Source organism: Pteropus medius, unplaced genomic scaffold (genome assembly GCF_902729225.1).
Source record: "Pteropus medius unplaced genomic scaffold, Ma_sr-lr_union100, whole genome shotgun sequence".
Taxonomy (NCBI): domain Eukaryota; kingdom Metazoa; phylum Chordata; class Mammalia; order Chiroptera; family Pteropodidae; genus Pteropus; species Pteropus medius.
This window is the reverse complement of record NW_024350921.1, coordinates 2,498,977-2,565,926: the sequence shown is the minus strand read 5'-3', so window position 1 is coordinate 2,565,926 and position 66,950 is coordinate 2,498,977. Positions and strand designations below refer to the sequence as shown.

General features: G+C 37.7%; 1 pseudogene; it reads right to left on the bottom strand.

Annotated features, from left to right (window-relative positions):
* Positions 1–30,538: 30,538 nt before the first annotated feature.
* Positions 30,539–32,255, bottom strand: LOC120584426 (tigger transposable element-derived protein 1-like; annotated as a pseudogene).
* Between the last annotated feature and the right edge of the window lie 34,695 nt (positions 32,256–66,950).

Sequence of the window (66,950 nt, the reverse complement as noted above, 5' to 3'; positions counted from 1 at the left end):
CAGGCCTCTATTGTCTGGGGGTTGTTACCTGGTTGACAGCGATGGGTCCAGCTGCCTGGTGTGAAAGGGAGCAGAGATGGGGAGGCAGTGATTGACAGAAGGGCCCTCCGGGTCAGCCCGGATGGCCCCATGTCTTTATAATCCCAGCTCCAAAGGGAAAGCCAGGGCCCTGCCTAAGGTTGGAGGTGAAAGGAAATGTTGGAGGGTAATGAAAAAAATCTTGTGGCCAAATTTGCGATCATGAACACTTCCCGGGGGGAATCTTAGGCTGTCCAAGTGGCCACGGAGTAGCCAGAAGTGGGCACCTGGAGCAGAGGGAGCCAGCCACTTCTGATAAGGCTCACAGTCCCCTGGAGGGGAGAGTGCGTAGGCACCACACGCATTCACTTTCTCCCTTTTTCTTTTCTTCTTTTTTCCATTTTGTTCTCTGGTTGGGGATAGTTAATCTCAAGCGAATACATCTGCGGCCACCTTTTTAATTCACCATTCTGATACTCTGATGAGGGTTTCAGAAACCTTCTTTTTTAGGACTTTCAATTGAAGACTGACAGAACACGAAACACTCCAACATTTGGGGAAAACAAGGAGCTTTGCAAGCTGACGTAAATGTCTAATTAGAATTTTCCACCACCACTTGCAACCTCTGAATCTTCCCTTCCCATTTGTTTCCAGCCACGCTCTCCATTTTAACACTTTTCAGGGTAGATTTGAATGTACCAAATCGCTCCCTTCATCCCCATGTCTCACAATGCATTTCGGTTGATTGGCATCAAACATTTGTGGCTTTAATTCTATTCCTTCTCTCACCCCTACTTTTAGTTTGGGATCCCTATGATAAAAAGAGTGCTGCTGAATATTGGTCGCAGAGAGGAACTCATTTGAAAATAATGATAATGATAATAATAATAATAACTCCCTCCATGATGCCCACTCCCTAGCTATTGCTACTCATATACTGTGTTCCTTCTCAGGAACTGTAGCATTATTATTTAGACACCATTGTTCTTATAGGGACAATTAAAAAGTATAGCTCCCAGGGGGCAGCAACTAATGCTTATACTTTCCCAGTTTTATTCTTATTTACTTCTTCCCAAGCATTAAAAAAATGATTTCTTTCAAATATTGGTCATGATCTCTGATGCAAGGAGTACAAATCTGATGATTCCGTAGCCTTAAAGATTTTTGCATTAAAAAAAAAAGAGAGAGAGACAAAGAGTAAGCTTTCCCCTATGCGAAAAAATAATATCCATTTAAAATCATGGTAATCCCCAGAAGCTGCCAGACTTGAATGAAATGCACCTGAGGAGTCAAAGCTTAATTTGTGTATACAGTTGGCTTTTTCCATAATATCTGATTCAGACTCTGTAACGAAAATGAAATCACGTTAAATTAACTGTAAAAAATAAGTTGATTTAATTAAGCACAGAAAGACTTAATAGATATAATAAAATGTTAAAAAGTCAAATGATGTGCAGTTACGTTTCAGTTAACACTGCTCAACAAATGTACTGAATTTATTCCTTTCAATAATGATGTGTTTTGAACATTTAATTAGATAAATAATGTCTAATCACTTCAGCAAATCTGAACTGGAAGGAACCTTGTCATTGAAGGTGACTCATGCTTGTTATACCTACCTTTTAAAGGAAGGTAAAGCAGGCAAACTTCAGCTCTTTTCAAGGAGATGAGAAGAAACTAAGGTAAAATCTGTCTTTTAAGCCTCATTAAAATTCAGGGTTTGCTAAACAAACTATTATTTATAGTAAGATGAGTGTTATTTGGAATAGACTTCTACTTGTTTGCCTTTTTTTTAAGCATCAGAAACTATAAGCAGTTGATAAGAAAAGGTATTCAGTGTTAGATGTCCTATAATTCATCATAATACTGTTTCCTTTAATAACTGCTTTGCTCAAGTGATTGGCATGATTACAAGAAAATTACTTCAAATTATTCATCTCTTATCTTTCCTCTAAGATGTCCTAAGTTGGATGATAGTTAGCATAATGGGGCTCTTATTAATTACTAATGTGGAAAGTCCTTCACAATTTGGATAGAGTTTGTAGCCCAAATAAAGAAAATAGTGCCAAATGCAAACTTACATCATCTGTTTCTTAAGATGGTGCCACCCACTGTCTATTAAATGGAATGTCAAGGACATTTATTTCTTCGTTTGAAATTTACTAAGATGAGTCCAGCCTGTATATGAAAAGTGGGCTCAGAATTAACATCTATATATGTATACATATGCACACACACACACACACACACACACATGAGAGTACATTTGAGCATTGCACAAAAGTATTGATGTACTCTGAAATGTAGAATATGATTAACATAAAATTACCATTTCAAGCTCATGGTGTTAATTCATCCATATCTTCCTGGGGAAAAAATTCTTGGTACAGAATCTTTCCATTTATGATATGATATAGCCTCAAATGATTTGTTTTGAGAAATCTACCTGTAAATCTATTTAGTTCATTCCAAGCCATATATCACATGGAGTTCTGTTAAATTCTATTTTGAGTTTATAGAGAGGTCATTGTTAAAAATATTTTTTCATTTCTTCTCTGACTTGAGGGAGAGCGGTTACATAAATAGAACCCAAACTAAACACAAAATCAGAATTTTCATCCATATTCATTCTAAATAGTCACCCTGTTTTAAATTGCATTTCTTTCTATACAATGCTTTGTGGAATATTTGTCTTTTAATGTTGCTTTTTTCCTATTTTTAAAAACCTTTTTTTTTTCTCTGATTATATGAGTTTTATAACCAACACTGAAAATTCAAGATCATGTAAGGTCAAGCCTGACAAGGTTAGCAAAAACCTGAAGGTTGTTTTGTATGTAAATCACAACACTGGCTCTTTGCGGGTAATTTTATCTGCTTGTTTTAAGTTTGCAATTTAAATAATTGAAACTTTTCACCTTTTTATGTGTACTTAAACATAGGTGCAAGTTGGTTTTCGAAGTTTTTCTTTGCCTTTGTAAGATTTACAGACACATACTCACATGCATGTAGAGTTTAACATAAAAACCAAGAAATCGTGATCGTTATCCATGGACTACTAGAAAGAAAAACTAATTATCACTGATTCTGTTTATCGGATGCAAGTGCTTTACTAAAATCTCCCTCCTTTGGGTTTGAGTTCACCTGCAGCTGTGTTAGAATATTTTCTATCTTCAAACTGTGTTCACACCTGCTAGGCCGGGACATTCTATCATAGTCACATGACCCTTTCCTACTAAGGAATAGAGAAAAAGATCACAGAGCAATAGCATTTGACCAAAGGTCAGACTTGGGTTTGCGCTGGAGGCCTTTATCTTTTATCTTGTATCTCCTTCACTCACCTTGACTGAGCCTGCAGTTATGGAGACCTTTGTTATTTCTGACCACAGACTTCTTCATTTTTGCCCACATTGGCCTTCTAGCAATCATTGGCATTTTAACTTCTTGGGATTTCATGCAGGTGTCATATCTTGCTGTAATGTTGCCCATATTTTGGTCTGGAAAGAAAAAAGTGTGGAATGTAAAACGTACTCTAGTGTATATACCATGATCAAATATACCACACAGTGAAATGTGTGGAGTACTGCACTATAAGATGTAAACAGAAGCTCCCATTATGATTGATGTGTTCAGACTGCCATCACTTAAGGAGCATTTTTCTAAGAGTCGTAGGTGAGCCCAGAGCATTTTAAAAAATGTAAATAATTGAACTCAAAACATATAAAAGGGGAATATTTACATTTAATTATATCTTGATTGTATATTGGTAATGTAGACCATAAAACCTATACACAAGTAAAGATATTTTGTCTGCCAACATGCACGACACATCCTACAATATAATTTTAATGTCGTAAAAAAAGATTTTTTTGTTCTCATTATATTCATTATTTTTCTGCTTATTTGTCCATCTGTGTGCCTATATTTTTGAATTTTGCACAGTAAAACTTGGAATTTTGTGTTTCCTTGCAAGCAATTTAAGACTTCTATTTAAAATTCAAGAAAGTAGTCTTGTTTGGGTTGCCTTTTCATGTGTAAGTTTCATAGTCTGGAACTTGGCCCTTCTTTGGAATAAATTAAGTTCCAAAGTCCAAATAAGCTTGTGCTTAGTCATAAATGGCCTTGAGCAAATCTCTTAGTCACTCTCTATCTCAGTTTCTTCATTTACAAATAATTGTGTCTGAACCATCTTTCTCAGCAAAATATTTTTAAAACCCACACTTGCAAAAAAGTAGCGTGCCTTAAAAAAAAAAAGACAGTATGTATTGGTAAAGGTTGCTAATTTAGAGCATAGTATCTGAAAAAAAATGTAGAAGGAAAGAAAGAACTGGATTTTATTTATTATTTGAATGAGCTGATATAATTTTTTATAGTGCCTATCTATGCTCTCCATGAATTAAGAAGGAAGAAAGAAAGAAAAAAGAAAGAAAGAAAGACGGAAGGAAGGAAGGAAGGAAGGAAGGAAGGAAGGAAGGAAGAAGGAAGGAAGGAAGGGAAGGAAGGAAGGAAGGAAGGAAGGAGGGAGGAGGGAGGAAGGAAGAAAGGAAGAAAGGAAGAAAAAGAGAGAGAAAGAAAAAGAAAAGAGTGAACTGGAATCGATTTCAGCCAAAAACTGGGCTTACAATCAGATGTGCAAAAATTCTGCTCTGATAACATACAGATGGTTCTGCCCTTGGGAAAGTCATTCCACTTCAGGGTACCCCATTCCTCTACCTATAAATTCTGCTCCAGGAAGGATTTAAATGATATCTGAGCTTGAATGAAAAGCAAACCCTAAGGTAACAAAGAGGCACAAACTATAGACTTTTTGTTTTTTTTAAAACGAATGCAATTCATTAAAACATTATTATTCTTATTTTACAAATGGGCAAACTTGAGCAAGGTCACATGAACAATCTTTGTGGTGCCCAAATCAAGACTATGGAAAGTAGAATAAACACAGAGTAATTATGACTCTTACAGAATCTACTAAGAGTACTTTGAAATATTCATTTCAAGTCCATGGCATGAAGGTCTTCAGAGGGCAATGCTAACTAAGAAAGGCAAAATTTTACATTAGACACTCTTTCAGCCACCTCATCTGGAAAACTTTGGACCATGGTTACAATCCACAGCTATGATTCCACTAGCATCATCTGTCTTTGGAAAGATGTATCCTTGAGCCCCTCCAACACAAAGAATCCCAAGCACTTTCCTTCTCTTAAAGGAGTTACAGCATTACCTTCATTTGCTAATGGCGCTACTGAAGGTGGATGAATGAGACACAGAAAGTTTTTCAGTTTTAAAATCCAAAAAGGGTAATGTAATTGGTGCAAAGTTTTACCTCAGTGTTCTTCAACTATGAAAACAGTTTTCCTCGAGTCCTTCCTAGAAAATTAATAACACCACCAAGCATTAAAAGGATTCGATTTGTTTAATTTCCAAAAGTAATAACAAAAAACTTATACTAATCAAATATTATAATGATTGCAAAAAATAAATCTGTACATTTTATTATCAAACTTATGTCTTCCATTAAGTTCTAAATTAACTCTTCTGGATAACCATCCTTTATGATGTAAAAAAATAATAGGATTTATACATATATTTATTCATTGGGATATAGCACAGTCATTCGACATACAACTATTAAGTTTAATTTTAAATAAGCATGATGACTGAGTCTATCTAACATCAACAGTATGCTGATATTATAGAATTGATATCTATAATATACTCATAGACCTGATTTAAACAATATTATCCAAAATTAGCTAAAATGACCTACCCAATTTAAACAAATTTTTTATCTGTATGTTTGACCAATTAACTATGGAAATATGAGTTTCAGAGGAGCTGCTTATATAAGGTCCATAAATCAAGCATGCCCATTTTCACTCATTCATTCAACAAACATATACAGAACATCTGCAATTAATAGCTTCCTGTATATTCCTGGGAGTAGAAGTGGCACTTCTGATTTTCCCTATTTTCATGTTACTTAAGGTTTGTGTGATAGACTGTAACTTCAACAAGTCTTTATAATATAATATAGTAAGAATAAAAATAGAAGTACATCTATGGTGCTATAAGGACAGAAAGGAAGGTTTTGAAGTCAGAAAACACAGTTTGCCAGTAGGCAAGGGGAGAAGGGCACGCCAGGCTAAAGACAAGTTCAGCAGGATTGGTCATCAAAGGGAGACATAGCCAGTTATCTTAGATCTAAGAAAGCCACCTCCAAAGTCCAGGACGTCTGTTTGCAAATCATGATCTTAGTTAAGAAACTGGCATCCAAAATTGTGGACCCAGCGAAAGGTCTGGGCATCAAAGATTGAGAAATTAACACAAGAGTGTCAAGGCAACAAGAAGCTAAGATCTGAGTAAGAAGACTAGATCATGGATGTGGAAGCACTAACAGGAAGAGTTCAATTGGAAAATGTACCAAAGAACCTCATGGCTTGTTATACATTCTCAGAACTTTTCCTCATGGAAGCCCTGTTTGGACATATTTGGTGAAGCTTGTCTACTTATGGCAACCCCCTTTTCTAGAATAGTGGATGGAACCTGGCCCAGAACTATGATGCTGGTTGAAGTGGGTCTTACTTTAACACAAATGTAATCCCAGGGGCTGGACATTTGCTTGTCTCTCCGCTGCCCCACTACAAGTAGTGTTATTGCCCAGAGACTCTGGGTTGTGCCATGTACACAGAGTGGGTTCTCTAATCTCCTGTCAGATCTAAGTTTTTTAAGCCTCTCTGATTAAATTTTAGATAGCCACCCACAGACACCTCTATAGGTGGATCTAAAAATTAATAAAGGAAAAGGAAAGAAGGAGTTCCTGAAGATCAAGAGATTCGGATACTGTGTAAGAATGTGGGGAGCCTTGTGGCGGAAGCTGTGGGCAGAGAGAGATAGCAGCCATCAATAGCTTCCATCCAGTGACAATTGTGAAAAAACTCTGGCCCCTAAGATGCTATTCTGTGTAAAAAATCTGAAAAACAGGTAACAGTCTGATAAGACCAAGTGGAGCACACTGCTCTGTGTGGATGTTGGTTAAGGTTCTTTATGACCCAAGATTAAGCAAGCACTGCTGGCAGGTTTTGTCTGCATGAGGGAGATGCCTGCTTTCTTTCTATACCACCTGCTGCCTTGAGAGTGTCAAGACAGGGGAACAGGACAGAAAAAGCATTTTCGAGGGCATAATGATTTTAAAGTAACAAAATAGCACAAAAGAGAAGGGGTAAAGCAGATAATAAGATGGGATTCCTCCAAGGACCTATGCCTTTATCTGCTTTAGATAATTCAGTGTTGCTGAGGTATTGTTTTTCCCATACAACTCAGGAGGGAGGGCACTATCCCCAGGTCCACGTGTATCAAATGCAGAGAAATTTCTGTGCTATTGCTAATTATCCTTAGCTGTTAATGTAACCAAGTCACATCATGAGAAAGGCAGAATTCTTTTGAAGGATATAAAAAATGAGTTTAGTTATTTTGCTAATTCCTTGAAATTATAAGGCATTTCAAAATGTTCATTATTTTTTAAGAACAGAACTTGCTGTGAGTTTTTAAAATAGCCATTAAAAGGTACAAACTTCCAGTTATAAGATAAGTAAGTTCTGAGATGCAATGTACAACATGATGACTATAGCTAACAATAATTTTTTGTATATTCGAAAGCTGTTAAGAGAGGGCTTCCAGTTAAGATGGAAGGAGATAAACACTGTGCTTGCCTCTTCTCTCGAGGAGACAAAATTACAAATCAAAATTATAACTAAACTACAGAGCAACCATCATTGAGAATCACCTGAAGTCTAGCTAAACAGGGGTCCTATAACTAAGGACATACAGAAGAAGCCACATGGAGACTGGTAGGAGGGGCAGAGATGTAGAATGGGTTCATGCCACACCTGTGTGTGATGGTTAAAAATTAGGAGAGATATCTTGGCTGCAGAAGACCCCCTTAGAAGCGAGGGGTCCCAGCCACACACCAAGCTCCCCAGCCCAGCGTTCCAGTGATGGGAAGAGAAGTCCCTACAACTTTGCCTGTGAAAACCAGTGCTGTTGTGGCTGAGTGAAACAGACAGAAGCTAGAGTTCCAGGAATCCTCTATAAGGGCCTGCATATTAACTTACTCACTGACACACTCACTCACTCTTAGCTCCAGTGCTGGGGAAGCACTTCAAAAAGTGCCAGGGACATATGAAGAGGAACTGAGTTGTCTGGCTTCAGGGCGAGGGCTGGAGGGGCAGCTTTCTCACAAACAGAAGTGCCAGCAGAGGCCACTGTTCTTTCTTAAGGGTACAGGCAGGTGCCAAATCTCAGTCTCCATGAACCTGGCTAACACAAGTCATGATTCTCTGAGGCCCATCCCCCACTAAATGCTGGCTCACCCAAGCTGCTTCCAGTGGCTTTTCCGTACAAATGGACTGTCTTGGCTCATACAATGGACTTTCCTAAAATCTCTCAAAGGTTCACAAACCCTAAACAAGCAGCCCCTGGCTTCAATGTGCCTTATACCTCTTGCTAAGCAGCCCCAACCCTGGCACCAGTGGCAGCCAGCCTCAGTTTGCAGCCTAGCCTCCCTTTGGCATGTCCAAGACTAGCACATGGCAATCATCTGCAGATCACTTTGTTGCTCATATCAAGTGGCCCAGGCAGGGCATAGGCAGCAGCTGACCATGGCTTGCATCAGAGCCCCTCTCAAGAGGCCCCAGAACCAACACACCCAGTGGCTGGCTTTAGACCACACTAGAACACCACCCAATCACCTCCACAAAAAACTCACTCAAAAGGCAGACTCAGCAGGCAACAGAGCCCTACTAAAGTGAATCATGTTTCATATACAAATCTCTATTATAGTTATGGCCGGTCCTCACAACCAATCAGCCAGAGAGTCAGTCACTCCCATCGATGTGCCAATAGCAATCAAGACTCAACAAAAACAAAAAGGCACACAAAACCCACACAAGGGACACACCTGGAGCACCTAGCTCAGGTAACCAAGAACATTGTGCCACTGGGCCCCACAGGACACCTACTATATAATTCCACTCTACCAAGACCAGGAGACATAGCAGTTCTGCTTAATACATAGAAACAAACAAACAAACAAAAAACCACACACAAACACACACACACACACACACACAGAAAGGCAGCCAAAATGAAGAGACAAAGAAACATGTCCAAAATGAAAGAACAGAGCAAAGCTCTAAAAAAATAACTAAACAAAATGGAGGCAAGCAATCTACCAGATGCAGAGTTCAAAACACTGATTATAAGAATGCTCAGTGATCTCAGTGAAAACTTTGACAAAAATATAGGAAACATAAAAATGGAGATAGAAATTATAGAAAAGAAATGGTCAGGAATGGAGAATACAGTAACTGAAGTGAAGAATACATTAGAGGGAATCAACAGTAGATTAGATAAAATGGAAGATCAAATCAGAGATTTGAAAGATAAGGTCACAGAAACCCAATAAGACAGCAAAAAGAAAATAAAATACAAAAACATGAGAATCGTTTAAGGGGGCCTCTGGGAATACATCAAGTATACCAACAATTGTATCAGAGAACAAAAAATTGAAAACCTATTTGAAGAAATAGTGATAGAAAACTTTCCTAACCTGACAAAGGAAATAGACATAAGCCCAGGAAGTGCAGAGAGTCCTAAACAAAATAAACTCAAAGAGGCCCACACCAAGACACATCATAATTAAAATGCCAAAGGTTAAAGACAAAGAGAGAATCTTGAAAGCAGCAAGAGAAATACAGTTAGTTATCTTCAAGGGAGCTCCCAAAAGACTATCAGCTGATATCTCAACAGAGACTTTGTAGGTCAGAAGGAATTGGCACATAAATATTCAAAGCAAAAAAAGCAAGTAATTACAATTAAGATTACTCTACCCAGAAAATTTATTGTTTAAATTTAAAGGGTAGATAAAGAGCTTCCCAAACAAGAAAAAGCTAAAGGAGTTTATCACCAAATCAGTATTTAAGAAATGTTAAAAGGGCTTCTTTAAGAAGAAGAAAAATAAAAGATTAAAAATATGAATAATAAAATGGTAATAACTCCTTATCTATCAACATTTACTTTAAATGTAAATGGAATAAATGCTTCAATCAACAGACATAGGATGCCTGAATGGATAAGAAAACAAAACCCTCACTTATGCTGCCTACAAGAGACTCACTTCAGATTGAAAAACTCATGCAGACTGAAAGTAAATGTATGGAGAAATTAGAAGAAAGATATTTCATGAAAATGGAAAATGAAAAACTGGGGTAGCAATACTTACACCAGACAAAATATACTTTAAAACAAAGGCTATAACAAGAGACAAAGAAGAATCCAGCAATTCCGCTCCTGGATACTTACCCAAAGAAACATAAAACACTAAATTGAAAACACATATACATTCATATGTTCATTGAAGCATCATGTACAGTAGCCAAGATACGGAAGCAACCTAAGTGCCCATCAACAGTTGAATGGATAAAGAAGTAGTGGTACATACATACAATGGAAATTTACTCTGCCGTGAAAAAGAATGAACTCTTGCTATTTGCAACAATGTGGATGAATTAGAGGGTATTATGTTCAGTGAAATAAGTCAGACAGAGAAAGACGAATACCATATAATTTCACTAATATATGGGACATAAAAATGGAAAGGGATTAAGAGATACAAATTGGTAATTACAAAATACTCATAGGGATATAAAGTATAGTGTAGGGAATATAGCAATAATATTGTAATATGTATATAAAGCGTCAGATGGGTGCTAGATTTATCGGGGTGATCACTTCATAAGTTATAAAAATATGTAATCACATGTGTTGTATATCTAAAACTAATATAATATTGTATGCCAATTGTAATTGAAAAAATAAAAAATAATTTAAAAAGAGAAATTTGCTAAAATAGTAAATCTTAAAAGTTCTCATTACAAGGAAAAAAAATTATAACTAACTATATGAGGTGATGGATGTTAATTAAATTTTTGTGGTAATCATTTCACAAAATATACATATATGAAATCATTATGTTGTGTATTTTAAACTTATGCAATGTTATATGTCAATTATATCACAATAAAACCAGAAAAGAAAAATAGCTATTAAAACTAAACAAATGGAGAAAAAGAGACTAATGGATTATGGTAGTATAGTATGTACTTAAAAAATGTTTTGGAATAAAATATTTTTCTTTCTGTTCAATTCTTTACTCTAAAAATACCCATCATTGGTGTGTGTGTGTGTGTGTGTGTGTGTGTGTGTGGTGGGGAGTTGGGGAGGAAGAGATATTGGAAAAAACTGGAAAAATATTTGCTTCTTTGTTATTTTGCTCTATTAGTTTATGTTATGAAAATAATTCTATACAGTACGCTAAATAGCATAAGTCAAGGTCATAGTGAATACTGCATTAAAAGCAAAGGTGTACGAATAAAGTAATGACAGTTAAATTCCAAAAGTTGAAAGAGGACAGAAGCTGCTCGTTTTTAAGTTATCTTTCTTTGTTTTTATTTCTTAGCAGTTCCACTAGGTTAACTTTGATATGAACTTGAAGAAAAAGAATAAACTTAATTTTAATTTTGTTAGTCTAGTAGAGTATGGTGTCCTTAATAGGCCCATAATAAGATAGATGGCCCAATGAATTGCACAGTAAGAAAGATCTTCTGGAGAGCTCTGAAATGCTTTCATGTCACCTTTTGCTGATCATACAAGAATGATGGCGATGGAAGAAGGATGCCTCTAGGAAGACTTCCCGAAGATTTCCCAACTTACATTCCTGCTTATTCAATCCTGCAATTTGTGATGAAGGTGGGTGCTTAGGGATGGACCAAGATGGTTTTCAGAATTTGCAGCAGAGTCAGAAATAAATTCCTTAAAAAAAAATGCTAATTTGTATTAAGGACATGAGGGCAAGTTTTTGATAAATCTTATTCCTTTGCTCTCTTCCTTGTTTCCCATTTAGTTTCTTGTAATGTTTTAGAATTAGCAAAAAACACATTAGTCTTTGCTTCCTTTCCTTTTCAGACCATCCTTCCATTGTGGGCTGCATCTGACCAGTGCATGGGCCGATTTAGAAATACCCTCCACCAGTCACGTTACACTGGACACTTTGGCCATTTCGCTCTTCCCAACCACCAGCACAACCAGGTGTCAGTGCGGGGCTGTGTGTGCAGAGCACTCAACAAAGGCCAGCTGAGGGACCAAGTAGGAGTTGAAATCCAGCCCCCACTCCACTCTCCAAGCTGAAGGCTCGGGCCCTAGAGGGAGGGCAGCCGCTTCCTAATTCAAACAGAGACTCAATATAGGTCCATGGTGGCTTCCACCTGGACTACCAGGGTCCTCTACACTCATGCTTTTCAAACTGCAGTCTAGAACCATGTAGAGGTAGGAAAATTTTCTGTGTATAGAATAGAAAATATCAGAATGCTTCACAAATAGTAAAGCTCTATTATTTTGCAAAACATTTATATCAGCTATAACTATATAGGTGTGTCGTGGCTTACTATATAAAATGTGTTTTTCTTTAGGTTGTGGTCAAAAATATTTGAAAATCATCTTGTCTATCATCACAATAGATTAATGATAATAAATTATGGTAATAATGTATCAACATGGTACATTCCAGAATATTTAAAAGTGTGCATACATTATTGTCCTTGATCTTCAGAATCTTGAGAAGATGATTAGGATTATTACCCTTATTTGATAGACAAGGAAACAGAGTCTGAGATGGGTACAGAGTCTGAGATGGTCTGATGACATATTATTTTATCAGATCTAGGACCCAGATAGATAAGAAAGACAAATGGAATTGTACGTAGTAAAATTCAATGTTTTATTTGTGAGTAGTTGTAGATTGTTTTAAAAGTTTAACTGGATGTAAACTTAATTTTTCTTGGGTAAGACGTAGGTGAGATGGTTTTTTAAAAGGAGGTGAGGCTACAGGGCAGTAAAATGCTGTAGGGCACAAAATTCAGAGGCGTATCCAGAGCCAGTAATGATGGTCACATCCACCTGCTCATACCCTGAATAAGGGCCTGGAGGTACCCAGGAGCCATGGGATAGGAGGGGGCCAGGAGTAATTTAGAAGAGGAAATTTCTCCCTAAAGGAAAAGAAATCGAGCTAGAGGGGAATTTTAAAAATTGAAATATTAAAATAAAATAAAATAAAATAAAATAAAAATAAGGTAAAATACAACAGAACCTCTTTCATTATGTTGCTTATCCTAGTTCCAGGAATATTGTCTCAGAAAGTATAGCAACTGCTACTACATGTGGTACTTTCCCAGTTTTCTGTGGTCTACGGAGTAACTCTAGAGCTTCAGGATGTCCTACGTCAACCATACATGGTATTCTGTTTTGAGGCAATGTCCTAAATGATTCCTTAGTGACCCGAAGAGTTAAGGCAGGACGCCACATGCAGGAACCCCAAAGCATTCCTAGGCCACACTCTGGGGAGACTGAATTCTGAAACCAAGCCTTAACATGGAAGAGGAGAAATTTTAGATTAAACTAGTTCCTGCCAGTATTTAATTCAATCACAACTAAATCTTGTAAGACTAGAAAAGTTCCCTAGAGATAATATAGCATGCAGGGCTTCTTTTCAGAGGAAGAAACTGAGGCTGGGGCCTGTGGCAAGTTTTCTATGAGCAAGAGCAACGAGTTTGACCCTTAGAAAGAAGCCTCCCTAGTTCTCATTATTATCATTATGACACACACGCACGCACACGCACAGACACGTAGGAGTCATGGACCCTTCTTGGGCTCAGCTTTCTCTCCTAACACGTTCCTGTATTTCTTGAAGAAAGATAAAAATCTGTAGCCTCTCTCAAAGCTCAACACCGTTTGAAAGGGACCTGTGGCACACTCATCGATACCTGAGTTGAAATTGTACTGTGGCCTCTAGATTAGCCCCTCTGCAGGCCTAGCAGGAGGGACCCAGCTTCTTTCCCCAGCAGTCAAATCCTTGGGCTGCCCAGGCCCCTGCCCATCCTCCGGGGCCCTCACAGCCCACGGTGGCATCAGATACTGCTGGCCTTTGGGTAGGAAGAAACACCTAGAAGGGGCGCCTGCCTCCAAGGACACGCACACCACAACTCAAACTGAAGGATCAAAAAAAACTTGGGAGGCCATGTTTTATATTTTTGAAATTAGAAAATGAAAAAAAAAATCCCACAATTCTGAGATGAAATTGCATTTCGATCCAAGTAAAAATAATCTTGTTAACTTTTAAAAATGGGTTTCGGATTATCACTTGCCAATGTCACAATTATTATTTCCCAGCAAAATGTTAAAAGTTTTTTTTTTCCTTAAAAAAATGATTTGAACATAGTTCTTTGCCGTGTTATCACAAGATTAATGTTCTCAGATTGGGAGAAATTTTCTTTGACTGCATTAAAATATTAATATTAATTTTTACTGTGTTTTCCCTCTTTTCCATATTCTTTAAGAATAACGAATTTAATAATCATTAAGAGAAGGAGAAATATTTAAGGGACTTAAACAGCACAAAGTAAACACTGGCCATCAAATGCACATTTTATAAAGCATTGAGATTCCCTCTTATAGGATCTTTGATGTGGAGTGAGAAGGAAGTTTGTGTCCCTGTTCCGTTAGCTCTTAAACACAGATAAGTGGACTTCAAATATTATTATACTCAAACTAAGGTCACTTTTTATTCAACATTTCAGCAGCAAATGAACACTGGTCTCAAGAGATCCAAAGTAATTTTTAAAAATTAATACATGATTCGTGAACCCGATACTGCTTTTATTTTTTAAAATGTAAGTTTTCCATTATGTTTCATACAATGACACCTCGCTCCCCCGGCCCCCCTCCTCCAAGTTAGAAATAAAAGCCCGGGGCCCACCCGTCATGGCAGTGAGCAGGCAGGGGCATGCGGAATGCACGCCTGGAGCCTTCACCAAGGATGATAAGCCTGCATGAATTTTACGAGTCTCAGTATCAAGGTTGCCCTCGCCCAAGGGATTTAAGAATGGGGGGAGGGGGGAGGAAGAGAAGGCAGATGTATGAATAACTGGCATTGTAAATCTTCACCGTGGCAACCTACAGCTAGAAAAAGTCTGTGATGGGTTCATGACTTGAGAAGAAAGCAACACAGCAGAATGTGAATGGATTTTCTTCAGCTACTTAATACACTGCTTAGAGCAGCTTAAGGGGGTGCAATGGAGTGGGGGTATGCGTGTGTGTGTGTGTGTGTGTGTGTGTGTGAGAGAGAGAGAGAGAAGAGAGAGAGAGGGAAAGTGGGGTAAGTGTGTGTGTAAGAGGAGCTTTGAAATTCAATAGAAGGAATTATCATTGAAGGTTACAGCCTGGCCAGCCTTGGGGTCAAAAGAATACTGTTTAGCCTGGGAATATAAATGACTGGATTTTGCTTGGGGGAGGGGGAAAAAAGGCTTATGGGGGAGGGGCATAGGATTATGAAGCCAGTAACAATGAGCAAATTGGACCCTCTGCAACACAGCACAAGGTCATGGCGAAAGTCACAATGTTGGTTGGTGGAGGTGGTTGATAGGAGAAAATGGCTCATGATAAATCGCTTCCCATTTTGCAAAATCTGGCAGTTAATGAAAATAAGATGCATTTGAGTAGTCTGTACGAACACCTGATTTTTTCCTTCTCTCTCTCTCTCCCTACCCCGCCCCCCCCACACACGCTTGCGCGTGCACACACACACGGGGCCTGCTGGTGTATCAAAGCAAGCCCTGGCTCTAATTGTGCAATTATAAAACGGAAATGATGCAGGTTTGGCAACACAGGGAAAGAAGGCAGCTCAATAACATTGTTTAATAACAAGCAAATAAAGCTCAGAGGGGAAAGAGGTGACTATTTCTGCTTTAGACTCATTAAGGAGCCTGAAACATATTGTAAAAGAGTGATATTTAATTATGGGCTGGACTGATAACAGAGAGCAGGGCCTCACTGGGAGAAAGGGACCCTGTGCTCCTAGGAGCTCACAGCTCCAAACATCAATTACCATGATTATCTACCCGGTGCTTACAAAATGCACCGTCTCCATGTTCCATCAGCGACCCGTAAACAGGCATCGCATAGGCAAATTTATGGGCACAGGCAGCCAGGGCCAGGTGGGAAAGCAAGGCTCCCATTGGTGGCTTCTCAGCAAAGGAAGAAAGAAGCAAAGGAAAGAAAAATCTGTCTTCTGCACTGCTGAAAGAACAATTTATTACAGAGCATTTGCCGAAGACAGCATTTGTTGCCCTGCTGCTTGCTTTTTTTTTTTTTTTATTCCTCTGTTGCCTGTCTGAATGAGAAATGGGAGTATATGAACCAAGCCCTGGTTACAGGGGACCATGTGGCATGTTCCCGTCAAACTTTTTGGTGCTATCCAGGCCATGGGTCCAAACCAGGGGAATTAGGTGTGAAATGCTTGTCTCTCTCCCTTTAGCCTTAGCTTCAGGGAGTGGTGAAGACAACTTGTTTGTATGCTTGCTTGCTTAAAATTGGAATTTGGTAGAATGACAAGTGCACAAAGAATACCATGTTTATATACATTAGGAAGTGTCTTTTTGTTGTTCTGAGCTTTTTTGTTCGGTAGTTTTGTTTTCAGAGTGGATTGTGTAGTTCCAGTGTTAAAGAATGCTTGGAAGCTATCGCACTATCAAATCAATCTTAAAAAAAAAATAGTGAAATACTAAGATTACATCTTGTCTACCATTATCAATTCAACTAAAAATTCATTCTCTGCTGTACAAACTATTCTGACAGCTGGCGGAAGTATTGAAAAATTGCTCAGATATTTTTCCTGCTCTGTGTTTGTGTCTTTCAAAAACAGGAAGTGTCTTCCTACTTCGACCTTAACCGCAAACTTTTTTGAGGCAATTGTTACCTCTGTAGACTGGTACTTGGGTGTGTGCAGTTTGAACTTAGTCGAGGTCCTTCGTGACCGCTTGCTTGAACGAGATTGTCCATAAACAATTGACGCTGATCAGTGGACACCAGACAATAGGGCAGAGCAAAAGTGCATGATTCTAGGTGGTCAACCAGCCACAATTACTGCTCAGTCTCGGCTCTACTCCCACCATCTGGCTCTGGAGCTAGAATTTTTTGTGCCTCACAAATTGATAAGGACTAAGGAATACACTGGCTGTAAATGTTCTTGTCAGCCCCATCCAGGAGAACAAAGAAAATTTGGGCTACTTTTTAATTCTACCCTCTCAGCTCATCAACACTTGGTTTGCATTAAAATGTAAGAACATTACACTCCACACTCTGCTAATAATCAGAAAGTACTGCTTTGAAGTTTCCCTATTTCTCAGCTACTACCCATGACAGATGTTTGCCAGAGAAAAACTCAGGGGGCATTTTCTTGCAAGCATTTTGGCTGAGAACGGTAACCATCATGCCACTTAATATTCCAGCAATCTCTAGAGTAATCAGGAAATAGCAGTGACTTATTTATCTCACGTCTCACTTCTTGCTAGGTCCTCACCACCACCAGCACGACCTCTGAAGACACGCATTAATTTCACCTCAGTATTTCTGTAGCGTCAATTAATAAAAAGTGACTATGTTTTCAACAAATGCACATGTCCTGATAAATGAGGGTCCTGACTTAATTGCTCTGTAAATTAAGAGCTCAGGGTAGTGACAATAGAGAAGAGTTTTAATATTTAAAAACTCATTAGATTTGTGTACTTTTTGAATAATTAAAGTCACAGGACCACTTTAAGGCGGTAATTTAAGTTTCATTCTTAAATGTTTATTACAGATTAAGACAATTCATGTGCCAAAAAAAAGAAAGTTGGGCAATTATTACTAAATTGGGTCACTTTTTGTCCCGACTTGTAATAGGCTCTGGTTTCTTCCTGACTTTTTTTTTTTTTTCAGTGACGATGACTGAATTAAAACTCTGTAGATTGAGGGTTTTAAGGTCAGTTATCTGTTTACCAAAAAAAAGATTCAAAGTCAAAGGCACATACATGGTTGGTTTTACCTTTTAAAAAAAATTTGAACTGAACTTTATCATTTGCATTTGATTACTTTCATTTGAAGTATGTTCTAATTTGGGGAGTCTAAATATTTTTTTTCTTTCAGGAAAAAAGTTCTGTTGTTTTTGTTTATGACTTACAGCTGTGTAAAGATCTAAACTCTTAAATATGTGTTGAGATGACAAGGCATGAAAGGGTCTGTACAAACCACAAATCCTGATGATTACAAAAGGGAGGCTTCTTTTGAAGAGTTCACATCTAAACCCCCGAATAACCACTAAAACATAGAGTGGAGATTTTTTTCCTTTAAATCATAAGTTTTACTTTAAAAGTGATGATTTGCTCTAAGAATGATATATGATTTACCCAGCTTAGTGTTAACAGTTGGGAAGAATCTAATGCTGAGTCCACGAGGATTCCATGTCATCTTTGCACCTTTCACATTTTTTACTCCTTATGTCCACGTGTCAATGTTAGTATTGTCATCGATATTTAGTCAATGATTAAACTGACACCCATGGTCTGCTCGGTTTTTAAAGATCACTGGACATTTTGAAGTACGAACTCTGTGTAGAAGGTGAACATAAGGAAGTCTGTCTGGAATTTGTTTTGGGAAATTTACAAGCCATTTTTGAAAGAATTATTTTCATGTGAATTTGATAGTTCCGAAAATACAAATGCAAAATCTGGGGTCAGGAGATTTGATGACAAAAGAACATTAATCAGTCTTCAAATAACATTTTCCCATGGAAATGTACAAGAGGTATGTAGAGAAAAGGAGACAATAATCATAAAGCATTGTTTTCTTACTGGTCGGAGGATATGAAGCAGGCTTTCTAGGATATGAGGTGGGAAAAAGGGCATGCATATTTTCTTTAAACTAGTACTACTTCAGTTATTGTCTCCAAAAAAGAAATAGATGCATGTGGGAACAATCCAAAATCTGTGTCCCTGTACCCTTCTAATAGAAGAAATTGTAAAAACAGAGTGAATAGTAGGTAAGAAATGCACATGCAGGACAAAAAAAATGTAAAAGATAAACTATTTTTTATGCCGCCATTTATTATCTCAATCCTGCTTAATGTCCTTCTGTCTTAGACTAGGGGCTGTCATTCTAGAGTTCTCAACTATAAGAAGACTATTATATTAAAATGCTCTCACAATGAATCCCATGGGACTGGGGAAAGCGATGTTGCAAATGGGATTTTGCACCGTGTGAATTGCCAATCCCAAAAGATTGTGAAATCCTGTGGTTAAGCATAGATTCTACGACATGTGTGTTTGTGGAAAGGGAATGTCATCATTACATATAATTTTTACCTTTGTCAAGAATTTTATAAAATTTCAGAGCATATAACACTCAAAAATACTTCTGAGGGTGACACAATTGAAATGAAATCTCTCTGGGTGCCATACCATCATGCATGTATTAATTTGTTCTAATATTGTTTTTGTTTTATTTGACCTGAAAAATACATGAAAACTTTAAGTTGCTAGTCCTTTAAAGTCATCTATCTGTTGGAGATAGCGGTGTAGCAAATATTACCAAGGGCATAAGGGAGAAAAAGATAAGAAAAAGGAGTAACATTTTAAAGAATGGATGCCAGAAAAAAATGCAGGAAAGAAAATAATGGGAGATCAAGGTATCCTTTTTCTTTTTTGCTTCTGTTTTGGATATGAACAGATGAGAAGGGAACATAAATCGATAGAGAGAGAATAACACATGGAGGAGAATAACCGAAGACCACAATACACAGAGCCACTTGTCCTGATAGAAACGACACTTCACATAGTAAAAGACAAAAGAAGCACAGAATTGCACATATTAAATGGTTACTTTGTTACAAAGCATTCACTGTAAAGAAAATTAGTTAAATCTGACTACATCACAGTTTGCCTTTTTCAGAAACCTACTTTCAGAAACGCGTTGAGTCTCATTTTACAATTAACATAATGGGCATGTGGAAATGCATCTCCATCCACCAGGGGGCAGAAAGGATCCCTTTGATTGGCCAGAGATCTTCGGACCTCAACGGATGATTCTGAACAGTTGTAATTTGCATAGCTTTTTCACTGTCAGATATCACTCGCAGGGGTCGTATCAGTACAGACTTCTCTAAGAAACAATTTTGTGTTAAGCTCTGAACTTCACTTTACCTATAAATTGTCTCACTTTACACTAAAGAGATGTGATGAGGGTGCTGGATCTTAACGTTTGGTGATCTTCATATTTCTGTGGATTTGTCTTTTGAAGCAAAGGATGCCTTTTCTTTCCAGTTCTATAAGACTCATTGGCATATTGACTCTGCCACGCTTTTACGAGAACACAGAAACAAGACCATTCATAATTTTAATGACTTTCATTTCATATAGCATTTTTCACTGAAACTGTTCTCTAAAAAAGTCAAATTTTTTGTCCCTCTGTACTCCTCAGAGAATTTTGTGGCTATATTTGTTGGCAACAGTGTCTTTCTTGTGTTTTTGGTTGGGATGTGAAAAGCTTCTTGTCAAAAAAGGGACATGCCCATGTACCAGTGAAGTACAAGGTCATCTTGTGCTCATTTCACTCTGTTCAGTATGAGGTACTCAGTGGTGAGGGCCTTCCTCAATGACAGAATCAAAGAGAGAGTAGCCATTCAAGAGAAAAACTAAACGTTGAAAATAATTAAAATGACTGCAACTGATATACACTCAGGGGAGCCATACAAACTAGTTTCTCTGCTGGTGCCAAATGTCTAGCCAAACTGAAACATAATCCTTCGGCATCTGAACAAGTGGAAAAATATCTGACACAGGGATGGTCACTGGAGTTTGTTGTTCTCCACATTTCTGAGGAGTTTACATCTGTTGACCATCCCTAAGCCCTACTTAACTTATAAAGTCTAATGAGGGATCATAGTCTGAATTAATAGATGTGAAATGGATTGAGTTTAATTAGCACATCTTTACAATACCATGTTGAGGATTTGGCATTTAAAGAAAACAGGAGCAATATTCAGTAGCAAAAACACTATAGTACATAGAAATTTAAAAATAAACCGTAATAAGAAACATAAAGCCCATGAACCACTAAAAAGCCAAATCACGTGGAGATAGCCAGTGCATCCCCTGGAATTTTCATCTAAAATTCTGCAAGTGCAGCCATGTCTCTAGTGCTGAATCACATATAACATCACTGTGATCTCTTCAGAAGAAATAAAATAAAACAAATGCAAGTGCTTCAGAACCTTTCTTATTTCCTTCAAAAACAAGATATAAAACTTGCTCTTTAGAATGTTGCTGATATTTCCTGGCAGGGATGGGCTCCTCTTGTCCCAAGTGCTAACCCTCTGGGAATGGACCCCGTGTCATGAATTCACATTCCCTTTGTGGTCCATTATCTGTCCTTTAGAGGCTCTAGTGACAGAGCTGTTCTTTAATGACTTTTTGGGATTTATAGGACATTGATTAGAGACACACTTCACATACTTAAACACCATGGTGTTAAAGTGGTAAAATCCATTGGTAAACACCATGGTAAAATCCATAATAAATAAATCCTCCACTAACATATACATAATAATATGTCCAATCAAGCAATCTTTCCTAAAATTATATACTCATATTTATTTACTCAATAAAAAATTTACTTCATTCAGAGTTTTTCTACCTATCATCATTCATCTCACTTCTCTGTCTTCTGTATTCTAACTTCATGCATATATTTCTTTTTCCTTACACTTAAAGCTACCTAGCTTTAGGATTTCGATTATTAATAATTTGGGTTTTCTTTTACGGATAACAAAGAGGATGTTCCAAGAGCCCTTGCTTTGTATGTGAAAATGATGCTACTGATTAGTAGTTGCCTATTTGCTTTAATTTTTTTTTTTCCAGATGGATTTTTACTGATTGTTTTGTTTTTCTCTTACCTGGTCCTCCTATCCTCAACTATTTTTTCCACCAATAATATGTATCTTGATGTTATTAGACTTTGTAACAGACTGGAGCTAACAGGGCTAGTTTGATGAGAGTATTCATGAGCTGGGCCCCAAGAGCCCAGTTCTCTATTTAAGGATCAAGTCAACCACGGGTGCCATATACATCTGAAACTCTCCGAAACTATTATAATTTCATCTGAATTTCTATTAGATACTGTAGAATTATAAAACATCATATTTTTAAGGGTTATCTATGTTGTCAAAAATTCATCCATGGGATTTTTAAAGGTAGTTTTTCTGTCTAGGAGAAAAAACAGGCATGTCAAACTGATCGTATGTACAAATCCTCAACATGGTATTGTAAAGATGTGCTAATTAAACTCAATCCATTTCACAGCTATCTAATTGTTTGCACATTTGAGGCCACTAGGAACTGTCACTGAAAGAACCGGAAGTAAATCCGGCCTTTGAGATCCTGCGATGAACTCACAGCTCTGTTGGGGACAGGCCTCAAGTTTTACAGTTCCAAAGCCATTTGTATCTATTTTAGGAGTGCTGCTGGATTCTTGGTGTTGAAATTTTAAGTAGCTTAATATTATTGGAATGAGACAAAATTTTAAAACCTCGGAAAAGGAAATGTTGCTTTGATCTAAAACACAAATCCAGCTTAAACTCCAGTAATGTTGTTCAACCATGTAATAATAGTACCAAAAGTGATATTCTGATGAAAGACAGAAATTTACAAATCATATTCAGATATGGATTTTTATGTTGTATCTTGGATTCCTTGACATGAAGGAAAGTCTATGAACCATTTTGGGCTCTGTATAAGCCAGGGATAAATAGCTCCAAATTCTATTTTAAGGAGAAAACCTGATGATCAAAAGCTCTGGCTATATGAACAACTTAACTATAACGCAGAGAATAATAACAATACTGCTAAAGAAGCCGCTAGCTGTTGTTATGATAAGTTATTTGCAAACGCTCAGCGGGCTAGGGTTTTTTCCTAAATCTAGAAGTCAGATTCCAGTGAAATCTTGGATCTTCTTTCAGAATATCACATGTGACTACATTTTGCTTTTTCTGAAATTACCACGTGCCCAGCAGCTTGCCTTGCTCCGTTGTCCCCTCTCTCCTGATTACATGCCCTTGACCAAAGGACTATTTTCAAAATAATGGCTCTTGGAGAGGCTCAGAAGCAAAAATTCCTCAAATATTCATGATTTATCTCATCTCTGCTTCTCTGCTGTTCATCTTTCTGGTCTACTGTATCTTCCTTCCACATAAAATGTCTGAAGGAAACAGTTTGCAAGATTATCATCTGTAATTAACTTAAATTCAGTGATTCAGTATTCCTTTTAATTTCTTTCGGTGGTATGATCAGTGAATTCATTAGTAATCAATATATTTAATAAGTGTGTGTGCATATTTGCTATCACACACAGCATTCAAAACAACATATCATGTAACTCGTGTGGAGTTTCCAAATCTTGATTATTTAAACAAAAGCAGATTTTACCTCTGCGAATCTTTACAGAGATTTCCAACAGCCAAAAGAAAAAAAAAAAAATGAGACAAATAGTTATTTGGTTTCAATCTAACATGTGCATCTTTTTGGCCTTAATAATTTCCCTCTGTTTATTTTCCATTAAAAAAAGAAGGTGGTTATGCAACCCAAAGTGCATATTTATAAAAATTCAGAACTTAGTTTGCTAGAGTGCTCATTAGTTCATACCGTTTTTAATCCATGCAGATTCTAGTATTATTTATGATACACATTGCTATGTAACTTCATTGAATTCTGAAGCTGGGGATGTGAACACTGCATTGGTTTCTCGGGGTTTCCTTCCTGTCAGGAAATTTTTCTTAAGATTCACTGATAAAATGTTGATTGCTTAGAAAACAAAGTTGCAATATTCATCACTTTGTGAGCACCATGACAAATTACAGAGCATTGTTGTTTAAATTAAACGTTAAAGTAGGTTAGGCCAGACATTTATAACGGTGCTTGTAATTAGCCCAAATGCAGATGAAATATCAACAAATTAACTGTTTTTGAAGAAAAAAAAAGTAATATTCGAAATACTCCAGTATGAGCACTGGGGCCTTTAAACAAATGATGTCACACAGTCTGGGAGGCTTTGTCATGTTCAGTAAATTAGCATGGCCTAACCACAGCAGAAAATTTCCTTGAGCTGCAATAAAGACTAAATGCTTTCAGACTCCCATGATCCTTTGTAGTCATCATTTTAAAGCACTGCCTTAGTGAGCTAAACCTGTAAAGTTTTCTTTTGAGCGGCTGTGAGTTGATTAGATCTATTTCAGCCTAGTCGTGGTAATAGGCTCCTCTCTGCGAAACTGCTTACCCTCTGCTCCCCTGGCAGCTGGAGAGACTGGAATTAATCAGGTCTGCTGGGGACTTCCTCAGCGTCTCCGCAGGCCAGCGATATGGAATCATTTACCACAGAATCTGACTGTCAACTCTTTGTCATTTAGGCTTTTGATTATGCTTTCTTTCTTTCTCTCGTTTTCTTTTTTTTTCTATAGAAAAAAATGGAAATGGATGACAGATTATCTTAATGCGGAATTTTACTGGTGACTTATACAGGTATCTGTTATCTTTGATCCGTCCTTTAAAAAATGTAGGTGTGTGCTAAAATAGTGAGGACCTGCTATTAAAATTAACTATTTTTTTCCTTATTAAGATATATATCCAGCCAAAAGAAAGGCAGACACTCGTAAGTACGTTGTCTTTTGATAGAAGAAAGATGTATTCGGAGATCTCATTTTTGAAAGACTTTTATGATTTCCTTTAGCAGCATTCCACAAAATGTTTCTCCTATATCTCCAGCTCAACTCTGTCTGTGTTTCAACACGTGTATTAGCATTCACGGCCAAACACTTCCAAGTACCCATTGAAATTACAAAGAAACAGATTCAAGTCCATATAAAAACCTATGAGTCTAATTTCAATATTTGATTTTCTTGGATGCAAATATCTTGATAATTGAGTTGCCTTAGTCCATTTGGGCTGCTATAACAGAATGGTATAGACAGAAATTATAAACATGTTTAAAATTAAAAAAAAAAAAAAATCTCATAATGTCACAACAAAAATAAACCACCCAAATCAAAGTACGATTTTACATTAAGAATTTTTATCTTGGGGCAACTTTTTCTTCAATTTAGCAACCAAGAATATTTTCTCTTATTTCAGCATTCTAATTGTTTGACAGGGTACTCCTTCTGAGGAAAACGTATACCCAACAGATAGGGTAAAAACATTTAAATATCTTCTCTAGGGTATAACCATAATAATTATATGTAAATGCTGGGACTTAATGTTTCTAAAATTGTGATACATAATATTCTGGAATAAATGTAATCCCCCTAGAAGTATTTTTGCAAACAATATTTTCTTTCACCTAATTGGTATGAAGGCTGTAATGAGTCAAACAGAGAAATACTGTATATTGTAAATGCCAAGATGTAATGAATACATTGGTATCACATAGCCCATACCAGCAAAAGTGTTACTGAAACAGACAACAGACGAAATGTGTTTACCTTATGATGTGAATGTCCTGCTTCCTGTATGAATTTTCAGAGCACTGCAACAAGTTTGAGCAAAGGAATTGTGAGTTATGTTGGGCTCGTGGACTCCATATAGAACGGAGCTTTCTCATTTGTTCTTCTGACACTGTTTATGTCTGGTTGAGCCACAAATAGATATAAATAGAGTGTAGATTTGAGGGCTCCCTTTATGTGTATGTTTGGTGGTGGCGAGTGTGTACCTAAACCTTCTCTCAAGAGGAGAGAAAATGAGAACTCAGTGGCAGAGCACTGGGATAAACTATGTTAATGGCACTCGGCTAATTCGCATTGAGCTGACACTCTTGGCTTATGTATTTTTGATAATTGTATTTTTATTTTTAAAGAGATTCAGGCCTTACTTGAGACCATTTAGACCTAAAAGGATTGGCAGGGCCTTTGCTTTTTGGCTTGTACACTTTTCCCCTGGTCTCCTTGTCTCCATCTCTCTCTGGTGATGGGCTCCTGCTCTGGCTGCCATCTCTTTGCTTTCTTCTGTTTGGGTGGGCAGAATGCCCAGGTGCCTCCCAAGGGTCTTCACCTACATTGCTCATTAGCCACCCTTCGGAAGGAAAAGCCATCTTGCCACAATGCTCTCTGTTGCCTTGTGGTCCCTACAGGGCCTGGAGACAGTGATTTCTCTGCTCTCTCAGGTGTCCCAGACAGTAAGGGCTATAAAGGGACATTGCTAGGCTAATTTGGCATTGCCCCTTCCAACAATGCAGCATGCACTTGACAAAATTCAATAAGAGGGAGAGAAACGGAGAGGAAGAGGGAGAGAGGGAGAGAGAGGGAGAGGAGGAGAGAGGGAGAGGGAGAGGAAGAGGGAGAGGGAGAGGGAGAGGGAGGGAGAGGAGAGGGAGGGTGGGTTGGAGAAAGCACTGCTCACTAATTGAGCTATTTAACAGACTGCAGAGGCACCTGGAAAGCAGCCAATCATTACTCAGTGTCTTAATAGTATAGAGACTCTCGAATCATTCCAAGTAAGAAGTTTCACATATTTGTTTGTTTGTTTTATTTTCGTTTGTCTTTTGGGGTGGTGTGGGAAGAAGAAAGGGTGGGAATAAGAGCATAGAAAGAGGAGGAGGGTACAAAAGGTGGACAACTGTGGAGCATACGTAAATCCAGATATTGAAGTATTGAAGTATGAGAAGCCAGTGTGTGTTCTCAGACTGGCAAGAAAATAATTTACAATGGCAAAAAAGAAAAAAAGAAAGAAAAAAAGGTTGGGAAATTTATAAGACTCTAATTGTCTTTATAAAATTTCTCTTTTTCTTCCCTTTAATAGGTGACCTTGTACCCTACTGGGGTACATTTTTGACCACTTGTCAATGGCTGTTCTCTGAGTCGGCCACTGAGCTGTCATGTCCAGACAGCTCCAGACTGCAGCCGCGGACACAGGCCCGTGGTTTGCTTCGGAAACCGCTCTTGGATAGACAGGATTTGTTGATTGGCAAGACGACTGGAGGGGGAATACTCTGCCAACTCATACCCTTCTTTTTTCTCTAAACTTGGCTCTAAAGCTCCCTTTTCCTGGAAGCTTCTGGGACTGCTCCCTCTCCATGTTCTCCTTTCAATCCTTTGTATGCACATTTCCCGTCGGTGTGTTCACATGGCGTAGAGTTCTATTCATCGAGTCTTTTTTGAATTATCGATGTCTGCTTCGTCTTCTTGATCAGAACGTGAGCCCACTCAATGTGCAGGCCATGTCTTCCAATTCTTTTATTTATTCTTTCCTACAATACTTTCTCAACTACTTTGTGTGCTGGAAGCCTTTATTAAGGCTTATTTACTAAACTATCATGGAGAATGGTAGCTGTGAGATGAAGCTTCCATTTCGTTAAAACCTTGGCCAAGCCTGAAATTCTCTGCGCCTCATGTTATCAATATTAAGAATAACCACAGTGATGCATTTTCAAATGTTCTATGAAAATTAATGGATAATTAATGGCGACGGTGCAAGATAGTGATTAAGAGGGCTGGCTCTGCAGTCAGGCTGCCTGGTTTGAATCCTGGATCTGTGCTAACTGCTCAATAATTACCATGCTCTAAATCTACCATTCAGTTCGAGGCTTAACAGTTATCGACTGTTTGCTCTGTGCCAGCCTCCATGAGGAGCACCTCGTAAGTGTTCTCTCTCTACGTCACCATGGCATCCCTATGAAATGGATACAGTCATTACTCCCAATTTGCACATGAGAAAGGTCAAGTGCTTCACATAGTGCTTGATACATAGTAGGTACTCAGTAACGGTAAAATTAAAGCTGTTTGATGAATTCAAAGTTTGCTGAAAGCTGAAATTAAAAGACAGCACTGACTTGATGTCGCGTTTCTCCAAGCTTCCTCTGCTTGCGCCTGGTCTGTGCTCTGTGAAGTAGAGCGAGCCCGGGACAGTGTATACGCAGCCATGAGCACAGTTTACAGTGATGGCAGAAATAAACAGAGTGAAGCCTGCCTCCTGTTCTCGCCAGCCCTGCTTTCCCTGCACCCTGCATTCCTGTTTGAATGTCCCAGCCAAGGGCCCATAAAAGGGTTTTACCACTGAGACTGGCTTCCCCTCAAACTGTCAGAACCACTGCCAAGTGTTGCTGTCAAATAGTGGCACATCTTTTCCCTTTCAGAATTCTGAGATTTTTCTATGGCTTAAAAAAAAAAAAAAGTACATTCGTATGTGTATGTGTTATTTGTGTTACTCTGTATGTGTGTTCTCAGATACTAGGGGTGACTTGTGTTTTGGTCTAATTTATAAATGATTATATCAGTAAGTGAACTTGTTGGAATACAGATCACAAACTATAGATGTGACTAGAATTTAGTGAGCAGTTGGTGTACTTTATAAATGCTAAAAAAAGTATTTTCCATAGTTTAGTATTTTCATTGCATGAGCCTCTTGTAAATATTACAGTGTTTTTCTTGTTTTAAATTTTAGCATTATATTTTATTATTAAAACTAGAGGTAATGCTATCTCTATTCCTAGATCAGTTAATTCAGTTCTAAAAATTTTAAGGTATCCAATATAAGACCTTTTAATATCTAAAGTCACTTAAACTATTCCCATTTTTATTAATTAAAAAAAATATCAACATTCAAAGGCAGTTAGGATGGTCCCACAACAGTTAAATCAGGCACTGCTTTTTTTCACATATATATATATTTTTAACAAGAATCCTTTCTGGAATAATTATATCTTCCACTTACTGAACACCTGTAACTTCATTAGATTCTAATTTAAAGCCATAGGAAGAGCTACGATCCCCATTTTATAGAAGAGGACAGTGAGGCTGAGAGAAAAATTTATATTAGCCCAGGGCCACATATTGGTAAATGTCACAGCTTATTTCATACATAGTCTCCCTGACTCCAGTCTGAGCCCTTTAACTGTCATGCTATCTTGCATCCAAGTTTCACGATGAAAGCATTAGAAATGCATATTTTGCATACAGACTAGCATAGAGGTTGGATTACAGTTTCCAGATAAAATGCAGGACATTGGTTAAATTTGAATTTCAAATAAACAAGTAACTTTTTAGTAGTATGTTCAGAAGTATGCTGCATGGGACATACGTATACTAAAAAAAATATTCATTGCTTATCTAAAATTCGAATTTAACTGGGTGTCCTGTATTTTTATTTGCTAAATCTGGCAACCTCGGTTTGAATTTACGCAGAAAGCGAGTGGCAAAGCAGATTATCTGTCTCTGCCTCTCTGAATTTCCATCTTGTCATTAAGGGGTCTGAGAGATTGTTGCTTTCTTTCCTTTTTACTCTTTGGAACCTGACTCTTTCTTCTTTTCCTGCTCTTGTTTGCTGCTTCTGGAAGCTCTAGATGTCAAATGCAACACGTCCGCACCCAGGACCCATCGAGGGCCTGGATACTGATGCCCGTGCTCCCTGGGACGCCCACTTTGGTGGGTGCTATGCCTGTGCTGGTCTTGCAAATGGTTCTTCTGCCACCGCTGCTGAGCTGTCAGTGTCCCTAGAGGTTTAGTGAAGCTGCTCTGTTATGCTCATACTCTGCAACCCTGTACTCTGTAGCCTTGACTAGCAAGCACATGCTCTGTTCGGGTGACCTGTCCTTCCTACCACATCCCAGAGGACACCTTCCTTCTAGCCTTCTCTAACCCTTATGAGAAATCCTTGGGTACCAGCAGCACAAAGCTGAGCGTAGGCTCACTTGAAACCTCACAGTATCCTTAAGTTTCTGGCTGCCAAGCCTGTCCACCTCCTAGTCACACCTAGGACCACATCCCAGGATGAAGACCAGTGTTAGAAAAAATACCACCATGGGGTTGGGCCTGAGTCTGATCCAAATCAGAGAGGTTTTTCCAGCCCAATGCCACCAGGAAAGTTCAGTTTCCTCATCAGTAAACTTTAGGTAATGGTTACCTTATAAATGCTTTTGTGACAACCTGGAGCTTCAACCATAGCAGAGATTGGTAAGAGGTGATCTAATACTATCATTAGTATCGTCATTATTATTAGTTTTACACCAACATAGGTAGACAGGCTACTTTTGTGCACATTAGCAGACCTTTTATATAGTTTCTTATATTCTTTAAAGCTTAGGCAGTAGATCATGTGACTATTGAGCATTTTAAATGTTGTACGCTGTATATGTAAAACACACACTAGATTTTGAAAGTGTAGTATGAAAATGAGAATGCAAAGTATCTTATTAATACTTTTATATTGTTACATGTCAAATTGATGATAACTTAAAAATATTGGCTTGAATAAATTAATTTCACCTGTGCCTTTTTACTTATTTTGAATGTGGCTTTTAGAGAACTGAAGATTATACATGTGGTTCTCACCTATGCTTGTACAGACTTTCCAAAGAGGAATTACGGGTTCGGATCCAGACCACCACAATGAAGTGAATAGCTCAGTAAAGAGAGTCATATGGATTTTTGGTTTCCTAGTGCACATGAAGTTACGTTTATATTACATCATAGTCTATTAGGTGTGCAATAACATTATGTCCAAAAATGTACATATCTTAAAAATACTTTATTGCTAAAAAAATCCAAAAAACAAAAAACAAAAAACTAACCATCATCTGAGGCTTCAACGAATTTTAATCTTTTTGCTGGTGGAGGGTCTTGCCCCAATGTAGATGGCTGCTGACTGATCTGGGTGGTTGTAGCTGAAGGCTGGGTGGCTGTGGCAATTTCTTAAAATAAGACAACGATGAAGTTTGCTGCAGCAATTGGCTCTTCCTTTCATGTATGATTTCTCTGTCATATGAGATGTTGTTTGACAACATTTTACACAAAGTAGAACTTTGTTCAAAATTGGAGTCAATCCTTTCAAAACCTGTTGCTGTTTTATCAACTAAGTTTATGTACTATTCTAAATCCTTTGTTGTTGCTTGAGCAATCTTCACAGCATCTTCGCCAGGAGTAGATTCCATCTTGAGAAAACACTTTCTTTGCTCGTCCATAAGAAGCAACCCCTCATCTGTTAGAATTTCATCATGAGATTGCAGAAACCCAGTTACTTCTTCAGGCTCCACTTCTAATTCTAGTTCCCTTGCTGTTCCATCACTTCTGCACTGAAGTCTTGACCCCTCAAAGTCATCCATGAGGGATGGAATCCACTTCTCCCAAACTCCTGTTAATGTTGACATTTTGACTTCTTCCCATGACTCAGAGATGCTCCTAATGGTATCTGGAATGATGAACCCTTTTCAGGAGTTTCAATTTACTTTTCTCAGAACCATCAGAATCGCTATCTGTGTCAGCTATAGGCTTATGAGATGTATTTCTTAAATAATAAGACTTGAAAAATAAAATTACTCCTTGATCCACGGATGTTAAGTTAGCAGGCATGATCACATACGTGTCCATCAGAACTCTTGGGTGACCAGGTGCGTTGTCAGTGAACCGTGATATATTAAAAGAAATTTTTCCGAGCAGTTGACCTCAAAAGTGAGCTTAAAATATTCAGCAAACTGTGTTGTAAATTGATGTGCTCTCATCCAAGCTTTGTTGTCCCATTTACAGAGTACAAACAGGGTAGCCGTAGCATCATTGTCAAGGTTTCTAGGATTTTCTGAGTAGTAAATGAGCACTGGTTTGAACTTAGAGTCACAAGTTGCATTCGCCCCTGACAGGAGAGTTGGTCTGTCCTTTGAAGCTTTGAGGCCAGGTACTAACTTCTCTCTAGGGATAAGGGTCCTAGATGGCTTCTTCTAATATAAAGCTGTTTCATCTCCATTGGAAATCTGTTGATAGTGTAGCCACCTTCATTAATTTTCTTAGCTAGTTCTTCTGGATAACTTGCTGCAGCTTCTACATCAGCACCAGCTGCTTCACCTTGCACTTTTAGGCTATGGAGACGGCTAATTTCCCTAAACCTCATGATCCAACCTCTGCTAGCCTCAAACTTTTCTTCTGCAACTCCCTCACCTCTCAGCTTTATAGGGCTGAAGAGAGTTAAGGCCGTGCTCTGGATGAGGTTTTGGATTCAGGGACTGTTGTGGCTGGTTTGATCTGTCCAGACCACTACACCTTTCTGCATGTCACCGATAAAGCTGTTTCACTTTCATATCATCTGTGTGTTCTCTGAAGTAGCACTTTTAAGTTCTTTCAAGAACTTTTCCTTTGCATCCACAACTTGGCTAACTGTTTGGGGCAAGAAGCAGAGCTTTCGGCCTATCTCAGCTTTCGATGTGCCTTCCTCACTGAGCTTAATCATTTCTAGTTTTTGATTTAGAGTGAGAAAAGTGTGACTTTTCTTTTCATTTAAACAGTTTGAGGCCATTGTAGGGTTGTTAATTGGCCTGATTTCAATACCATTGTGTCTCAGGGACTAGGGAGGCCTGAGGAAATGGGGAGAAATGGGGGACCAGCCAGTCAGTGGAACAGTCAGAACACACATTTATTAAGTTTGCCACCTTACATGGGTCCCATTTGTGGTGCCCCAAAACAATTATAATAGTAACATCCAGGATCACTGATTATTGGTGACCATCACAATTTAATAATAATGGAAAAGTTTGAAATATTGTGAGAATTACCAAAATATGACACAGAGACAGAAAGTGAGCAAATGCTTTTAGAAAAATGCTGCCTGTAGACTTGCTCAATGCAAGGTCGTCACAAACATTCAATTTGTAAAAAAATACAACATCCAAAAAGCACAATAAAGTGACACACACTACAGTGAGGTATGCCTGTATTATAGTTCTACTGGAGAGTGCTGCTCTAGGGAATTCTGGTGATGGGTCTAAACTGGAACGCCATTCAGTTTTCAGAAAAAGAGCTCTTTTCTTTTTATTTCATTTTCCCCTTTGGTGTCTTTTAAGGAGACTTTATTCTGCACAATGTATTTTTTTTAATGGTTTTTTGTTTGTTTGTTTGTTTGTTTTTTCCCCTTAGTAAATGGAAGAAGGCCGGGCTAGCCTGAGTGAAAATGTAGAAGGAACTGAAACAAATGAGGACAACTGAATTTGATACATCAAGAGATGTTCAGTGTTACTTTGAACCATTTTAAAGCTCTTAACCAGGCCAAAAATTTAAATCTGGACTTATTTTAGATTCTAACAAAGCAAGAAAACTCCATTGTAAAACACAAGTTGCAAAGTGTACCAAATGGGATGATAGCACCTGGACATTTGCTGAAATGTTTAAAGAGTCTTATTATTGGCTCAGCTATTGCATTTACATAGGAAAATAATCTAATATAGCATATGCATGATTGTGTGATTCCCAATTAAAATATTTAAGATCTGCATTTGTGAGCCAATATCTAATAATTTTTCCAAGATTTATAGAAAAGTAGAAAAAAACTGAAAATACTTGATACATATTATACAGTATAAATAAGTGCTAAAATTTCCTTTTTTAACTAAGAATGTGAAATTCTGGGCTTTTTTTTTTTTTTTTGATAAACAGGAATACTACCATTATTTTTCTGCTTCATCTCTTCACTCTATGCCGTGTTGTTGAACTTGCCCTTTTAAAGATTAATCAAAGTCTGCATTTATAGTCAGTTTAAGAATGTCACTGTCACTTTGAACTCATGTAATGTGGTAAGAATTAATTTGATTAAACCAAAATTAAAACACATACAGTTCACAATAGCATTTGCAAGCTATTTAGCGCCTCGGCTGGTGTTGAAGACTGGAAAGGGGACTACTTTAGAATTAGAGAGAAGATCTTGCCTGTAGTAGACATTAGTGCTAAGTGGCTGTGACTGGCTATTTTACTACTCGATTTAATACTCTCGTAATGATCATATTTTATTAAGAATCATGGAAAAAAGGAAAGAGATAAACCAGTTTAGAGAAACCTTGCTTTTTCCCTCCCCAGCAATCCAGCTCCATGGGTTAAGTCCAGTTCTGCCACACCTCTCTTTTCGCACTTTTTTCTGGATAGGCTTAGCCCCTCTGAGTTTGAGACAGAATGCGGAGTAAGTGTCAGATATTTTTACACACATGGTTGTCTGCTGCTATGGAGGAGGAAGCCTCAGTCTCACTCTCACTTGGTCTTATTTCATTTGATGTTGGTGATTTCTTCTGATATGCTGGCCTCTGCATAGAAGGTATGGGGGATTTCTTGGGGTGCTGCTCAGAGAGAGGCAATCCCTTGAATCCCTCCACTGGTCCATGCCCCCAACTCCTTCTCTAGAAAGGTGTCCCCTCCATTTTTTTTTCTCCTTTCATGGAGACATGCCCACTGCTAAATTCACTTATTCTTCCTCTAGAGGTCCAGGGAACTAAGAAATGATATGCCTTATACCTGCTTCCAAAGGCCATCCCTTCTCAGAAGTCGCCAGGCCAGATGTAGGCACCAGTTCTGATATTCTCTATGCGGGTCAATCACAACCAGAATTTACATGTCGAATCTCCTTGAGGACACCTTCCTTTGCTCCTCTTTAGTGGTGGCTCCAAAATGAGTTTACCTCTTCAATGATCAGCAAGTTTTCAGTTAGGAAGTATAGTGTTGGTATCTTTTTCTTGTAGACATGCCTAACGCGACCACTGATTCTCTTATAGACTCACTAATCTGACTTTGGAGAGGGGAAGGAGAACCCTCTTCAGCCCTAACACTTTGTACCCCTAAGGTCATCCACCCCACTGTCCTGCCTATCCTTCTGTACTCTGCAGTCTTCTCATACAGATTGGAAAGCAGGGTGTGCACAGGGGTGCTAGCAGGACCAGTTCTGCCACCTCTTAATAAATAGAGAATGGTGTTCAGCCATATCAGTTGTATTACTTTCATTTGTTGTCTGTTTAGGATCTTAGAATACATTCCAGCTCAGAATGAAAAGTCCATTTATCATCCTGTTGTATTTTTGAAAATCATCATTACCACTCAGCAGATGGTGGTTCTAGTTCTACTTTTGGACACATGGTAGGATTACTTTTTCCTACCTCCTTCAGTTAGGTATACACAGAGTATCCAGAGAAGCAGAACCAAAAGAATGTGTGTGTGTGTGTGTGTGTGTGTGTGTGTGTAGACATGCACATACAAACATATATACACACACGAGAGATTTTTTTTTTAATTTTTATATTTTAAGAGATTTATTATAGGGAATTTGCTCCCACAGTTATGGAGGATGACAGGTACAGAGATCTGCATGGTGAGTCAGTATGTTCTTGACCCAGAAGAGCTGACAGTGTAGTTCGAAGCCTGAAACCAGCAGCCTTGAGACCCAGAAAGAACTGATAGTTCAGTTTGAGTCTGAAGACAAGGAAAATTGACATTCTAGTTAAAAGGCCACTAGATAGAAGAAATTCTCTTACTTGGGATGAGGTCAGCCTTTTGTTCTAGTCAGACCCTCATCTGATTGGATGAGGCCCACCCACACTGGGAAAGGAAATTTGCTTTACTCAGTTTACTAATTTAAATATTAATCTCAAAAACACCCTCACAGAGACACCCACAATAATGTTTGACCAAAAATCTTGGTACCCCATGGCCCAGACATGAAAAATTAATCATCAGAGGTATGGCCATGCTTTAGCCAACAATGATCTGATTTTGTGAGGAAAGTTTTAAGAGCTGCTATACAATTTACTACATTCACATTTTCATGTCTAGTTGATTGTGGAGAAATACATCTTCATGGAGCTTCCATTAGACTGGGCTCTCAAGTGTATATAATAAGTGAAGCTTCCCTGCTATCTTTGGGCTAGATATGTAGAGTGTGTAAGATCTAATTTTTTTTTTGTATTAAGTCACAAAGATATATATATATATTGTCACTGAAAAAAATATAGCCATCCTGACTAATATAATTTTGTATTAAACAGGAGAAGCCATGTCAGAAGTTAAATTATACATAGAGGATTCAGATCTTCTCTATATGAGATGCTAAAAGGTCCCCAGACTGTACCTGACATTGTTTCTAGAATATCCAGACCACGTGCTAAGAAAGGCCAGCTCTAGGGTCAAAATCATACACTAGGTAAGTTACAGTCTTTACAAGACACCTGAGTTGACTCTATACGTCCTGGCTCACAGTTTCTGCCTTTGTCACGTTTTCATTCCAAGTTATTTCTACAGTAAATACAAACTTAAATAACCTAATTATTAGCTACTAACTATTGGTAATTTTTGTTTTTCAATTGATCTCTATTCTCGTTAAATAAAGAGCTATATTTACAATTACAGTTTCTCTACTGAGCTCTGGTAGAAAGTAAGGAACATGTCCAGGTACCTAAACAGAGTATGTTGGATTCTCATAGGATGAAAGTGCTGTGAACTAATGACCTAGAATGACATCAGAGATACACCTTGGCAAGCAAGCATGTGGAAGTAATGGCTTCTGCTATGAAATCAGAGCATGTATTCTTCTGCGTAAGCACCAAACTGGATGCATCTGTATTAAGTAGACATCTGCTTGATTATATACAGAAATGACCTAAATCATAATTTCCTCCCTTTAAAAAGTTATGAAAATAATTACATAGATATATATTTTTAAAGAATACCTGAGAGCAGGAAGTTGGAAGCTATCTACCTCTGTTCTATCTACCTCGGGTTGGGCACAAGGGATCTTCTGGCCCATGTTTAGATCCTTGCATACTTAAGGCCTGAGATTATTGTTTAATTTACCTGCTAGTTGAGTCAAATGTGTGATAAGAATCATTCGACCCTTCATTTTGCCAGGTTCCTAAGGTGAAATGTGCAGTAAAACATTCAAGAATTTTTTACCCAGTTCTTACTCTCTAAATATAAAATCATGGATCCCCTTATTAATTATCCTGAATATTTGGCCCTTGAAATGGAAGCTTGTTTTGAGCAAAAAATGCTTACTACAAAATAAAGAGTGGTCCAACCAGCACTGGCCACGTAGAGCTAAATCTGAGCGAGTCTCAGGTCTCCAACTGCTACTTAAGTGCCTACCAGATAAAAGTTGTGAAATTGAATGAGCAAGTAAGTATGGTCATTAAAATGTAAGTAGATGAAAATTAGATAATTGCATGCTGCTTTTTACTCTGACACACATTGTATTAAAAGTTACTATGTAGAACCATCTTCTTGGGAAATAAATAGACAAGATGATTAAACAAGTGACTATCTCTAAATCCTGTCAGCGAGAAGAGAGTAATTGAGTCACATTCTTTCACTGCTCATGTGATGCCTAACTCAGCGTCTGGTGCGTTACAGGCACTCAATAAATATTTGTTGAGTCTATTAGTGTATGAATGTAAACAAAAATCTTATCTTTCCATTAAAGTTGGAGTACAATAGATGAAATTATTTTAAAATGTGGCCCAGAATCAAACACCAATCATCTCCATTTGGCTTTTAATTAGCACGAAGAGTACGTTGTTGTTATTAGTTTTCAAAATTTGTTTAATGATCATGAAATAGTTGAGAGTATCTGTGGTATGTTCTCCAGGTTGAATTAATGAAAAATAAATATTTTTTTTGTACTGCGTGAATATATTTGGCATCCTTTCTCTGAAGTGTTTGAGATATCGCTTTTGGGGTGCATTTTAGAGATGCCGAGGAAACTGTCTGGATTATAAAACCCAAATCAGGATTTCCTTTTCAGCTTTAAACTAATGACACTGGGTATCTTTACCTCCCAAGTCTTATGGGGCCTGAGAGCATTGGGGATTGTTTATATAGTATGTATCATTTTATGCTTACTAAATGCTTCCTGACTGACAGGTGACAAGTGAAATCATTCCAGGTAGTGTATACACTGTAATTGTCTATATAATGTGCAGAAAGTAAAAGAAACCATAAACCTCCCATTGCTGATGGAGTGAAGGCGAGGTGATAATAGCTTTTAAAATCTTGAATATCCAAATTTAAAGAAATCCCTTGGAGAGGGAGGAAGAATTGTCCAGAGATTTTTTTCCAGAAAACCTCTAGTGTGACCAAGGAGTTCAGCCTAGAAGTTGAAGAAGAGCTAGCGGTCTTTGGCCATGGTTCTGGCCACCTCCTAAAGAATCTTCTTTTTTTTTTTTTCATGCCTTACAGCAGTCAAAGTTACAGTGAACTTCAGCCAGGCTTTAGTTTTGCTTTCCTGATGAGTACCTACCAGTACTACTTTCCCCTAAACTAATCCTATTTCCCCTCCAGGATCCATGCATTTGAGGGCAATCTGACATTGTTTTCACAGAGTAAAGTTGATTCCCAGGGGAATCTCACTTTCGACTCCTCTCCTCTTCGTGTCCCTTCAAGAAGCTTGTCTTTCTATCATCCTAATGACAGAGAAGAGAAGCTAAAAGAAAAGTCTGCTATGTTCGAAGTCACAGACACCCTAATGGTTTTGAGATTAGAAGTTTGTTCTCAGGCTTCTGAATTTTCTGTTCAGCATCTTGCCCACAGCTTCTATGCCAGGTGGGGGCTGCATACTTCCTCTGCTGGCAGTGTGGCTTCCATCACATGGCTTCAATTGATGAATCAAGGCCCCAAGTACACAGAACAGTGCCTGGCACAATGGAAGCCCTGACAAATGCTGGCCTTCCTTCTTATGGATGGCATCATGCACCAGGCAGTGCTTTTCTTACTCTCTCCATAAATAATAGAACTATTCTACGTGATGGGCCATTCGCTTTCAGTTTAGGAAAAAGCACATTTAATACATATTGAAGTATTTACTTAGTCATATCTTTGTTACTGATACCACTTTACAAAGGCAAACTTCCTCCAGCTAAGTTCAACTTCAAATCTCAGTTATCATCTAAAGTCATTGTTAGGCATAGACAATGACCTTGGAATTTTAGAAATATTAGGATCATCAGGGAAGGCATTAATCCAATTCATGATTTCATACCTAGCTACTATTTATATACCATTAACTGTATGTGAGGCCCCAAAGCTAATTGGTATAATTTTTTAGATGACATGGGACCCCATTTCTGGTAGGTAGGATAGCCGGGGCTGAGTCCCTGCTGACAGGTAACTTCAGCACACTACACTCTCTCTCCCATAGTTAAACTTATATGTGATCTCTCCACTTCATCCTTATTTCCCAGAACTTTGATTTTAAATTTAAAGTAAATCACCTTTCCTTTTGTCTTCCTTGGCAAAACTACATAAACAACTTTGAGTGCCATTCTTAGATTGGGTAATTATTCCATTGTGCTCATCCACTGAACAATGTTCTCAAACATTCTCGATCATTCAATTGCTCCTCTGGGGCAGAGCTTCCTGCTGCCAACTCTGAAGCTCCGGTACCAGCCCAGCACATCTCTCCTGGAACAGCTCTGTCCTACCCATGGGTCTCAGTTTAGCCTCCCCACCTTAAGGAGACCATCCCTAAACACTCAGAGAAAGGGCCCTCTATCGGACATGCTCAAAGCACTCATCACTTTCCCTTTAAAGTGTTGATTAGAGCTTGAGACTATGTGTTGGTGCTGTGCCTTCAGGAGCGAAGTCCCCAGTCTGTGGGAAGTGCAAGAAGTAGGGGTTAAAATTGCTTCCTCCCTGCTGAATTGCCAGTACCTGGCACAGTGCTGGTGTGGAATATACTAAGTGCAGGGAGGGTCAAGTAGGGTAGGCAGAGGAAGTTGAGGAGAGGCAGGCAGAGACCTGAAGGATCAGTCACAGACAGCTGTGTGAAGTCTGCCGGACTGAGGAGCAGGACCACTATTGGTGCAGAAATGACAAAAAGATCAGGGCAAATGAAGGGCAGAAAAGGAAGGAGGAGGAAGCAGGGTGGGATGGGAAGGCCAACTGATGTGGAGACCATCAGGCTTTAGCCTTAAAATGCAGGAAGCCTGGCAGGGTCATGAGCAGGTGAGTAACCTGACCTGTGCTTTTTTGGTTAATATAACCTGTTCACTTTGTGGAGAGTGCTTCTTGGTGAGAAGAGAAAAAAGGGGGTGGGGATCAGTTAGGGATTATGGCCACAGACCAGTGGGAGAAGATGGTGGCTGTGATGGAGATAGGTCGTGGCACTCAGGGACACGCACGGAGGCTTGGTGACGCTAGTGGCCGCATTTCATTGCGCTTTTACTTTGTGCCAGTTACTGCTACTTCTGGATTAATTCCCACACATTCCTGTGTTATTATTTATCATCTCTATTTTACAGATGCGAACACTGAGGCAAACTGACAGAACCAGGATTGAAAACCAGGCTGTGTACTTGAGAGCCTGGACCCTTAATCTTGTCCTAACTGCCTCTTCAACTGGGCACAAAGATATGAGATCTCCCAGGGAGGATGTTGATGGAGATCAAGCCTGACTTTTTAGGAATTTAGCCTTTAGAGATGGGGTGAGGGAAAAGGGGCCAGAAAATGAAGCCTAAAAGGACCAAAGAACAACAGGAAAACCAAGGGAGACTGAGAGGGTAAAACAAGAGAACAGATCCTTCTGACGATGGACTAGTCCCACACGTATCTCTACAGATGAGTGAGATGAGGTAGGTGTCTGTCAGCTTCGGGGACATAAAAGTCACTGGTAACTTCGTGCATCTAATATTTTTCAAAATTTGTCATACCGAGATAGTTGCAAACTTTTACCTAAGACTTTCGTATTCTAGATTTGGATTTTAGATCATATAAAATTCTAAAATGCTAATTAACGTACACTGGTATTCTCTGTTTTCATTTCATCGTGCATTGCACTTATAAGCTGAAATATACTTATGCACTTAAATAAGATTTCCCTCTAACTAAATTGCCAATCTCCTGAGAAAAATATGATAAACTAAATTTTAATTAATCTCCGTTATACCCTTCTCATCTTTCCTCAAACGAATTAAATTTTTCCCATAGCAACTTAATACCTAGTTCACTTAAACACTAAGTTTTACTTCAGGGACCTCACTTGTTTCTTAAATTTTCTCTTCATTGATTTTTTTTCCCCAATGTTCATATTGTTAAACATAGATGCTTCTTTCCTAAAATGCAGGTGATGTTCTCTTTTGTTCTCTCTTTTTTACATTTAATTAATTCATTCAAAAAATATATTTATCGATCACCTTCTGTGTGCTGGGTCCTGCAGTGCAAAGATCAACAAGACACAATTCTTGCCATTAAAACTAATAACCAAGTAAAGGAGACAGATACCTAAGTGATAATACAATGCCTAAGACAGGGGCACTGGATCTTAGGGAAATTGCTAATTCCACTGGAGAGCCTGATGCTGGGTGTACTATGTTTTTTGTTTTTTTTTTTCATGCTGTCTTGATCCAGTTTTGAGGTTCCATCTAGAGGTCAGTCAGTTCACTTTTTTGACAAGCCTGTACCCCACCCACTTCCTTTCTTGGGGATCCTCCACGGCCACTAGGCACTCACCCTAATCTCCTTGGGGCCAGGTACTAGACAGGTAGGGACAGTCCCATTGCCTGGGAGCCCTAAAAAATATTCAAGTTAGCCAATGTACATACAGGGAGCCTGGAAGCTTAGTAACTCCACCATGCTTACCATTCATAGTCACCCCCTGCAGCTCCAGCTTGCTGTTACCCAACCCCTGGGTGACAACTCCTATATGGCTCTGCCTGGTACCCTTCTCTGGTTTGGAGTTTAAGTAAGAAAGAGTTCTGCCTTTCATCCATCTGAGTATTACAGCATTGAGTGTGTTCCACCATCAAAAGAACGTTTAAATTGTAAAGTCTTATAAGAAACCAGGCCGAATCTTTAATGTTTTGAGTTATTGGCAGGTGAGGAGTCATGGGCCAGTGGAGAAAATAGTCCAGGCAAAGAAGAGAGTATGAACAACAGTGAAAGGAGAAATCGGGTGGGGCTAGACTGGGGATGAGTGTATGAGTATCATCAGGGCATCAGAGGTCATGCAAGAGGAGAGAAGGCTGAGGTAAGAGGCCTAGGAGCCATGACATTTGAAAAGCAGGAAGAAAAGCAGAATTCAGGGAGGCGACAGCAAAAAGACTCAGAGATGTGAGATGATTGTAAGAGGTATTTATTAAAATGTTGAATATTTGCTAACCCTACCTGCCTCGAAAAGCATTGCTGTAAGTCTTTGGCCATCTTTCTATAAGGTTACAACTGCTATCTTGAGTTCACAATCAACAGTAATTGTATTTACTAAGCACTTCTGAAAAAAAATCAATATGATAATAGAAAATTGTGAAAATTATAGAAATTTAATATGATACAAACTTATTAATTGCAGTAAGTTCAAGAACAAAGGAAATATTATTAAAGTATATGGCATACAATATTATATGAGTTTCAGGTGTACAACATAATTATTTAACATTTATATACTTTACAAAATGATCATTGCGATAAATCTAGTAAGCATTTGTCACCATACAAAGTTATTACGATACTATTGACTGTATCAGCTACCCTGTGCATTACATTGCCGTGACTTATTTATTTTACAACTGGAAGTTTATGAGCACAAATATATTTATTACAATAAAATTCTATGTGACTTCTATTTAAATTTAATATTTCCCCCCAATCTGATTAGTTTAGCGAATTGCATCTTCAGACTCAAGTATACATTTGAATCTAAGACTGTGTCTTTACTTAAGAAAGAAAAGTCATCTTCAGGAAGATGCTCTGTCTTTGCAAGTAGAAATAATTGACTGAACAGGCATAATGTGATTCACTTTTAAAGTATGTTCTTCGACATGACACTTCAGTAGTAATAGTAACGATCTTTCTTATTTTATGCTCCACTAGGGCATATGTGGCCAATTGTATCGCCAGTGTAAGTCTGGATTACTTTCTATTACTTTCTATTGATAATTTTTAATAACTGAAGACATTTGAAACTAGAAGGCAGTCAGTGGTGCTTGCAACAAAGCAGGGGCAATTAAGATGGGTGAGGGTTTTAAACTCCTCATTGGTCCATGCACATAGAGAGAGGCAAAGTGAGCCATTAAAAAAAATTAAACCATTTAGGTCTTGGGTTAAGGTCTGTGAACTGTTTAATGTCATAATTGCCTGCTGCCTCAATCATCAAACTGAATGAACTTCTAAGTTGAAATGTCATAAACGCTCAGCATAAAGATTTATATAACCCAGGTATCCGACCTACCGCCATGCTATGCCTGTGGCAGGAAGTGTTTGTTATGTCTTACTCAACCTTTGGGAAAAAAATAAATAAATCCGGAAATGTGCTTGTTCTGGCAATGATCAAAACATTATGAACCAATTCTGTTATCTGCATGGTGTGTTCAGAATCTGTGATAAACATATCCATTTACTATAAAAAATAATTTAGATCCAAATTCCTTTTGTGGATATGTGCATGTTTATTATAACAAATGAAAATGGTTAGTGTCATGTTTTTTCCACTGTGCATTTAGCTAAAATGTGAGAAAAACATTTTCAGTTAAAGTAAACTCTATTTTCTGAAAAAGTACATTATTTTGTGATTTTCACTTACATTTTTATCCTCCTTAAAGAAAGACCCCCAAATTTTATCATGTGTATGTTATAAAATATAGTTAAACATAAAACAAATGTAAAACAATATTCTGTAGTCAGATACGATTTGGAATTTCCCCTTTCTATACAATGTTGGAATATTTTAAAGTCAGTAATTCATAAAACTCAAAATAATGCACATTTGCTTGTTAAAAAAATAAACCAGTTTCAGAGATACTGTGATAAAAGTTATCTCATGAACTTCTATCATATTTAAGATGATACCAACCTATTAATTGCACTTATCAAATTATCAAAATTGTGTACATGAAACTTTTACAAATCAGAAATCAAAAATAAATGTGAATGGTCAAAGACCTGAATAAACTCTTGACTACGCACGCACACACACATACACATACATACATATATGTATGCATGTGTATATGTGTGCATATATACAATACCTATGTGTATGTATGTATATGTATAGCTGTGCATATATATATATATATATACACATAAAGAATGTGAAAAGATATTTAACAGCACTAGTTTCCAGAAAAATGCAAATTAAAATGACAATGATAAATCAATACGATTCTACCAGTATGGATAAAACTTAAAAAGACTAAAAATACTAAGATTTGGTAAGAGTGTGGAGCACCTGGTACTCTTATGCACTGATGGTAAGAGTGTATCTTAAGTGTCTCATATATGCCAAGCCGTAAACTGGGCACTGGAAAAAATGAGAACGTGTAAGAGGATATCTGTGCCTGTGAGATGGTTTGTCTGTTCAGATGGACAGATAATCACTGCACTGTGTACAGTGCACTGTGTGCAGCAAATGCCGTGGGAGTATAGATATGCGGAAAAGTATGGCAGATTCAGGGCACTTCTGGCAGCCAGAGAGAACCGTAGGAGGTCAGATGAATGAGGCAGGTGACTACAGAGAAAGGTACAAACTACATATTTGAAGTACCAGATACAATACCACAGTTTTCTTCATCCTGAAAACTATGAAAATCCAATAAAGGTTTTTAGTGTCATGATGAAATTTTGTTTTTGGAGTGAGCACTCTTTCAGCAGCACTGAAAATTGACTGGGTATAGGCAAGACTGAAGACAAGGTGATCAACTGACTATTTAAAAAATATTTATAATTCCACAACGATAACCCAACATAGAGTTGAGTCCCTTGGTTGTCAAAGTTTGATATCTGGAGATTTCCATTCAGTATGTGTGTGTGTTTCCTTTTTAGATGTTTATTTTCCTGCCTCAGTTTTATGCAGTGTATGATAAAAGTGCTGAATACCCTTCAGACAGATGATGACAACATTATTTTGCCAAAAGATTATCACATTTAAAACAATATTTCATCACAAGGAAACTACCTTCCGGAAGAGACCATTAGAAGCCAAGGCTCCAGGCAGTCTGCGCAGCACCAGTTCCTTCTTAGCAATTGCTATTTCGTGTGCCTCAGTGGACCCTTGACAAAGAGACCCTCAAACCCAGTGAGGCTGGAAAATAAAAAAATCTGAATCATTCTCTGCCAGGATTGAAGGCAGTCTCTAAAGAGCTTGTAGCAAGGTAGTTTACCCCTAATGTGTAAACTGAGACGAGATGACCCACGTGAGTTACCCATACTGTATAGAGTACTTTTGGCTATATTACGGTTTGTCAGGAAAACAGTTCATGCCCAAGTGGCTTATTATGGGAGTCTACCATAAAAGCAAGTTATAAAGGTATTGAAAGATGTGAAAATAGAGGGAAATGAAGCAATCCAGAGATTAACAACTACAGGAAGTGGCTACAACCCCAAGGTTTGGAGGTACGATGGGAAGATGTATGTGTCAGGCAAGATTCAGGAGCTGTGGTCTTCAAGGATGAGTCTGCTTTGTGGGAGTAGATTTCTGGGAGAGACAAAACACTGCTGGTGAAGCCTGTGGAAACAGATATGGGGTAGAAATAGCATGGCTTCACTCCTCTACCCACCCGTTAATATCCTGTCAGTGCTTCCAAGTGGGCAAGAGATTCTGGGAAGCATATTTTGTAGCTGTTGGCCCACTATGCCACAGAAGGATGGGAGAGATACCTGAGTGCAGAGATACAAATAACCTACCCAGTAGGGGTAGTGTTTCCAGTTGACCTTGACACATAGAAGTCACTCATAATTTTATCTTCCATTTAAAACACACCCAGAAGATCATGAAGAGTGAAGATGGCAGAACTCTACAGATTAAGACGAAGGGACAGAAATTATTGGGAAATAAAATGAGAGAAACAGGAGAACAAAAGAGCTTAGTTTGTGTAAGCTAGTAAAGAATAAACTTAAGGCGAAGGAAGAGATCAATACAGCAGAGATGAATGACATTAAAGAGTGTAGGAAGACATTGTATTTGGCTATTAAGGGACCACTGGTGACTTTGACACAGCGAAATTCAGTGGAATATTGGGAATGGAAAATCAATTGCAGTGGGTAATAAGGAAGTTCGTAAAGTCTGTATATGGGAAAAAGTGTTGCCTCTGGGAAAACTTGCTTGAAAATCAAGCAGAGCAAAGTACAGGGGAGTTTCACTCTTTGTGAATGCAGAGATTGCCACGATTGTTGGGGGAGGGTGGGGTAGTGGTGAAGAGGTAGACATGTCCTGTGCACTGGGCCGTGGAATTTGTGCAATGAAGCTGGGGGCTGAGGATGGGGGTTGGGGGAACCACATCAAAGCTTAGATAGCAAAGCTGATTATAAATAATTCCATACACCACTCCACGAAGATCACAAAGTATTCCAGTCTGTCCTAAGAGTTCCAATACCCAACCGCAAAATAGCCCAGGGACGTCATGGCAACCTGAGGTCATATACAAATGAGATTAGCCTGTGTGCCACCCTAGTCCTGCTCCTATTTACTGACCCCAAGTCTCTCCAGTAACATCAAATCCTTCTAATATCAGTGAACTAGGTTCCATCTGGGAATGTTTAGATGTTTTAGTGATAGCCTTAGGCTGAGATAGATGGTAATATCTACTGAAATGAGATTCACTGTCACAGGAAATTCCAATGGCCATGCTTTCATGGGCCCTACATTTTCAAGCTGGAACAAGTATGTGATAACTATGTGAACAAATTAGGCACATCACCCAGATAATATATAGATAGTCAAGATCATATTGGTTGTTTTCCAACCTGAACCTCCACCTTTAGGCATGCTGTTTGGTGAGATTCTCTGGTGAATCGCAGTTCATGATCTACTGATCTGCTATTAATACAATTTCTGTTGCCTTTTGAGCTTTTAGCCCCACATGTGTAATTCCTCCAAGAAATTCAGTATGTTATCTGAAAGGTCTCTCAATGCCACTGTATCAATGCAAACCAGACTACACTGAGATGAACAAAGGGAATTTAACTTTCATAAGTTGGTTTTAAAAATGCATTTACTTTGACTGCACTGAAAGAATCTAAAAAAAGATGAAAAGCATCTTTAGCATGCCAAAAACATCTGGTTTCATATTTTCAGACCAAAAGGAAATTGCATGAAGACTAAAATCTTATGTTTTGATTTATATTATTATTGGAGGGCTGAGAAGCTGCCAGTCACCAAGTAAAATTTTATGATGATAAATAAATAAGGAAAACAATCTGACAAAACATGTTGTGGAACAAAGCTGCATTTCAAGTTTAATTAACTGATAACAATGTTTATGATGGAAGAACTGTGCCACCAATTATACAGTTAGTAAATGTATGCTCCCAATAAGACAAGCCCATAAAACCATATAAAGGGCTCTTCTTCAACATAGTATTTCAGCCTATCCAAGCAAAGTTTTGCTTCATGGAGTAAATCAAGCATCAATTAAGACCCTTTTTGAATACGTGCATCAGTTGGTCTCTTAGAGGTACATTTCAAATTGAACAATAATAGGTGCATTGCTTTCTCAGTAAGCCGAGTGATGGTATCTTCTGTAAGCGACAGGCACTGGAATGATAGAAATATAGCAGTCAGGGAAGAGAGCAGGAAAAAAAAACTAGCAAAACCCGAAAAGGAACGTTTTCGTCATTATAGCACCGTGCTTCTCCCTCCCCCAACACCTTAGACAAAATCTAACAAAGTGTTTCTGTAAGAAGGTTTTCACAGAGCCTGCTGACGAGCTGCGGGTTGGAGGTAGGTGTTTTCCTTAACATGTGTGGGAGAACACAGTCTTGTTGCTGTTTTGAATCTTGCATTTAAAAGCATAGCATACTCAGTTGTTGCGATGTAAAGAATCGGGATCACAGCCGTTGTTTGTTCCCAGAGTAAAGTGTTTGCTTTGTTCGCCATGTAGACTATCTCACACCACGTTTTAGTCTTTATTGTATTTTTAGAGGGGAACTTTTCTGGGCAGACATTATAAGTCTATTGACTCAAACTACTGAAAGAGACAAACCTAGGCTGATGTGTACAAGATTTTATGTCCAATCTTCTTCAGCTTTTGGAATGCTGGACTATATTATCAGATTTAGCAAATATCAAATTCCCCTGACTGCTGGCCCGTTAACCATGCTGCTCACGCCCCAACAGAATCCTTTCAATGGCAATAACTTTACTACATTTTTGGTCTCTCTGGCACTAAGCATCACATACAAATAAGATCAATTAGCACATTAGGCAAATATTCCAAAAATAAGGTAGTTTCCCAGTAGATGCCTAATAGAATTGAAAATACATACATATCTGACAGTAAGGGGAATAGTATTCGATCAAATGCTTTTGTTGATAAAACTCAATATTCTGCAGTCATACAAAAGGCTTGTTGAATGCAGAACAGTTGCGGAAAATTCCTGCAACTTTAAGCTTAGATATCGCTGCCATTAAAAACATTCTGGAGAGCATTTGTTGGTTCAAGAGGAAGCACAAAGCAGTTGGAATTTTGGTTTTCCTAGAGTCCATTTAAATTTGTGCAGGGCAATTTCCTGTGTGATTTTTCTTTTCTTTCCCCCCAGTGGCATTCTCTCATGAGTTAATTTCATGCTATTTCTCTCCGCTTATTAGGATTATTTGCAATCAATTCAATTGTTGGTCGGCTTATTTTTGTTTCTCTTTTTTAGGTGTATGTAGCAATCGTCACTCCTTTCATTAATGAAATGCACTTTTCCATATGTGGGAGGCTCTGTTGGTTCATTTCGTGTCTGTCTGTGAGCATATATGTGCGTAGAAAAGCTAACATCCTGTCTTCAACGCTGTTGGGAATTACTACTGGCATGTTTTGACTCATTATCTTGAATCTTAATCAGCTGATGAAAAAAAATTAGTTTCATCAGCTGATGAAGGCTCAGGGTAATGAGTCAAAACATCCTGATAGGGCTTCTCAGCAGCCAGAAACGGGACTTGAGCGCTTCACCTGACACAGCTGTCTCTCAACGCTGTCCAACAAATGATTTATCCAGTCTCTATATTTACCGCAATGTAACAACCACAATATGGTATGAGAAAGAGATTGGCAGATCATGAGCTCTATCATCTCCTGGGAAGATGAGTTAAACGTTTATCATTTTTTTTATAGTGGTAAATATACATAACATAAAACTTCCCGCTTTAGCCATTTTTAAGTGTACAATTCAGAGACATCATGAATTGTACAACCGTCACCACTGTCCATCTCCGATATGTTTTCATCTTTCCAAATTGTAATTCCGTTCCACTACTAAATAACTGTCCATTCTCCGCAGTCCCTGGCAACCAGTTTCTACTTTCTATGAATTTAATTATATTCCAAGTACTTCACATAACTGGAGTCATACAGTATTTGTCCTTTTGTTGACTGACTTATTTCACTTAGAACAATGTCTTCAAGGTTCACCCACTCTGTAGCTTGTGTCACCATTCTCCTCCTTTTTAAGGCTGAATAATAGTCCATTGCATGTACAGGTCACAAATTGTTCATCCATTCATCTGTCAATAGCTACATGGGTTACTTTCAACTTTTGGCTATTGTGAATAGTGCTGCTATGAAGATGGATGTACAGATATGTGTTCAAGTCCCTGCTTTTAATTCTTTTGAGTATTTACCCAGAAGTGGAATTGCTGAGTTATATTTTATTTTTAATTTTTTGAAGAACTGTATATTTTTATTTTTAAAGCAATGGTAGCTGCCAAACACAGAGACCTTCTGAAGGTGTTTACAGAGTGCCTGGCCTTTGATGCTCCTGTGATTCATAGGCTTCCCCTCAGGGGGAAAGTGTAATCCATGTCACAAGACTGTAGCGCGATGGCTCCTTGCTGTTCGTAATCAGAAAATTTGATGAAGAAAAGCCAACTGGTAGCTATGAGTTTTCAAGAAAAAGAAAAAAAAAATGTATCTTCAGAAACACATAAGCCAAAGTTTAAAACACGGTTTTCAAAACATTTTCTTAAAGAATCAATAACCGACCATGTCCACGTGTTTTAAAATGACGTACTGAAAAGTAGGCTGTAAGGGTGTTTCCTTCATGGAACATACAATTAAAGCAGAGACTGAACTGTTCCCCCCATATTGCATCTGCTCACTCTCATTTGTGACTGTCACCATTTCTCCCTTTTTCTCATGTTTCTTTTCCAAATTGGCACTTATTTAGGTCAAATCTCCTTGGTTCAGCAGCACTACCAAAAATCCACTGCAAAGAAAGATGAAATAAATGAGAACACAGAGTGACTTTGCTTACATGGCTGGGAAAGTCTCAAGAATAAGCCCTGTAAAAAAATAAGAGCAGTCGTCAGTTTGAAGTAAAAAGTATCTTGGAAGTCTTAGAAAATTTGAAATGGTGGAACACAAGGCCAATGACTTGGGGAATGACTGTCCATAATTTTTTTAAATGTGTATATATGAGTTCTTGAATTGTCAATGACAGAGTGGCATTTGGCATTGCAGGCTGCAACATTTTTGAACCTAAAGGACTTTAGGGGACACCAGGCCTCTGCGTCCACAGCTGAACAACCGGAGACCTTGTGGTCACATCCCTGGGAGCAGCAGAGATAGAGGTAGGAGAGGGTGAGATAGGTAAGCTTTTTACAAGCCTACTCCAAGAACAAATTGATCGTTCTTCATTCATTAGTGTGAGACTAAAAAATACTTTTGCAGGCGCTTTCATATTTCATTCTTTACACTTCTGCTTAAATTGATTTGACTTTTCTTCTGCTCTTGTCACTCCTTCCAGGCGAAATACTGAGTTTCTCCCCATCACAGATGGATACCTCTGCAGTATGTTTTCAGTTCTTCTTAATTGACCGTTGCTTCCCTCTTTCCCTCCCTCTCTTTCTTCCTTCTCTCCCTCCCTCTTTTCCTCTCCTTCTCTCTCTCTTCTCTCTTATTTCCGTGGCCCTTTGTTTTATATTACTGAATTAATATTTTACTCAAATTATTTAAACCCTGATACTAGTCATTCTCCTAGGGGGTCATGGTTTGAAACTCACTTACTTCCAGAGCTCTTAACAAGCATAGTAGCTGGTTAGTGAACATTCAATGAATTGATATAAATATTTTAAAAAGAAGCCAATGAGAAAGACATTGAGAATTATAACTATCCCTTGATCTTCTAATGCTGTATGGGAAAAATAAAAATGTCCTCCAGATTATTTAAATGTATTACTAAGTTACATTTTATGAATAAAAAAAAATCCATTTTTACTACAAAGGTTATGAATTCTCCTTGCTCCTAAGTCCTTTTGCCTTTTACTTTCTCTGTAAGTATGATGGTGTTTCTATCCTTCTAGACCTTCAATGACTTTAGAACCTCACTGAGGTCTTAAATGTGATTTTCTCCATGAGACTTTTCCTGACTACCCTGCCTGAAAATACGGCCACTAGTCTTTTGAGGCCCTCTGCCCTGTCCTGGCTTTGTTATCTCTCTTCCCATCTAGAGAATCATATCATCTTCTGCATGGTTCCCTTCCTCCTTTTTTTTCATGTCCATGAAATGCAAAGTAAGCGAAGGCAATGATTTTTTTTTTTTTTTGCTTTTGTTCACAGCAATATCTTATCACGAGTGTTCAATAAATATGATTCAATGAATGAGTGAACATCTTTCATTTTTTTTCTCCTTTGTATTTCAAATCCACCCTAATACTAACAATGACTGACTTTTTCTATGTAAAATTTGCCAAATTAACCCCATCTTCATCTCTAAAGCATTTTCCCTCTTGGATTAGCCAAACTGTCTTCTGTTTAGCTATTATAGTCTTCTCTCAGAACGTTTCTTTATGAAAGATACAATCTTTTTTGATGCTTATAAGATCTAGTTAGTTCTTTTCTCTAATCTTGGAGAAATACTCAGGTTGCTTTTAAATCAAATTAAAATGGCTTTCATTTTGCAGTGTATCTTCAGGTCTCTTTTCCCCTAAGACATGTCTTCTTAATGCTCTGAGGTGTTTTTAAATATTTCAGTCAGACGATCCTCCCACATTCTTTGTCTTCCATTGCCGCTCACTTTTTCTATTCACATGTATTATTTCTACTATTTCAAATACCTTCTTCCTAACTTTCCAACCAAACTTCATCTCTCCCTGACTTCACGACTGCCAACGGGCCATTTCAACTGAACAATTTTAGTCCAAAATTAACTGATCATATTCACTTTAATCATGAATTATCTATGCCCATCAGTCATTCAAAACATATGTACTGAGAGCCTATAGTATGCCAGGCACTAGTCGGATACTACTGGGAATATAATGGAGAACAAAAAACAAAGACTGCCAAGTTGAACTATGATGAAATTCCAATTTTTTATTTCTTCCTTAACACAGGTACTGAGGTGCACCATATAGACACACAATGTGCCATGCCCCATTGTGATGCTTAAAGTAGAGAAGCTGCTCTCAGGTATGGCTTGAGGGCTGTTTCTGTGAGATACAGTCACCTTGCACTTTCTTTGTTTGTGTGTGTGTGAGTTAATGTTATATTTAATTTGTATATTTCAAAACATATATATTTTAACTAAAACATATACTCAAATACATCTTCCTTATTTGTATATAAACTTGAGCCTTAGACTGTATTCTTGCTCACCTTTCCAGTTCCATATCTTTTTATTTTACCATATTCTTAAGCAGAGTAGGACACTGAGGTTTGGGAGGGGAGGTCTATTGCTGGCCAGTCACCGTGACTGAGCTCTGTGTGAAGAGAAGTTAAGCAAGTGAGAAGCTTTACAATAAATATAGGTACCACTTTCACCTAGTATTTCCTTTGGACTAATATAAACACATTTTCATAACTGTCATGTTGCTACCCATCAGGCTATACAACAAGATGGCAAACCACATGGTCGACTGGAAACACTTTTAGCCATTAAATCAAGGTTTGAAACGTAGAGTGGCACAGCCTACTGACAAAGGTGCGAAATTCCTAAAGATTCGTTAGTAAAGCATCATCTGTCTCTCTGAAGATGAGGCAAGATGCTGTGGCAAACAATTTCACAATGCTGAGAAGCCCTTAAGGCCTGATCAGTGTGTGCACATGTGTGTTTGTGTGTGTGCACACACATGCTCATACAAGAAAAACCATTCTGTCCACCACCATGGGTGCCCAGCCATTGAGTCTCTTTTCCCCCACATGCTGTTTAAGTACAGTTTTGAGAAATACAGAATAGAAAATATGTTCTTTTAATTGGTCATCCAGTGCAGTATCTGGAAGCTTGGAGGCAAGAGGCGTGTGATGGTGAAGGGCATATTGAATAAAAAAATAGTCACAACCAATTGAATCAATAATCATAGGTAAAGTTGAGCTTTTCAATTTGCAAAAAAAATTAGTGTTCTGAGATTTGGATCATATTTGTATATCTCGGCTACTTTGGCAATTGTTTAATTAAATGGTATATTCTATTTTTCTAAATTTCTTCTAAAATTTGTTTCCTTTTCTGAATTCGTTCTCCAAAAATCACATATTTCAATTTAGAAACATAGACTTCATTTTACCATATCTTCGGCAAAGGCCTTTAAATTTTCTGCTCTTTTTCTCATGGCGTATGAGGAAAGAAGCATTGTCTGAATTTCCATGATGTATTTTTCTTTTAAACTCTTTTCCTTTGAAGGGAAACATCACAACTTTGAAACTCTCAGACTTTATTTTTGGCATAATTTCTTTTTCCAACCCCAAACGATTTTGCTATATTTATTATTCTTATCAGATGAAAAAAAAATGGTACATTCATTCCCAATTTGAACATAAAAAAGAAAACAAAATGAAAATCTGTATACAGAGCCAGGAATACATGGAATGGAGTCATAATCTCTGTTAGTTAAATTAAATTAATAAGGTTAATGATTCTTAATAATGCACTGCCCAAAATTCTATGTTCAAAGAGTACAGAACAATCTGCATATAATTTTGTCTCCTTAAAAAATAGTTGCTCTCCTCCACATACATTCATTAATAGCGCCATACAAAGAATCAAGAATTTGAAAGCATTTTAGTGTTTTTTTCACTTACTCATAAGACATCATTACTGTTAAGTCTAAAAGATATGATGAAAACATTTATAGATCCTATAGGCAATTGCCTATAATTTATTACAATCCCATAAAATTTTTACTCGCACACTATGTTAATGTAGCCTGGCCACAATATTAAAAATATTAACTTTGATTTATGACAGCTAAGTTTCGTAGAGTGTAAAATGTTTTCAGATCTTCAGTACTGCTAAAACTTAAGAATTTATTTTCAATTAAAACAGTCTTTGATGATTCTGCTAACTTCTCAGACTACCTAATCTTAGTTTATTGAACAAGTTGAATAAATATTGATCTCATTTATAAGCTTCTGAGACTCTAAATATCTATCGTTTAAATAATTTAATTTTAAATTTGCACAGCTTGGTAAAAAAATGTTTTGGTAAATTTGCACAGCTTGGTAAAAAAATGTTTTGGGAGGTCATCCATTGACATATTTCTTCCTCTTAAACTTTTAAGGTGATTTCTAACAATGCTGAAAACTTCCTCTATACCTAGGTGATGTTTACTTACTACGTTTTTTTAACTATAAATTGTTTCCTAAGAAATAAACAACTACCAGTTTCAAGCAAAGTCTTTTTTTCTGACCATAACTTCATTGAGCAGACAATAATTTGTCAGCAATAATTATATCATAAAAAGTGGCATTGACTCCAATATTATAATGTTGCTATTGCATTTTGCTTTACATATTTTCTGAAAATTTCCAGCACACTTTTCTAATTGAAAACTACTATGTAGAAAGTAACCCCTGTTGACAAACAATTTTTTGGTGGGGGAACAATCTGCCTGATAGTAGCATGCACAATCTTCACAATGCTGTAAGCCAATCACCCAAAATCAGAAACGCAAGATTCTTTAAAACTTGAAAAAAACAAAATTCTTCAAGAGAATTGCCTTAATTTTTTAACTTTGAAATTATCTTTTCCTTGACATCGATTTTAATGAAATATGATATGCATATTTGCAGTTTCGATCATGTACAAGATCTTGGTTTGTAGATAATGTTTTCTCTAATCATATGTTCACATCACAGGAATTAATTATTATGATGATAAAATTGTCTCTTGTTTCTATGCTATTTCTGTTAGCACCATATCTTGACTCTTCTGGTAAACTACTAAAAATCTTTGTGGTTAAAAAAAAAAAAAGAAAGAAAGACAATGCTTAACTCCTATTTGAAAAAGTTTTCAAATAATAGAAATAGAAAAAAATTAAGTCTCAAAGAATCGAGCCTGAAATATCGATCGACTGGAGGCGGGCACAAAATCATAAACCTCAAACGATGAAGAAATTTGCAAGCATCAACATGAACAGAAATGTGTATGTAATTGGCTGAATCTGGAATCAATTAAGAAGAGATGACAAAATTGTAGCTTTGTCATGAATTCTCAGTTTTACCTAAGTGCTCATAATTTTTCTCTGCTTTCAATTTGTTTTTGTGAAAAAAAGAGTATTTGCATCAGAAGAAAAAATAGAGCTGTGTCACATTTCAATATTTATACAAAAAACTATTTTTACCGTTTAACTGTTTCTCCTCTCTAGTTGGCAGATGTCCCCAGACACCCAGTGGGAGGCTTTTGCCCGCATGGACCCTAAATGCATGCGATGGGAAAAAACGTGCAATTTCTTCAAAATGACATGCTCTGCCTACGGATTTTGGCTCTTTGCCTTTATTTACCTAGATGCCAGGCACCACCACCTCCAGATAGCTTTCCTTGATGCCCCATTTGCCCAACTTTGGTGGAAGACACACTTAGAAAAGGGGATTGGGGAAAATGCATTGCTTCCCCTCAACTCCATGGTCCTAGATTTTCATGGACCCATAGAGAGTGGGGACATATTCAAGCAGATGGCATATCCAAACCTTTAAATGGTATCATATTAGACTAGATTCAATATAATAAGCAGAATATTACAGCATCAGAAAAGGAGATTTTGAGAGTACGGTTGAAGTAGGGATTTACAATCATACGATAGTTTCCTATTTCCAAGCCAATGTGTTGAGAGATGTCAAGGAACCAGATGCTTATCACACAGTTTATGCAAATTGTACTTGGGGCTGCTTCAGTGTGGATTCAAGGAAAAATAGAGTGTGTGTTCTGTATTGTGAGATTGGATGGAGGGGTTGATATTTTACTATAACTTGAGGCCCTTAGCTCTTGAAGTTTTGGGTCATTTACAGCCCGAGACAGTAGAGTTAGGAGAGCCCTTCTTTTTGCAAGAGGTTGTCACTGGTGATGGGCAAGAATGTGTAAAGAGCAGAAAACTTGAACCCAATTCTGTGGTTATACTTTATATGTGGAACTAGGACATGAGCTTGGGTAATTCTCAGGTATAGTTTATTAGCATTTCCCAGGTCAAAAGCAGTACAAACTATCAGTTTTTAAGTTCCCTCATATGATGAGATTTTGTTAGTTGATTGAGTTCGTCTGAGATGAAAGATGACCTTACAGTGCTCCCCACAGAGACCCAGGGAACCGCTTGCTGGAATCCACCATGTTTAACTTCTATGTTTCTAATTTTATTTTTGTTTTTCCTCCCTGACAAAGATTTGAATTAGAAAATACTACTTAAGTTCCATACATAAGGGAGAAGTTTTCTTAGAAAAAATACAATATTTAATAATGTATTCCATTGTACTGAATTTTTGTTTTATTGATCAGGCCCCCAAGCTTCAGAGGGTCTGACTCCTCTGATAGTTTTATGTTCCTCACCCTTGTTGAAGTGCCCTGCTATAAGCCATCCAGGCACACATGCAAACCCACTCCTGGGGAAGTGATGTGACCACAAACCGCAGTTTCTAATGCTCAGTCATACCATAGTGATTTTTACAACCAGGATCTCAGAGAATGAACTATTTTTGGTGAACATTTGAATTTACTGTAATCATTTTCCATGAAAAAAAGGTTATTACCTCAGTTACCCATTTTGGTTGACTAACTCATGCATGTATTTATCTCTTTCCACTCCATCCCCAGAATAATTTCCATATGCGAAAACAAACATGGTATTTTTGGTATGCTAATTGGTAATTATATGGTTCCTTTCTTTTGCCTCTCCGCATGCTGTCAACATAACACTCGGGGACTAACTAGAGAGCATAGAGGTTGGCACTCAAAATGTTTGCTGACCGACAGTCTTCCAAGAACAAACACCTTCATTTGCCGATGCCACTTGGTATGATGCTCTTTCCCTCTCCAGCCAGACATCAAATCTCTGTTTTAAATTTCACAGACTCGGCGCACTGCAACACATCTTGACCGTAGGACTTTATCATAAGACTATCCTTTCCTTAGCTTTGGGCACATGGCTTGATTTTATTTTAAAATGAATATTGCAGAGAATATTATAGGCAACTAGATCCAGGGAATGTAGGTTTGGGGAGCTTTTGCTTGAGGTTCAGTGCCTCAGAGAAACTTAATCAGAGTCCAGCATCAGACCAAGTTTCTGGGGAGGCTCTCAGACAAATCCTGGTATACCGTCCCGTTTTCCCCACAGGAAATCTCATCCCCAGGCCAGGAGCGCTCCTGCCTGGACGTTGCCCCCACCCTGTGGTGCTCCTCTGACAACACCTGCTAGATTCCTTTTGTAGCCTCCTTCCCCCGATGCTTCAATAAATTTTCACTTGGTCAAATCCGGTCCCACCAGGAGCAGTCACTCTGTTACAACATGCCTACTCCCTCCCACTAACGGAACTCAGTTACTTCAAATTATTCCACTTGGTCAGGCCCTGCCTAATGACCCCTACATCTTAAAGAGGTTGTAACTGCACACAGATCTAAATGGGACTGAACTCAGGTCAGGGCGATCTGTGCCTGGGCTATAACTGGTGACTCAAGGAAAGAAACAGACACTTCCAGTGGTTCCTGGATGGGGTTCTGTTCTCTCAGAAACTCAGAAGTACAGAGTACGGAGAGAATGCAAGTGTTGCAGAGAATAACTACTGGGGAAGCAAGGTCAATCATTGAGCCATGGCCTTTGACACTATAAGCCAGGGAAAGAGATTTCCGATGTGCGGCAACTCCTGGAGCATAGCTGTTGCTTCTGACCCAAGAGGAAACAGTTTTATGGCTGGGCTGACACTGCTCGATGCAGTACCAGCAGGCCCGGCAGCCTGCATGCTAACCACATCATTTTGGAAAGAAAATGTTTGTTCTTTCTTTGTTTCCATTACTCAATATTTCTGGAGTCCTACGCTAGGAGTCAAGAGAGCTGGGTTTAGTTCTGATTTTTATTCAATCAGAGTGATCTCTCCAGGCTTCAACTGTCTCAACTCTAAAATATGTATAATACTAATATACACCCAACTACGCTTGTGGGGCTAGGGGAGAACTAAGTGAGATGAAAAAGACAAAACATATTAAAAAAGAAAGTTGATATGAAACTGATCTTATTCAGAATGTATTTAAAAAATTATCTTCAAGCGTCTACATTTGTACAGTATAAAAAGGAATATGAAAATTGATTTAACTACAGAATGATTAAGACTAATCATCTGAGAAGAAATGAAATGGGAGTTTGGGTTGAACTTTTTCTATATTGCCATAAGTCTTTATTTTATTTTTCTGACTTTACGATTTAAACTGAGCATTTAAGATGACAAATGACATGAAGGTCTTCTTTTATTTCCTAGTAGTTTAGTTTGAGGAACATATTGGAGATTTCCGAAGTGATCAGTCAGATACTTTTTGATAATAAAATCTCTATGATTTATAACTGATCATAGAAATTTTTAATCACCAGGGATGTTTTTTACATTTAAATTTTCAATTTGAGAAAAAGATCCATTAAGTCACAGCTGACAAGTTTACCTATTAGAACAATAACAATTATAATTCAGGCTAAAAAGTAAGGATGTTTTAGTTGTAGATATGACTACTTTATTCATAAAATTTTATCTATAAATATTTTGTTTTATAAACTATCACTGACTTCAGATATTTTTCCTTTTGGTGCATAAAACAGTATGATTTTTCAGAGAAATAATACTTCAATCGTTAGAGTTTTCAATACACATATAACTTATCTAAATAGGATTCTACACTAACTGAAATTACTGGCGATAAAACAGCTGGACTGATATTAAAATAGCTAATTTATGGTTTCATTGAAATCACTGTAAACCAAATTTAAATTCACATGCCTAGTAAGAATTCAACTGACAACAATCGAAAGATATGTCGCATTTAGGTAAACACAAGTTGATTTCTGTGTTTTCTTAAATTATGATAATTATAGCTACTTTCCTCTGAAGAATATGTTTTCATGTACATTATCTCATTTGTTACTATAATATCCCTGTAAGGGACAAATGTAACAGTTCTCAATTTACAGATGAGAAAAGTGAGGCACAGATGGCCAAATTTGCCTGAAGTAAAATTGAGCCACCAAACTGGCTTCCACTGAGACTTTCATGAATTTGATGTTAAATTCTTTGCTTAAACAAGGATGAGGAGAACGTGTAGAATATGTAGCAAATGGTACTTGCCTCAGTACCCACCTTTTTTCTCAAACTAAGTAGTAGCTCATCGTTTACCAGTCCATACATAATATGGAGGCAAACTTGATACACCTTGCTATCCATCTTATAGTGCAATTATTGATGGGTGAATTAGCAACATGACTCCCTTGATTAGAAAAAATAATCTAACACAGATTAAATTTTGGTACTATCTGACAGATTTGCGATCTTATTCAAAACCTTATCTGTCTCAATTTGCCCCCTCATCATATTCAGAGATTGCAAAAAGTTTTAAACTACATGTCAGCTTCTATTATTGGAAGGGGCTGACCAGAGTCCTGGTATAGAAAAATTCTAAAGTCAAGTCAGGACTCAATTTGAAAGACACCGTGACACATTAGGTACATTCTGTGATGGATCTGGGTAGCTGGGGTAGCAGTTGAGATAGGTGTTGGTGATAGGTATGTGTACCAGTTATGATAAGCTGCTCCAAATATTAGTGGCTTAAAAAGCAGTCGTTTATTTGCTTAGGATTCTGTATTTTGATTTGAGTTCAGTGCAGTTCTTGCCTTGATCTGGGGTTATTTAATAAGCTGCTCTCAATAGTGTCTTGCCCAGGCCTGGCTATATCAAAATGGCCTCACCCACATGCCTGGCAGTAAACTGAGTTGTTTGTTGGAGCGACTTTGTTCTCTTCTTATGTCCTCTTCAGTTGGATAGCCTGGATTTTTTTTTTTTTAATGATGGTGGCAGTGCCCCAGGAAAGCAAGCCTCATTGTATAGCACTAATTAAGCCCTTGCTGACATCACATTTGCTAATGTTCCACTGGCCAAGGCAAGTCACGTGGCCGACCTCAAAGTCAACATGGGCAGAAACTACAAAAAGGCATAGGTATGGGGAAGTATGAGTCACTCAGTACCATTGTTGTTACAATCTCCACCACACACAATGCAGCTGCTATAACTGATGTGGGGGACGGGGAATGAGGAGTAGATGTTTGTAAAGCTGGGCTTCATCTTTGCTCTCATATTAACCAGATGTATCTTTATACCTTGGGTTTCAATTTCCCTCCCAGGTAAAAAAAAAAACCATCATCACTCTTGCTCTTCTTGCATTTGTCAGATTCTTTTTCACATACTATTTTAGAAAGTTTTATGAAAACTTTCATTATGATGTTTTAGTTTCCTAACCTCATATTAATTACTAAGTCTTTTATGGAGAATAATAAAACACAAATGTCGAGTTCTGGCCTTTTAGGAGTTGATGGAATGGTGAAGAAGATGAGCCTTGTAGAGAAAGCAACAACAACAACAACAAAACGTATAACAAGTGGACTTTCATAAATATTTTATGAGTTTTATAGACAATGAATGCTACAAGACTTCATAAGAAGAAATGCTCTCTTTGGGGAAATCAGAGAACATTTTATGAAGATCATACATAAAGAGGGGCTGGAAAGATGAGTCGGATAAAGTTGAATTTGTTTTAGTACAAAGTAATTCATTTTTATTACAGAAAATTTAGAAACAAAGGAATAAACATGTGAAAAACTTTTTAATTTACCATGATTTTATACATATACACATACTTTTTTTAAAAAATGTAATTATGAGCATTATTTTGCTAATACTATATTGCGAACATTTTTGCTTAGCATGATAATCTCAAGATCTATCCATAAACATTGTCTACAAAATTAAATAGTTTTATTATTTTCCACTTAAATAGTTGCATTGCATTCCAACTAATGTTATAGATTATAAGGAATTTGACAGTTTATTGATGAATATTTAGGCTATTTATTTTCCTGTCTTAAACAATGTAGGAAAAAAAAAAGATTTGCAGGCAAATCTTTACTAATAATTTCTTAGGGATAAATTCGTAAAGGTGAAATAATTAAATCAAAGGTCAGAGAGATCTATATTTAAAATCTTTTAGTATAATGCATATAATGCCAAATTGCACACTTGGAAAAGCTGGACCAATTTATGGTTTTTTTACTATAAGGATCTCATTATCTGAACCCTCACCAACATGGGTATTATAATTGGGGGTTTTACTTTTCAGTTTAAGGTTAAAAACTCTCATAGCTAATTTTAACTTGTGCTTCTTTAAGTACAAAAAACACTGACCTTTTATCCTATATATTTACTTGAAATTTTTCATTTTCTGTGAATTAGATAATCCATAGCCTTTGTTCATTTTTCTTACTGCTGCTAATCTTTTCTAAGAGATTAGAAAGCTCCCTCTGTATTAAAACTAATTATTATTAGTCCAATATATGTCACGATTTTTTTGTTTTTTATCTTTCATATTTTTATAGTTCTTTTCACATATTTAATATTTACATTTCTCTATAATCTTTCCTTTTATGGTTTCTGTTTTAGGTGCCATGTGCCAAACTGTTTTCAAAAAGAATCATCTAAACTTCATATTTCTGTCTTTCTAAAATTTTAATTTTAATTTTATATTTACAGTTTTATTCATTTGGAATTTATTTTGATGTGAGGTGCACCTGTGTGTGTATCTGTATGTGCTCGCATATGCAAATGGTTAGTTGATTGAATCAAAAAACATTTATTGAATACATTCATGGATAAATACAATTATTATAAGCAGAGAGACAGCATATATCCTCTGATTATAGAAATTCAATAAGAAAATACAAGTAGGTAAGTAATATGCAAAATATATTTAGGAGCTACTCGCATGAACTGGCCCATTCTTATAAGTGGATTGTAGAAAACAAGACGGGGAAAGGGATGAGATGTTAAAATGTCTTGAATGACTGACTAAGAAACATAAGATACATGTGCAGGCATGATCTGAAGGCTATTCTCCTTTAGGAAGTCAAAATGGTTAAGGTACAGACAGCCTTCCGTCCCAGGAATGGGAGGGGAGCACGTTGATGGCAATCTACTGCTGGTTGGGCTGAGGCTCCACTTGTGTCTCCAAGAAGCCCTGTGACCCTATGAACTTCAGTTCCCCTCCTACGCCCATCTCACGGCTTCCAGAGCCACGTCAAGAGTTTCTGTGTTCTCTCAGAGCTTGGGTATTCCCTCTTTCCCTGGGGAGTGACAGGGTGGTCATCCCAACTCCCGCTGCACTGCCTGCTAGCCTTCCTCTCCAAAGGTGCCACTCCATTTCCCGGATACTCAAAGATGATGCACCGACCTCTTACTTTGGTTGTTCTCCTCTTTTTTTCAGTGAGGATCTGGAACATCTCTTATGAAGGATTAGCCATGAAAAGTGCTGGTTTTCTTTGTTTTCCAGATGACAGCCTGGAAAATGCATCATGCTTTGCATTCACTGAGAAATAGCACAGCTTGCCTGATGAAATTTTGGGCTCTGAAGTCCCTTGAACCAGGCTGGGTTCAGGTCCCATCTCTGCCATTGGCCTGTTTTGTGGTTTGGAGCTGGTTATTTTACTCCCTGAAGCCTCAGCTTTCTCACTTATTCAATGAGAATAGTAATAGTATCTACCAGGGGCAGACGATGCTCTGCCAAGAGCTTCCTTCCATTATCTTTGGCCAAGAGAACCAGATTTTGTTCCGGCTTTGAGTACTAAGATGCTCAGAATAGGTGGCTTCCTCCCCCCAGTGTCAGGGGATGACCTGAAGAATCTAAGTCAATCGTAGCAACCCTCTTACCCTTTGATTAAGAAATGGACAGGCCTGATGAGACCTGGTGGGAGTCTTGAGGGGTTTCTGGAGAAAAATGTTCCTTTTCAAAAAAGAAATGAAGTGTACCTAGAAAAAGTTTTTCTTCATTCTTGTTTCCAGAGGTGTTGTCTGAAGACTGGACGTTTAGGGCTGCAGCAGCCATCTTGCAAACATGAGGGGGAAGCCAAGAGCTACACAGAGAAATAGATCCAAAAGCCTGATACTGTTGTGCACCTGCCTCATTCCAGATTTTGTTTTCGTAAGGTAATAAAAAGTCATGACTTAAAGTCCTCAGTAGATGTTAACTATTATTATTATCATTATTAAGATCACTGTAATTATTGTAATGTTCTAAGTATTTAGTGAATACCAGACACTATGCTCAATGTTCAAGAATACCAGGAACTCAGGTAGAACGGGGAAGATGGGGAGAGGGATGGAAAGATCTGCACAAAACTGCTTCTAATATGGATAATGAAAAATGTCAAGCAAGGCTATTATCGGTTAAAAATATAGCCTCGTCTTGAATGTCAAAGAACAAAGAAGAAGCATTAAAGAAATAAGGAGAGTTATTTTGTCTCCTTCCCCCTGCTCTTTAATTCCCCTCCTCACTTCCACCCCTGACTCATGGATGTTGCCGTTTCCCCTTAAGAACTGGATCTCTGAAGGCTGGGCAGCTCCTCCCACACACTCACGAAGTGCACCCGGGGCCAGCTGCACCTGGGGTATGGTCCGTGGCTCCACTTGGGGCACGAACCTAGGACCTACTGTGTGCAAAACAGGTGTGCTAACCACTACACTATGGAGTCACTCCCGAGGATCATTATTTTGGTTTAATTCCTGGTCCAGGCCAGAATTCAGACCTGAACCCACTGTAAAACTGGGAGTGACAACAGCAGAGTGATAACAAATTTTACACAGCATTCAAGATTAACACCAGTTAACCATGTTTAATGTGTCAATTTACCAAATTTTAAAGAAACAATTTTAAGATTTCACAACTCAGCTTTTATTGGATCAAAAGTTTAAGATTAGCCATCACACAACTTTTCAAAAAAAGTTAATGTATTTTTTCAGTGAAGAGATATTAGTGAGCCACAAACTTCCATAGAAAATTGGTTATTGGTGGTAAGAGAGTAGGGTCAGTGGAGCTAGTTTTTAAATTATTTTGAAACAGGACTGGTTTATAAATATTTTATACTCAAATTCCTTATGAGGAGAAAAATGAGAAGAAAGAAATAAAACATTTTATAAAAAAAAATCTTGGTAGGCATTTTCTAATATTTGCAATTACTAAGTGGGTGATTAAGCATTGGTTGAGTCTGCAGCAGTGTGCCTGACTGTAGAAACTAGTGATTCGGGAAACACACACATTCTCCCACTCTATCCTTACTCTTTCTTGAAGAGACGCTATCCAATACCTCACATCACGTTACTCGGCAAATGACACTGTTCTGTTATTCATTGCCTCACTCAGATTTGCTGTATTTCTCTAACTGCATCCCCAGTTCTTGTGTTTCAGTGTCATTAATTCTTCCTATTTGGATTGTTGTTGCTGAGTTCCTGTCTACAGCTTACTTCTCAGCACATCTACAAATACTACAAATGACCACAATTCTTTTGTGCCCACAGTTACTTCAATTAATTCATTTTGACACTTAGATCTGTCAATAATTTTCTCTAAGTATTAAGTTCATATCTTCTCAGGGCAGCCTGCTAGGTTCTACCTTTTAGGTTGATTCTACGGAACAACTTTTCCCATTAATATCAGAGCTCCCGTTTTCAAGGTTGGAGAGACAGATGGGATGCTTCTCATTAATTTTTCAACAGAACTCTTCTCTAGTAAACCTAATAAAGGCTATTGATAAATTTTAAGCAAGATTTATTGATTTATGTCTCTGAAATATTGTGTTCTTTTTTTTTTTTTAAGAAAGAAAGAGTGAGCATGGAAACAAGAGAAATCAGTTGATAAGCAATGGGGGAGAGGATGGTGATTTGGAGAAGAGATGTGGATGAAGCTGAGATATGGTTTGGAGGTTCACTAAGCAGAGCTTGGTAATGAAGTAGAGGTGGATGTAAGAAGAAGAGAAGAAAGGACGCCATAATGAAAAGGAAAGTACCATAATGAAGTGGGAAATGCTGGGAGAGGGACAGGTTCCAGGATGTGGCTATCAAGAGCTCTGTTTGAAAGAGTATTTAGACATTTCCTTGGTGGTATAAGAAAGGAAGGTGTAGTTATGAGTTCTCGGAGGAGAGATGTGAGCTAGAGACCTTGTGAGGAAGTGATTACTGTACCCAATCATATCAACGAGAGCATCGAGGCCCAAAAAGTTTCTGTGACTTGCCTTGTAACATTGAGCAGTAGCACTGGGATGAAACCCATGTCAATCTAAAGCTTTTTCACTGCACCCTTTTGTCTTTGAGTGCCTATGACTTGCCCAACACCTTTCTAGGCATAGAGGAAGACACGAAGATTACAAACAGCCCTTATTCTGAAGAAGATCATATTCCAGAATAGCCCACTCCTATTGTTAGTGCTGAAGAAGAAGGAAATAAAGCTAAATGGCAAAGGATATGTTGTTTTATCAGCACTCTATGGAATATATCTGAAAATTACTTAGTTTATAGCCCATGTGTGACTATTTGGAAATGATAAAAAAGTTAGCATGGTTGCTTGCTTTACAAAGTTATTTCTCTGCATAAAAAAGAAAACAGTCAGGATTCTTGTAATATTTAAAATATTTTAGACTTAATTTCGGATTCACTGTAAATTAGCATAGTAAGGACATGTGGTGCTGTCTTAATAAATATTACCTAACATTTCTAAAACAATTTTATTTTTACCTTATAGTGGAAACTTATACTATCTCCTACCTTGTTGTCTTAGAGACTAGGATAAAATGTTAATCAAATTCAAATAGAAAAAGAAGGAAGATGTAGCTTAAAAGGTCATGTGAAAAATGGTATGAATATTTGTTGATTACAGGATAGGATAATTTCAAAAATATATAAATAAATGATCTCTTCAAACATCAGTAGCTTACTGTTAAGATATTTAGTTGGTCAGTGCGGTTGGGTGGCCTTTCTTCATTTTGAACATGATACCTTCAAAGTGGCCCCTGGAATGGAAAAGGGAGATGAAGAGGAAATAGTGTTTCTTGAGTGCCTCAGCCAGGAAGTGACACACTTGGTTTTTATTCAAAATCTTTTTGCAAAACTAGTTGCAATCCCCCAACCTAATTGAAAGAGAAGGTAGAATATTCAAGGTAGTAGATGAGATATTTGGACAGTTTGGCCTTATTTGATGAGTCAACAATGTGAGATACTAAAACTGAAAGCTGAAGAAGTCGAAGATGAGGAGCAAGCTGTCTGAACTGTGCTTCCGTCACTGTGATAGGTTCATCTTTACTTCAAAATGAGGCTGATTCAACCTCACTAGGAGCAAGTGCTGGGTTGGCGAAGGTTTGCTCACTAAGAGGATGAGATAGAGGAATGTGTAGCATGAAGATTAAAATACTTGGAGTTGGTTGTTACTACCCTCTTCTAATACCTGCAGATTTATTTCACTTCACCTCAGAAGTGGTTGTCTGATTCCTTATAAATGAAAAAAGGAAACTTCTATCTCCAAATAGAATGGTGTTTCTAGAAATGCAGTGAACTTATCATATTTGAAATCATTTGCACAGCAGCTGGACAACTATTATGAATATATTTCTGCAGTAAGTGAAGTAAATGACCTCTGAGTAGTTCTAATTCGAAGATTCTCTGAGTCTATTATCTATTGTTTTAATTAACATATTTAGCTTCTTTGAATTTGAAAATGTGAAGATAAGGAAGTTTAAAGATGGAAAAAGATAATGACATGTATCTTTTTTTAAAACTTTTTTTTCCCTTCAAAATTGCCCTTAGTTCTCTTCAATAAGTGGAAATTTGCTCATCCTACATGTTTATGTACATCTATTATAAATCTTGAAGTGTAAGGAAACAGAACTCTGCTCATTTACCTTACTCAATCCCACACCAAGGTCGATGTTTTTTGTCTGTGTAAAAGGTTCATTAGTGTGTTTTTAAAATCTGCAGGAAATGACAAAAGAAATTGCACAAAATTAGAACAGTTT